Below are 72089 nucleotides of genomic sequence, written 5' to 3' on the forward strand. Positions count from 1 at the left end.
GAATATGGCGATCGTCAACTTCATCTTTGCCAGACACTGACAGAAAACACTATTTTATAAATAAAAATCAGTGCACGCGTCCCCGGATTTACAAATGCACATCTTGCTTGTTGCACGCACATTATGTCGAAATAACGAGATATTATGTTGAAATAACATTATTATTAAGTCTTTTTGAATATTTGATTTAATGCTGAATTTTGCGCTTGTTCAATTTAATAAAATTAGGCCTATATATAGCCTATATATATAGCCTACTATTAATAAATGAGCAAAACTTGGCCACAAAATATTTAATATTCAATTATTTTAATGATCACAATTAGTTTTAAGTTAAAACGTTTTAATTTTATTAAAACGCGTGCACTGATTTTTATTTATAAAATAGTGTTTTCTGTCAGTGTCTGTGCATGGCAAAGATGAAGTTGACGATCGCCATATTCGTAGTAAACGCGCCTATAGAGAGAAATGCACATAATGGATTACATAAGAGAGTAGCCTATTTCTTTTTGTTTTGAATTATTTCGTTTAAAGACATTTCAAGCTTTGTGTATTTGAGGATGTGATGCGCTCCAGTTAACGTACAATGCAAGTGACCGCTCGGGGGCCTCAATGATTCAATTGTCTTAGGGTTGCCAACTGTCCCGAATTAGCCGGGACGTCCCGTATTTTGGGTCTAATTTATTTGTCCCGTTCGGGACCTCCCTTGTCCCGATTAAATAGACTGCTAAGCTGATCTAACTGACTGATACAACAGCAACACGACACTTTAGTGATCACGACACCGCATCATCCAATCACAGTCCATACTCACGCGCATCAGACCATGCGAATACCAAACTCTAAATTGAGAATGAATTATTCTTTTGGGACAAATATTGTTTGATTTGCGAACAGAATCCTCTAATGTCTGGTCGCTCCTGGTTCGATCCGGAGATTCCGGACTCGCGCTATACGGCAAATCTGTCCATCCGGGTTTTGATTTCCGCAAATCAGTTTTGGTGATTTCAAACAACACGATTATTGTTCATGAGTCCAACATCCAGCCACGCAAGAAAACATGAAATCTCCCTGAGGGAAAAGTATGCTATTATTTTCTTTAATTTCTTTAAAATGTAGTGTATAATGTTAGAAAAGCTTTCTATTTCAGATAAATGTTATTTTTTGAACTATGGTTTGCGTGTAATGTGAATTTTTTTGAGTGACCTTAAAATTCGTTTTAGAATTAAATAGGCTACATATAGCCTAGGTAAAGCAAAATAAATGTTTATATCTGAGAAAATACACATACGAACCTGAAATGACATAGGCCTATAGCCTGATACAGTACAAATATTTTGAGTGTCCCTTATTTTCCTGTAAAGAAACACGATTGTCCCGCATTTTTCTTTTCTGAAGTTGGCAACCCTAAATTGTCTATTGAAAAAATTGTTAAAATTAAGATACAATTTATACAAAACGAAATTCACTTTAAAGAAAGGTTTTCTACAAAACAAAACAAAACTTAATGAAGTGGTCAAAATGATGTCTGACTCGCTCCATGTCTCTCTACTCATGCTGTTCACTTTTCATAATCAACATAGGCAGATGGAAAAAAATAACATAACATTAACTAAATGCGCGTTTTTAATGGCAGTAGGCTATAGTTTAAAACAGTATATTAGGCCTAGACTCTCTATTTGTAAAGATTCAAGTTCACGGATAATTGTGCGTGCATTTATTTACCATTATGATACTAAAATCATAACAAAGTAGGCTATGCTATGTACAAAAAAATCAGCCCAGAATATGAACGCAACGTTTAATTACACGTTAAGAATGTTCCTTCCATATAGTAAACCATTATAAGAACATTTAATTTAATTTAAAAACATCCACATGCCGAGAATCAAGAGCACTATCCCCTGTGTTGTGCGTTTGAAATGTGGCGCGTTTACGATGATGTCATGGCAGTAGAGGCGGCAACTATAACGATCAGTCCCTCCCAGTTTGAAGCGGTACTAACTGCAATGGAAAAGCAACCGAGCTAAAGCGAACCGAACCGTGCCGTACCGAGTCGAGTCGTACCACGCAGTGGAAAAGCAAAGCGAGCCGAACCGTTCCGCGCCGAGTCGAACCGTACCGAGCCGTACCATGCAGTGGAAAAGCGCCATAAGGGGCCTAAAGTGTGCCAAGAAAACATCCCACCACACCATTACACCACCACCACCAGCCTGCACAGTGGTAACAAGGCATGATGGATCCATGTTCTCATTCTGTTTACGCCAAATTCTGTCTCAACAGAAATCGAGACTCATCAGACCAGGCAACATTTTTCCAGTCTTCAACTGTCCAATTTTGGTGAGCTCGTGCAAATTGTAGCCTCTTTTTCCTATTTGTAGTGGAGATGAGTGGTACCCGGTGGGGTCTTCTGCTGTTGTAGCCCATCCGCCTCAAGGTTGTGTGTGTTGTGGCTTCACAAATGCTTTGCTGCATACCTCGGTTGTAACGAGTGGTTATTTCAGTCAAAGTTGCTCTTCTATCAGCTTGAATCAGTCGGCCCATTCTCCTCTGACCTCTAGCATCAACAAGGCATGTTCGCCCACAGGACTGCCGCATACGGGATGTTTTTCCCTTTTCACACCATTCTTTGTAAACCCTAGAAATGGTTGTGCGTGAAAATCCCAGTAACTGAGCAGATTGTGAAATACTCAGACCGGCCCGTCTGGCACCAACAACCATGCCACGCTCAAAATTGCTTAAATCCCCTTTCTTTCCCATTCTGACTTTCAGTTTGGAGTTCAGGAGATTGTCTTGACCAGGACCACACCCCTAAATGCACTGAAGCAACTGCCATGTGATTGGTTGATTAGATAATTGCATTAATGAGAAATTGAACAGGTGTTCCTAATAATCCTTTAGGTGAGTGTATATATATTATATGTGTATATATATATATATATATATATATATATATATATATATATATATATATATATATATATATATATATATTAGGGCTTGCATAGACTAGTCGAGTAGTCGATAGATCGACTACTTCAACCACTAGTCGACGCTGTCGGAAACAATCGACTACTCGAGCATCCATTAACCATAAATGACTTAAAAATGGCGAACGTCACCAACAGACACCACACGTCATATGTGTGGAAGTATTTCATCAAGGATGACAAAAATATTGTAATTGGCCAACTCTGCAAGAGGCCGTTCACATATTGCGTCTAAAAACTTGTGGAAAGAGCGCGCGGCCGTGCCCCTGTCTCCTACAAGCGCTTGCGCTCCCATGGCGTCTGTCGTCGCTATGCAACCAAACTGCGCTCTCCATGATGACGACGAAGTAGTTATCATTCAGCAAAGGATTAATTTATTTCTAGCCCTTGCATTAGCTTTACTACTGGATATATTTCTGGAGATGAGAAGGAAAAACCCGCCTGGAAAAACTAGTGCACCATGTTGCTTTCATTATGAGCGCGCTTGCCGCGGCCGCGCGCCTATTTGAAATAACGACCTTGAGTGCGGAAAAGACGCGATATGTGAACGGCCCCTAGAAGCAGACGTCAAAATGAAAGGCAGGAACAGCTATTTATTTGGCTTTAGACTGTTACATGAAAATTTTAAAATGAAATGTCATAATTATAATGTTTTGAGAGTTTACTTATGTAATTGTTGCATTAGGCTATGAATTAATAAATGTTTATTGATAAGATCTAGCTATTTCATGTCTTTTCATTTACAGTAGCATGAACGACGAGTAGTCGAGTAACTCGAGTATTGTTTTGATAAGAAATCGACTAGCAGAAATCAGTAGTCGTGCAACCCCTAATATATATATATATTAGGGGTGGAACGGTGCATGTATTCGTATTGAACCGAATCGGTACGGGCACGGTTCGGTGCATGAATTACACGGAGAATACACGGTATAAAAATAAACAAAACTTGCATGCAAATTAATTAATGTAATGCGGAACTACTGTTAGATACGCGGGTTCTTTAGGGACACCTAATCTGTAGCCCCGCCTTAAGATAGGTTTGCTTTCGCCTGCCTCCGCAGCGCGAGCTTCCCCAAATGGACGAGGCATTTATACTTCGCGTTCGCCGGTGTACTATTCTTTGAAACGACAGGGTGCGACTCGGCATAACTGTCCATCAGGAATCAGCAGTGAGAAGTAAGGTACACTCGTGAATGTTTATTTTAGTAGCCTACAACATCAGAGTACACCATAATTTAGTACACCAAAACCACACTACAAAAGAATCGAGTAAGGAAACCAGATTATTCCTTGTGACATTAGAAAAAAAAATGGATATGAGAATGTAAGCTGCAACTAAATTAATGTTATCTTACATAATTTCTAAACATTTGTATTTAGTTTTGTGAACCTTTTTTATAAAACATGGCCATTTATTTTTATTTAAAGGGCTTATGTCTGCTATTGTAGGCTCATTTTGTTAATGTACGTTAAGCAACTAATTTAGACGCAAGAACTGGGTGCCGGTGCTGTGAGATGTACATGCTCGGCCAGATTCGGCTCTCGTGCGTCTTCGGATGCGGAGCTGTGGCCGCTAAAAAACCGTGCACTGCACACCGCCACGCGAAATGTGGCCTTGCGCACGCAACGCACACGACCGCCCACACAGTAATGATGACATTTTTGCCGCGCGCACCCTCGAGCTCGTGCGTCCGCACATAAATAAGAGATGCTTTATTTTCAGTTTTATAGCTGATTGTCTTATTTTGTTTACATCTTACTTCACACACTTCAGGGCAGGCTGTTACAGCTAGCTCAGGGGAGAGACTGTATGACACTAGGTGGTACAGCCTGAGACATGCACAATAAAAAAAAATTGCCTTCTGCATTTTTGTTTTGCTTTCCCCTCCATTGTACCGAACTCGCACCGAACCGAGGTATGAACCGAACCGTGACTTCTGTGTACCATTCCACCCCTAATATATATATATATATACAGGCATGTACTGGCCATCGGGACTACCGGGAGATTCCCGGTGGGCCGACGTGCTTTTTGGGCCGATGCATCTCATATGTAGGCTATATAAAAAATGTTTGTTTGTTTGTTTGTTTAGGCTACTTAATGGCCCATAAAACTAGTACATCGGCGGCCCATTCGTTTTGTTTTGTTTCGCTTAATTGGCGGCGCTGGTTGCCGGTGTAATGTATTGGTCAAAAAAAGGCAGCGTTAGTTTTTTTTCGGACACACCGGCCCATGGAACACGTAGGCCCATTGGTTCTTTTCTTGATTGACACTGAGCTGGGCCAATCACATCTTTAAACGCCTCCTTTGGGTCTGTGTCAGTGTGTATCTATCTGTCAAAATAGTCTGAGAGATGGAGAAAAAACACAAGGAATGTGCAGAGAAATTGCGTAAAAAAATAGATACAGAACGCTGTAAAATGTGTCAAAATTAGGGGTGTAACGATACACGTATTCGCATTGAACCGTTCGGTACGAGGCTTTCGGTACGCATTTTCAAACCGAACGAACGTTGGACCATTTTTCCTGCCGACCAAAATTTAGTTATTTCAAATGTAGGCGCGTTGCGCGTGGCAAGCGCGCTCTTAATGTAAGGCCGGTGACACATGCGTGGCGTAAGAGATTCCGGCGCGACCACAACATTGCCCAACATCATGGCAAAAGTAATGCAAGCGGAACGAAACTGCTCGTTATTGTGTGGTTGATGGACCGTTTATCAGTTTGGACCAGTGCAGCGCGAGCCGATCGTGATCATGCGACACTGTTACTACACAGCGCTAATAAGAGATCCAGTAAAGATAGCATTTGAATTCGCCACAGAAGTAATAACATCGCTGCGAGATCTAGTGAGAAACATTCACATTTCTCCGTTATTAATGGAACAAACAGCGCTGACGTGGAAACCAGGAAGAAACATTGTGCCATGAATGAACTATCCAGTGTTGTCCACAGATCAGCAACATTCACCATGAATTTACTGTAGAAACACTAACTGCAACCATGCATGGAAGTTTGGCAGGAATAGTAGGCTATAATGCCTCAAGTAACATTGCGTCGGTTTTATTTTGACATTATGAATACAATTGCTGCCCTCAACTGTTAATCTGAACTAAAATAAACCTTTATTTATAACTACTACAATATTGCATTTAATTTTTTCCAAGGAGCTGTTTTGTTTTATATGCTCCTAAGAAGAGTCAATTATAGCTCCAGAATTGCTCAAAGTAAAAAAAAATATATTGTACTTTATGATGTTAGTTTTAATATAAAAAAAAAGAATAAAAAAAATTACATCTTTTTGCTGTATCAAAAACGTACCGAACCGAACCGTGACATGTGTATCATATCGAACCGAACCGTGACACAAGTGTATCGTATCGAACCGAACCGTGACAAAAGTGTATCGTATTGTATCGTATCGAACCTTGAATTTTGTGAACCGTTACACCCCTAGTCAAAATATGTTTTCTGCAGCAACAGGACCTTAATCAGCTCCAGTGGCTGATGATGATAGTGGAGGATCAGGAGAGAGAGAGAAAGTGTAGAGCCTGCGGTAAGCAGAACTACTTTCAAAACACTTGGATATGTCATGAGTGTAGGAACCCATTACCCAGTTACGCATTATTTCCACATCTGCATAGTTGACGATTACCAATAGGCTACTGCAATTTACTAGAAATTTAATGAGACTCGTTTGTAAATCATGTTTTCCGCCAAAATAACTGTGCAATTTCCGTCAAAATAAAACATCATGTAAATTGAAATTAGTGAAACATGAAATTAGTACAAAAACGAATCATGAAAGGTTCCTTTATTTTTCAGTGCATTTGTTTTACAATATATGGCTATTATATCATTGGATTAATATTATAACTTATTATGTAGTAGTGTAATCTAGACAGAAACTGTAACTAAAAGAGGTTTGAATTTTTCTTTGCTTAATTTGCACACTGAATATGGGTTGAAGCTTTTAATTTTGAACTCTCAAAGTGCACCAGATTGATGAATTTAACATTAAAATGCACAAAATTTTCTTATGGGGGGGCATGCCCCCAAACCCCCCTAGAGGCACACTCACCACAGCTTTACCAAAAATCCTGTGAGAAACACTGGTATTGCTATGTCAATGCAGCTTATAGCTTTTTTTGGATTGATCACTGTGGAGAATAGTTCAATTGTGTTAATAAATTACAATTTTAACTCTCACTCATTCCTACTCACTCATTACATGGCATTAGTGGTTTTAAGGAATAGGAGTTGAACAAAAACATATTCAAGGGCGTGCAAAGATGGGTGGTGTCTATGATCATATGTAGTGGGCCAGTCTGGGCCAAAATGCCAGGGCCGAATTTTTGTCCCAGTCCAGCCCTGTATATATATATATATATATATATATATATATATATATATATATATATATATATATATATATATATATACATATACTTTTTTTTTTTAAAGATAGATTTCAAATACATTTGCTTCACATGAAGTGAGAACAGACGGTCAGCAGAAAACAGTGTTTTGAGAAAAAAGATTAAGCTAAAACAGAAATTTATTACAGAGAATTGAGAGCGAACTTAAATAATTTGTTTTTTACTTGGCATAAAACTGAAATACTTCATGATTACTTGAATACTTCAAGCTTTTTTGTTATCTGCAGTCAGTAAGCGAGTGCTGTCTGGTTGTTCCATCTCAACAACACACACTAAATCACTCTCCACAACCTTCAGTCTTTCTGACCTTCTGTGTTGCAATAACATCACAATCTTCAAGAAACAGCTGAAAACATGCCTCTTCTCTCAGCATCTGATCCACAATTAAAATGACAACACTTTCTACAAACACACAAAACCCTTTTTCTCTACTTTTCTGCTTTATTTCTTCTGCTCTAGTGTCTGCACTATATCTTACTGCTGTAACTTTATCAGTGCTACACATGTTGCTGATGATTGTACAAAAACATACATCTGGTGTTCCTCGTTATTGAATCATTTTGCATAAAAGCATCTGCTAAATGAAGAAATGTAATTATGATTTGAAGCACGTGTTTGCATTCTTTCATAATACATAACAATCTTAACGTAGCCTTCCAGATACAGACTAGAAGCTAATGCACAGTGTGTAACACAATGTTCTCTCTTCTCACCAGGTTAATTCAGTGAAGTCTTCCCCACAGTATGAGCTGTATGCCGTCATTAATCACCAAGGCTCATACATTAGTGGTCATTATGACGCAGTCATTAAAGATAAGAAAGGAAACTGGTATCATTTTAATGATCGCACAGTTACAAAGGTGAGTTTTCATGTCCTGATATCTGCAGGAGGACTATTAGAAATAACTATTGTTGAAAAAACAGTGCATTGTATATTTTAGTCCTTTTTGTCACCTGATTTACTTTTCCTCTATATTCCTCAAAAGTTTGCAAAAGAACCTCAAAGGATCGATGCCTGGTAATATTCTTACATTATAAATCACAAACTTGCCTTTTTAATTAAAGACAGTTCATTTAAAGAATTGTAATCAATATAGCAACATTATTCACTTTTCATAATAATATTTCTTATACACAGCTCTACGTCTGCATACTTGCTGATGTACAGAAAAGGTGATCAACAATTAATTTCGTTTGATTAACAATTCCTTCTGGAAATATAATAGCAATACTGAACTTTAAGAAGCAGCTTGCATGTCTGCCCATAAATGAAAACTAGGCCTAAACAGAGATATCTCTGACTTTATGTATATAAAAAAATATATATATATATTAATATCTCTGACTTTATGTATATTAAAAAATATATATATATTAAAATGCAATACAGTCATACTTACCAAACAAAACTGTATATGTTATCACACTGCAGCTATATTTCAAAATAATAAAAATAACTTAATTTAATAGTGACCGAACAGGCTGCTGCTTCAGGACAAGATGAAAGACCAAAAACTCACACCGATAAAAGCAGAAGGTAGGGTCTTGTTATGCATTGTTTTTAATTCAGCAAATATTTACTTGCGCACACTGGAGTGCAGTTTAATGAGATGTTAATTTATGCATAAACTGGAATGTGTGTCCTGAAACAAACATCTCTTAACAATTGAACCCCTGCCCGTGTGACACACTGAGCCTCCTTAAAGGGACAGAGCACATAAAAGTGTTCATTCTGTCATCATTTACTTTCCCTCGTGACATTCAAACTTTTCTTCTGTAAAGAGCCCTGTGAAATATCTTGACAGGTTCTGTTTTCTTTACTGTGTTGATATAGTTTAAATTTGTTCAGACAAATTTAGGTGCTCCTCCCAGTTTTAATTAGTCACAACAGATCAGTGTTGTGTAACGCATTACAGTAACTTAACTACTTTTTCAGGTGAAAAAGTGAAAATTTGGTTACGAAACGTAGTTCCTTTTTCAATTCGCTGCAACTTTACTTTTCCCAGGGACAGATTTGACAGCGACACTGACTTCTCAGCTGCATGCTTGCGCAATAGTCACCAGCTCCACACAGTACATGTCAGAGTCTGGTAGCAGAGCAATCATGGCAAGCGAGAAGCAGCCAACGCTAACTTTTGAGGGGTGGAGTTATTCCCACTACCATTCAGATGCGAAAGAGAGCTCAGTTCAGTACTCGTGCACTGTATAGCTGTCTATGTATACGGCTGCGTGCTTCGGGTGTGTGCGCACAGAAAACCGTACTACCGCGTTGTCACTCTTATTCATGTTTGCTCTTCTCTTTCTAGATGTTTACATTTTTGATACAGTTTTTCATACAGTTTTATGAGACATGCCAACTCTAGTCACGGCAGGTAGAGCAGCAAGTTACGACTCAAATGTGCACCACGAACCCACATCACATTCACGAACCCACATTCTGACTGAATCTCTTCCCAAATCGTCCCTAACTAAAATGTCAATAGATTTTCGTTTTAGATTTTGTCATTCAAAACTAGTTTTTATTTAGTTATCGTCTGTGAAATTGGCATGTCGTTAATGGGCATTTCTTCACAAATATAAAAAATTTTGATCAATCCATTATGCCTCCTTTGTGCCTCACATGAATGAGTCGTGTGTCTGAAAGCGTCCTGGTTGCGTATGCAACCCACAGGGAACGGAGGACGTAGTCGACGTCGACTGAATGGGGATCACGCTTAGGGAGCCTGTCTTCTTCATACTACTATTTAATCAAGCCAATTCAACATTCGGGTACAAACATGGAAGTGGACGCACGCACCAGTTGCTTTTTCGCGGAGGAGCTGATCAGCCCCCGGAGTCAGCGGTGGTCCAGCAGTAGTGGCGAGGGGACTACGTCCTCCATTCCCTCTTTCAGAAAACGGTGGGTTGCATACGCAACCAGGACGTTCCCCTTCAGTCGAGAAAGTCAGACGTAGTCTAGGTCGATTGAATGGGGATCTATTGAAAACGCCACTAGTGCTACCACCTTCCAGTGCCTAGACAGAAGTCTCTCAGTCCTTGCGATTTGAGGCAGAGAAGGGACAGGGCTTTAGGACAGGAAAGTCACTGCTGTTCCTACAGGACCACTGGGAAAGCACAGTCCAAGGCATTGTTGTTTATCTTTGCTTCCGGGGTTCTTCCCACCGGAGCCTCACTTTCGATTTCAAAATGGCGGCTGCGTGAAATCAGCGTATGGAGGAACTCAACAGGGTCCTGATAATAAGGGGAACTCTACTGGAGCAAGAATTGCGCACGTATCCAGTCCATAGGAGGGGAATGGCGCAGCAAGCCGACACATCAAACCGGGCTCATGGTGAAACTGGCTTCATGAGAAGGGAGCCCACGGGAAGCAGTGGTTCGACTATAGGTGTCGCCCAGCCCCCAACTCTAGAAAATCTGTCAGCGAAGCACGCTGTGTCAACACCTACATTCCACACGGGCCCTACCGTGTTGGCGGCCTTTTTCAGCATAGCTGTCATCTCTGGATCAGCCGAGTCGGCATTTCCAGAGCTCAGCTCCCCTTCCGATGCTGCGATAGGCTGTCCTCTGAATGAAACGGCTGGTTGGTCCACTACAGAGATTACACTGTAATCCTCAGATCACCAAGCTCGGACGGCACCCCAGCCCTCCTCTGGGAAGGTAGCCCAGAAGAAAGACTAGTGCGGGGCCCGGAGGTGGGGACTACACCCACGCATTTGCTGAAGGCGAGTCTCGATCTCAACACCGAGATGGTCATATTCCCGTAATGGGAACATGACTCATCCACGAGAGCTGCCTCAGCGTGCTGTAAGCCCAAAAATCTGATACAGCTCTTGTGACCGTCAGAGGGGAACAGAGCCTTACCACACCCAGAAACGCATTGATGGAATGGCATCTTGAGAAAGACGCACTCACACCCGTGTTGCTCTTTTAGGAAATTGGACCATCACCAGTGCCGGAGTACACAGGGAATGACCGCGGCAACACTGAATCAGCGAACTGAAACAGTGAAGCATTCACTTCTTGCCCTCTAACCAACCATCAAACACACAAACAAATAGAAATTTGATGCTGTTAAAACAGCAGTTGAGAGCTCAAGAAGCTCGCGGTCACCGCTGCACTCACGTTGTAGAAACACCAACACTGAGAGGTCTTCTCGCAAGAACTCCGACACACTCTCTTGCTGTGTAAACAGTTGTAACTCTTCAGAGACATCCGACCGGCTCCGATGTGAAAGGCAACTGGTGCGTGCATCCACTTCCGTGTTTATACCCGTGGTGTGGGTCCTAACCCAATGTTGAAGCCGCCCATTCAGTCGACGTTGACTACGACTGACGTTCTTGACTGAATGGGAACTAAGCTTATGTCTTCTATATCATTTTGTCCTAGGCTATCTAGACGCGATTCGCACAGGTGTCGCACATTTAGGAACAGATATTGGGTTCTGCCAACATAAAAGTAACATAAAACTAACGAGTAATGTAAAAAGTTACTTTCCATAGGGGGTAACTAAGTAACGGATTACATTACAGTTTTTCTCAATTGCTAAGACACTAAACTTCATTCTCTGAACCAAATCTTCAATAGCCTAAACCCATTTGTCGAATAAATCCCTATTTCTGCAAAACCTTAAATAAGTTCAGGCAGTTCGACACCACTTGCAAATATCATGCACTCTTTTTCCAAAACTCTAGTGCTCTCAAAATTAATGCAGCATTAATTTCCCATCATCCTTTTGCTAGCGTTAAAATATATGGTCACATTCTTATTCATGCAAATGCTTTTAAACCATTCAAGTGGGATAAGACACAAAAGAACGCAGTGCAGTACTGCTATGCATCTGTGAATCTGTGACCCACACACACACTCCTGTGCACAGAAAGCCATTTTTTTACTGGTGGGATGAAGGTAATTTGGTGTCCCACCGTAAGAGCAGTTCATTGGTTAATTGAAGACAGAAAAGCAAACAAATGCAATTGCAGTGTTGAAGTTGATCAAGGTAACTTTCATAATGACACCTGTTCATTTCCTGAAAATTGAAACAATTATTTATTTACCTGTAGAAGGAGCCATTCACAATCAACAAGTTCTGAACATCATACCAGAGTGAAGGTACAGTATTGTAGAGTACATGTACATCAATATGAGCTCAAGTGGTAAAGAGATGTGTTTGTGTGTTTTAGTAACTGTAGTTTAAAATCTGCTCCTGCTCCCACCTATAATAAGGTATTGGGACTATGTCATTTAACCTCATAACATGGAGATTCTGTCCTTTTTCTTTTCTGTTTGATTGGATTCAGCCCAAGCTGTCCATGATCATTTCTGAGAGCAGAAAACAGAGTCACTCCTCAGGTAACCAATAACAGCATCTGCATGCCATTTTTATGAATTGCTGTAGATGTGAATTAGAGATTGATATTTAGAAATTTGTAGAAGCGCTAAATGAAATACTGAATTGCTTCACTGTTGCAGGCTTTTACTCCAATTTTTGTAGTATAGAAGTGACTCAGTATTTGTGCAAAATAAATGTCACTCATGTAAAAAATAACAGAAGAGCATGCTATGTGCAAGTAATTAAGCTGTGTTTGTGTCTGTAAAATCAGAGTCCTCATCAAGGATGTTCAAACAGAAACTGATGGAGGAGTTTCAGTGTCTGAATGAAGATATGTCACCTCGACTGAAAAGCCAACTACTGCATGATGTCTTCATTGAGCGCCAGATCACAGAGGAACCAGATTCTTCCTTCGGTGATAATAAAGAGATCATCTGCGGAAACATCTTTGAAGGCCAGAATATCAGGAGAGTTTTGATAAAGGGAGAAGCTGGCATTGGCAAAACTGTGGCTGTGCAGAAGTTCATCCTGGACTGGGCTGAAGAGAAATCAAACCATGACATTGATTATATATTTCTGATCCCTTTCCAGAAGCTGAACATTATCATAGAGACGGTGAAGGAGTGTAGCTTCATGGAGCTTCTGCAGCGATGCTGTGAAAACACTGAACATCTGAATCCTGAGTCTAGGATCATGCTGATCTTTGATGGACTAAATGAGTTTAAAGTTCCTCTAGATTTCCAAACCACAAAGAAGATTACAGATCCAATCAAACCAGCCTCAGTCTCTGATCTACTGACAAACCTCATGATGGGAAATCTGCTTCCAAACGCTCGGATCTGGATCACCAGCAGACCGGCAGCAGCCAATCAGATTCCTGCGGGGTTTATAGATCGTGTGACAGAGATCCAGGGCTTTAATGATGAACAGAAGGAGGAGTATTTCAGAAAGAGCATCAGTGATCACAGAATGGCCAATAAAGTCATTAGTCACATCCGGAAATCTCCACGCATCAACAGCATGTGTTATTCACCAGATTACTGCAGAATCATCGCAGCGATTCCAGAGAAAATGTTCAGAAGAGTCGGTTCAGATTTCCCCAAGACTCTCACTCAGATGTACAGCAAACTCCTGTTAGCTCAGATGAACCTGAGTCGAGAGAGAAGAGAGACCATCATCGCTCTGGGGAAAATAGCATTTGACTGGTTGGTAAGCAGCAACTCTTTCTTCAATGATCAACACTTAAAGAAATATGGCATTAGAGTTGAAAGTGTTCTGACAAACTCATTGATCATAAAAGTGATTGAAGACCAAAGCAAGCCTAAGTCATACTGTTTCATGAATCACCGAACACAGGAGTTTCTGGCAGCTTTGTATGCGGCTGATGTCATTAATGAAGGAAACCCACTCCAGCTCAGAGATCTCTCCAGTCTGAAGCTTGAGCTCGGAGAGAAGAGCTTCACAGACTACGATTCACTCCAGAAAGTGATGAACATCGCTTTACAGAAACAGATGGATCTCTTCTTCTGCTTCTTACTGGGTTGCAGACGGGAGTCCAGTCAGAGAACTTTAAAAGACCTCCTGACACAGAGAAGAAGAAGAAGAAGAAGCTCTTCATCCAGTCAAGAAATAATTCAACACATCAAAACAATGATCATGAATTCCTCTTCAGACGATGCTGTCGAATATAGTCTCCTGTTCGACTGTTTGAAAGAGCTGGATGACCGTTATCTAATCCAGGAGATAAAGACACATCTGAAATCTGGACTCAGACTCTCTCCTGCTGAGTTTTCAGCTCTGATGTTTATGTTGCTGAACTCAGAAGAGAAGCTGGATGACTGTAAATCGTGTTTAAAGCTACAACCAGGGGTCAGAACATCTAGAGAACATGCGTGAGTAAATACTTATGAGCTGTGTATTGCATGAACATTTTATATATTGTAATAACCTAAGTAACAAAAATAAGTTCCTTATCTACTGTGTTCTAGACACTTATGGGCCCTTTTCACTGACTGTAATGATGCATGTATTATATTAGGAAACAATCTTACATTTAGAGCAATTTAGCGAGAAAATAAACTGTGTACCATTTTTTCTTGTCAATACCTGAATGCAGTGTATCTCAGTGTGGAATAGCTGATCAAACCTGTCTCTGAGAGAGCTGGACCTGAGTTAGAACATCATTACAGATTCAGGAGTGAAGCACAGGCATATTTAATCACCTACTTATTTTACACATTTACACAATCCTGTGAACACTGTCCATGCAAGAAATCTGATTTATTTCACACTATAGTATATTGTGTTTCTCTCTCTGTATTTTATTATGTATTTACTTGTTCTAGAGTTAAACTGTGGTTTATTCGTCACACAGGGGATCAGTAGCATATGCTACTATGCTGTTTTATGGTGAAGAAAAGAGAAAAAAACTAAATTCTCTATTTCAGCTGTATTCTGAATACAGTTAACAGTTACGGTTTTCTCTGACTCACAGGTTGAGATCTTGTCGTATCAGAGACAGAGGTTGTGCTGATCTGAGTTCAGCTCTGAGATCTAATTCATCACTCAGAGAGCTGGACCTGAGTGAGAACATCATTACACATTCAGGAGTGAAGCAGCTTTCAGCTCTACTAAAACACCCTCGGTGTAAACTGGAGAAATTGTGGTGAGTTTCTAATTCTGCTATTGTGTATTTTTTAATACACAGGTTAGGTTTAGTACCTATGATCACGCGCGTGAACTCGACAATCGACTACTGTGAACTTCGACCGAAAACAGGATGTAAATACAGGTATGTGCGCTGGCTGAAATAACATCATTTTTATTCATATCTTTCACATCTACTGCAGTCAGAGTCACCCGTGTTCACTCTGAAGGAATCACTCACATTGGCTGTGCACTTGTAATGACACATCAAGGATGTTAAGAGGCTAAAAGCAGGTTTAAAACTTGCCCCATTGAAGTCAACAGGGTGCAAATTTTAAAAAGAGGATAACACGGTATAGGCAACACCGATTTTTGTCGTTGTTCTCTGAATTGACAGCACTCCAAATGTACAAAAAAATTCAAATTCAGCTCAATGTTAAAATTGACCGGAGTTCTCCTTTAACATTGTGTGCCCAGTTTTTCTATATTTTAGAAAGGTATTATTACTATTATAAATAGGTTATGTGTCTTATATTTCGTGTTATTTTAATTTGGAAGTAGATTTATTAACTGAAACATAACACATATGTCACAGGCAGGGGACGCTAGCCACTGCCTTATTTTTCTACTACTCTGAGGAGCAAACCGTTATCCCCACAAACAAGTCAGAACTCGATAGATAGCTTCAAAACATATTTCTTTTTTATTCAATTATTAAAAGAGTCTTAGGGTGGGAGTTACCTTCAGGGGGACTGAGCCATAGGAGGCTAGTCAGTGTAAGCACAGCAGTTTCTCGTTCTCTCCAGCAGGGGGTTTGGGCAGTGGAAGACTAGTCGGTGACAAGGCAGCTGCTGCTTATAATACTCTGGGTTAACTCAAGTTACTAATGTAACCTAGCCCACTTAATGAGCTCACAGGTAAATCATGTTTATAAAATAAACCAGCAGTCAGGACTTTGGTATAAACGCTTTTACAGAGCAGTTTTATTTAACAAGTGCCTTATAGACATAAAAGACACCTAGTCATCAACAGAACAAAATAAACCAACCCAGGCAGTACACTGAGTTACAAGTGGAGTGAAGAAATGAATACTCAAAACAAACCATTAATTCACCACAGCATTTACCTATATGTGACACCCTCACACCAAACCACTGCATCCAATGAAAGTAAACACCACACGTGCACCCACTGTCCCTCAAGTGCACCCGCCTGGGAAAAGAACAAACAAAAACACATTTAAACAAACAACTCCACAATCCTTCATTCCATTCTCATTTCCCTACAAATGTCATCAAAGAGGGACTCACTCGACATTTGCTTGTCACACTTAAAACAGTTTCACGCGAGTTCAAGAACTCATTAAAACCTCATATTAGATAAAGACAGTAAGAAACAAAACTCTAAACAGATAACAATCGGTGCCAGTCCTACAATAAAAATGCACACATTAGTACATTCATAAAACAAACAATTTAATAACTATCGATTCGGCTAATACCTTGTTTTAGTAACTTGTGCTTTCCACTGATATATTAATCATCAGCCCCGCTCATGCAGAATCACAATGCTGCAAACAAACAAGGAACATAACATTACACTTAGAAAATACTAACTAAAACCATAAAAGCAGTTACTACCTTGTTTTAGCAGTTTGCATTATACACTGAATCAGCTCGCCCCAGAACAAACAAAGAGCCCAGCTTCCCATTCACCTTCTCGTCTACTGATCGTTTATCTCACTTTAAATATGTTGTTTCACCTGGTCTTAATTGGTGTGATTATTAATTCTAACACCCTTACCAGTCATGCCCCACACAATTCTTCCCCAGGTCCTAGTGTCCCCCTCTCTGCCACATATCTCCCCCTCAAATTTCGTCGACGTCCCGTCGACAGGACGAAATGAAAAAAAAAAGTTCATCTCCATGGAATAGGGAGAGAGGGGAGCTACAAATTAGCATGCCAAAACCCTTACAGCTCTGTTTCTAATGGACGACTCGGTCGTGGCAAGTGATGTGGGTTAGAATGGTGGCCTGCTGTCACTCTTGAAGTTCTCCTCAACTCTTCTTGCCGTCCAGTTTCATTTTGGACCGTAACTTCAGGTTGGTCGTATCCGCTCCGCTGACCCTCCGATGAGGAACGTGCAGGAAACACAGGGTTATCGGGATGATAATCTGTCACAGTACGGAAAAACACAAAAGAATGGTTAGAACCCTCCGGATCAGGTTCAGTATTTTGACTGGGAAGCCCCAAATCATCCATTTCCAACACTGGAACTGGAGCATGCACTGGTCGCAGTTCTGTCCTATGAATATTCCGCACTGGTCCATCACCTTCTACTGGAACAACAGCATACACAGCGTTTCCATTACTGGGGCACCTTACAACTTTAAACACTGTGGGGTCCCAGAAATCTTGAATCTTTTGGCGACCTTTCCTTCTGTGATCTCTCTTTAAAACTAGTTGTCCCAACTCAAGTTCTGGATTCTTAACGGTCGCATCATGCTTCCTTGCTCTCTGGTCAGCAGCCACTTGGAGTTGACGTCTTGCATCCTGAAATACACACTTCAATTTCTCCTGGTGCTCTGTGATCCACTCACCAATCCTTCCTCCTTGCAGGCTCTCCTGTCCCAGGAGAAAATCTACCGGTAGTTGCGGTTCCTGTCCAAACATTAACATGTGAGGGGAATAGCCAGTAGATTGATGTACCGTTGTATTATAAGCAAACAACATTTGTGGAAGGTGAACCGGCCAGTTGCATTTCTTTTCAACAGGCAAAGTGCGAAGCAAATCATGAAGTGTTCTGTTAAAACGTTCACACTGGCCATTACCCTGTGGCCTATATGGTGTTGTTCTTGTTTTAACTACCCCATACATGTAACAAAGTTGTTGAATCAACATACTTTCGAAACACCTCCCCTGGTCTGAATGGATTTGGCGGGGTACTCCAAAAATATAAAACCAGTGATTTACCAAAGCCTCTGCTACAGTACTGGCAGACTGATCCTTGGTAGGGATGGCTTGAGTGTACTTTGAAAAAACATCAGTCAATATTAAAACGTTCTCTTTTCCATCGGATGAAGGCTCTAAAACAGTAAAGTCTATTGCCAAGATATCAAGTGGTTTTGAAGCCAATAAATGGCCCATAAAACTGCGTACCCTTGGCTGAACAGCCTTGGCCAGTGTGCATCTTTCACAGTTTTTACACCATTGTTCAACATCTTGACTCATACCTGGCCAATAACATCGCCGTCTCACCAGGTCTGTTGTTCTTTCAATCCCTTGATGCCCATGTTCGTCATGAAGACTCGTTAACACATCCTCTCTTAACACCTCTGGAAGTACCAATTGATGAATTTCCTTGCCTCCATCCTGTGGCATAATTCGTCGGTAGAGAGTGTCATCTTTTTCCAGCAGCTTGTTCCATTGCCTACAAAGTTCTAGTAATTGTGGAGATGCAGTCTCTCTCTCCTCACGATTTGGGCCTTTCTGACGCTTCCAAAAACCCAGAAAAGGGCCTATCACCGGATCTGCAACCTGCAACAGTCTCATGTCCCCTTTTGTTCGCGCTGGAAGAGTTGTCACTGATTCCTGAGTAACCTGCATGTCTGGACTACTCGCCTCTTGTATAGCCTGTGTCAACAGAACTGGCAAAGGGGTTAAAGGGGCAATAACTTCCATTGTTGCATCAACATACTGACGAGATAGTGCATCTGCATTGATGTTTGCCTTTCCAGGCTTATATCGAATCTCTAAATCAAAAGCTGCCAGTTGTGATGCCCATCTTTGCTCCACTGCTCCAAATTTTGCCGTTTGATAATGGCTCAATGGATTATTGTCGGTAAAAACAAGACATTTATTTCCCAACAAATACTCTCTGAACTTATCAGCCACTGCCCATTTCAGGGCTAAAAATTCCAATTTCATGGAACTATAGTTTTGCATATTACGTTCAGCTTTTCTCAGTCCTCTGCTTGCATATGCTATAGGCCTTACTTTACCATCTTGTTCTTGCGATAGTACCGCACCCAGTCCATTATGGCTTGCATCTACTTCCAGAATAAAAGATTTCTTGAAGTCTGCATAAGCTAACACAGGAGCGGATACCAACTTGCTCTTTAATGTCTGAAATGCATGTTCACATACCTCGGTCCATTGCTCTAAAGCTTTCTTGGAAGTACCTCTGCGATTTTTAGGCAGCAAGGCAGCAACCAGGGCATTTAACGGCTGCGCTATTTTTTAGAAACCTGCGACAAAGCGGCGATAATAGCTTGCGAAGCCCAAGAATGATCTTAACTCTTGAAGATTTTGAGGTCTTCTCCACTCTGCCACAACTGCGATCTTGTCTGGATCAGTTGACACTCCATCAGAAGACACCACATGGCCCAAGTATTTCACCTTGTGTTGAAAAAACGAACACTTAGTCAACTTTACTCTCAGATTCTCCTTATCAAGTCTGCGCAGGACCAACTCCAGTCTTTGTACATGCTGTTCAAAAGAAGATGAGAACACAATTACATCATCCAAATATAGCAGCAGGGACTGAAAACTCTGATCTCCAAAAATGCGCTCCATAAGTCTTTGAAAAGTACTTGGTCCATTGCATAGGCCAAAAGGCATACGATTAAATTCAAATAATCCAAATGGTGTGCAGAACGCGGTTTTAAAACGATCTGCCTCTGCCACAGGGACTTGGTTATAGCCACTTGCTAAATCGAGAGTTGAAAACCATTTGGCGCCGGACAATGCATCCAAGGATTCATCAATTCTGGGGAGGGGGTATGCATCTTTTCGAGTCTTAGAATTCAATTGCCTGTAATCCACACAGAGCCTCAACGTGCCATCTTTCTTCTGGACCAAGACAATGGGTGAGGCATACGGACTGCAGCTCTCCCTAATAATCTGTGCTTCTAAAAGCTGCCGAATATGTGCCTTTACAGCCTCGTACTGGGAAGGGGGTAGTCTCCTATAACGTTGCCTAACTGGGGCCTTATCAACTAATGGGATCTGGTGTTCTATTAACGTAGTACAGCCTAAGTCACTTTCTCCTTTAGAAAAAAACTCCTCTATATTTAGACAAAAGCTTTTTAACTATTGCCTGTTGTTCATGGGTCAAATTTGTAAGATCTACACCATCAAAACTTTTCAACTCTGGCTCTACTTCCACAGTATGTTGCTCAATAGAGGTGATCCACCCATCTGGAGTCAATCTTTCCTCAAAGTCAATAACTTCAGAATCAAACATATCTGCAAGATACAACCCTCCCAACAATGCTCGTGGTTGTAAATATGCTATCTGAGTGCCAACGTTTACAACAGGGATGTTTGTTACCCCATTATCCATGGTCAATAAAGCATGGGAAAGTAATACTCCGGGAGGCAGATGAGTTTCATCAGAATCAATTGGTTCCAAATAAACTAAAGACCTACTGTCAACTTTACCTTTAGGTCCAGTTGCAGGTACTAACACCAAACAGCCAGCTGGAATTGGAACTGGGGCTTTAGACTGCACACGGACTTTCCCAACACAACTGGAGGACTGGTCCTCCAGCTGCTGGCATCTTAACATGGCTTCCTTCCACAAATTGTTATCCTGCAACTCAGACAAGACAGAAGGCAAAGCTACCCCGTGCTGACAAAGGAGCTGTTGATAACACTGGGTGAGAATGTTCATTCCTACTAAACCCGGGGTACGTTCTTTTTGTTTTGAGAATGTAGGGCAAGGTGAATCTTTAACTACTAGAATCCCACAGTTTGAAATAATCTGCCCTTGCACTACGACATCCAACTCCAAATATCCAATATATGGAATATCTAAACCATTTGCAGCTTTCAATTTTAACCAATGGCAACTCTGTAGTTTTTGTGGGCCCAATCTCTCAAAATTCTTGGAAAAACAGCTTTCTGTAATCGTACTAACCATAGAGCCAGTATCTATAAGACATAATATTGGCACCCCCCCCATAACCACTTCGGTAACCGGACAAGGCGCAAGAAGATTTGGCATTACTGGTACAGGCTCTACAATTGAGTCATGCTCACCCTCTACTACATGACTCTCAACTGCAGCAGCTGGCGATGGTTCTGCCTCAGATTGATTAATTTGCCTTCTCTTTGGTCTAAACTCATTTGGCATGGATGTACGACAGTATCGGGCTAGATGGCCTGGCCTATTACAACGTAGACATTGTCGTGAAACAGGAACTGACTGGTGGCTAATTACAGCCTCAGCCTGGGGACTGCAATGAGAAACTTCAAATCTGGCTTTAAAGGATTCAAAACCTTGTGTAAGGGCACTGATCTGCATCTGTTGCTGTTTAAGAATATTTTTTATCTCTGTCAATTCAACATCTCTTCTATCAACAGCTACCGCATTACAATCACTCAATTCCATGTTGGCCTGCCTAAAAACTGAAGTGGAATTTGTTTGACCATATTCAACTTCGCTTTCTTCTGACCATCGCATTGCTTCCTCTCTGACTTGCCACAGAGACATGGTGGGAGTCTGCCGTACTAATTTTTTTAACTCACGGCGCAAGAACACACTCCTCACATGCTCTACAAATTGGTCTCGAACAACCCTATCTGGATTAGAGACACAGTCCGAGTTAGTATTTACAATCAGCTCCATTAAAGACATAAGTGCATGAGAATATTCACAAAGTGTCTCCCCCTCTCGTTGTTTTCTATCAAAAAATTGTTGTTGTAGCTTCACATAAGATTTACGGCCACTGTACATATCAGTAAGGATCTTAAAAATTCTCTCAGGTACATCTCTCTCACTACGGGGACGTAATTTAATCTCCATTCGTGCCTCCCCACCCAAATGGTCTAATACAAACTGGACTTTTTCAGTCATTGTACAATTTCTGTCATCAATATAAGCTCGTACCTCCTCCACCCAGTCCTCAATAGTAACACTACTTGACTCATCATTACCATAAAACTTAGGACATTTACGTTCTCTAGGGATAAACACAATTTTTTCAACAGGCACATGGTGGCCAGTGGAGGTACTCGGCCGAGAGGCATCAGGCTGCAGAGGAGCGGACCGTTCTCTCAGCAAACGTTCATTAGTGGCTTGAAGTGCCTCCAACTGTTCCCTTAGTGCAGAGAGTTGCTGCTCCATGTCATCAGCCATCAAACAGTCCTTTATGACCAACAACAGTTAGTGGGAAGAAAATTGTTGGGTAGGAAAAGAAAATTCAGTGTCTCAGATGTTACTCCAATCCAGGTTCACCCCAGCGAACAAAGCCTCTTCCTCTTCTTGCACCGATTGTTATCTGTTACATCAACCCTATAATTAAATACAATTGACACTGAATTTACAAAAATAAAACCTTAAGACTGCTGGTTTATCCTGCCGACTACGCCAGATTGTAACCTAGCCCACTTAATGAGCTCACAGGTAAATCATGTTTATAAAATAAACCAGCAGTCAGGACTTTGGTATAAACGCTTTTACAGAGCAGTTTTATTTAACAAGTGCCTTATAGACATAAAAGACACCTAGTCATCAACAGAACAAAATAAACCAACCCAGGCAGTACACTGAGTTACAAGTGGAGTGAAGAAATGAATACTCAAAACAAACCATTAATTCACCACAGCATTTACCTATATGTGACACCCTCACACCAAACCACTGCATCCAATGAAAGTAAACACCACACGTGCACCCACTGTCCCTCAAGTGCACCCGCCTGGGAAAAGAACAAACAAAAACACATTTAAACAAACAACTCCACAATCCTTCATTCCATTCTCATTTCCCTACAAATGTCATCAAAGAGGGACTCACTCGACATTTGCTTGTCACACTTAAAACAGTTTCACGCGAGTTCAAGAACTCATTAAAACCTCATATTAGATAAAGACAGTAAGAAACAAAACTCTAAACAGATAACAATCGGTGCCAGTCCTACAATAAAAATGCACACATTAGTACATTCATAAAACAAACAATTTAATAACTATCGATTCGGCTAATACCTTGTTTTAGTAACTTGTGCTTTCCACTGATATATTAATCATCAGCCCCGCTCATGCAGAATCACAATGCTGCAAACAAACAAGGAACATAACATTACACTTAGAAAATACTAACTAAAACCATAAAAGCAGTTACTACCTTGTTTTAGCAGTTTGCATTATACACTGAATCAGCTCGCCCCAGAACAAACAAAGAGCCCAGCTTCCCATTCACCTTCTCGTCTACTGATCGTTTATCTCACTTTAAATATGTTGTTTCACCTGGTCTTAATTGGTGTGATTATTAATTCTAACACCCTTACCAGTCATGCCCCACACAATTCTTCCCCAGGTCCTAGTGTCCCCCTCTCTGCCACACTAACATAACCCACCCAGGTTACATGTGACTGATTATCTAGAACTGTAGTGGCCTAGGTGCAAACAAAACAATCTAAAAACAGTCAAAGCACTCGTGTGCACACTTCAAACAGCTAGACACTTCCCAATGTGAACACAGCAACAGGACACTTCAAGCAATAAACTCACTGTGACCAGAGAATGTCTAATAAGGGGAGAACTTCCCCTCTCAGTAAACTTCCGGCTTCTGAACTGGTGTCAGTTCCTCTCTGGCTCCACATGAGGGCGCTCACAAGACGAGTGCAGAATGAATGGAGGTCTATGACGCTATACCACTCAAAACCCCTTTTCTCAGGATATAATGTTTTGTCTAGTAATTTGAATGTTGTATTCGAAAGGAGATGCAAAGAAATGACACATTGCTGGGTGTTAGATTTTTTAGAGTCACTTATTTTAATTTATTTATTTTATTTATATTTGCTTTAAAAAGTCTTTTAAAATGTCAATGACGTCATACACATCATACGACCAGAGATACTGTTTTACGGTAATCCTTCAGTCGCTTTGGTGCGTTCGCGCTCTGCACTTTCTTTTCTCTCGAGGCATCAACAACACAGCTGACACAGGCAAACACACAACACAGCTGACACAGGCAAACACACAACACAGCTGACACAGGTAAACACACAACACAGCTGACACAGGCAAACACACCACACAGCTGACACAGGGAAACACACAACACAGCTGACACAGGCAAACACACGACACAGCTGACACAGGGAAACACACAACACGGCTGACACAGGCAAACACACCACACAGCTGACACAGGGAAACACACAACACAGCTGACGCAGGCAAACACACGACACAGCTGACACAGGGAAACACACAACACAGCTGACACAGGCAAACACACGACACAGCTGACGCAGGGAAACACACAACACAGCTGACACAGGCAAACACACGACACAGCTGACACAGGCAAACACACCACACAGCTGACACAGGGAAACACACAACACAGCTGACACAGGGAAACACACGACACAGCTGACGCAGGCAAACACACGACACAGCTGACACAGGGAAACACACGACACAGCTGACACAGGGAAACACACAACACAGCTGACACAGGGAAACACACCACACAGCTGACACAGGCAAACACACCACACAGCTGACACAGGCAAACACACCACACAGCTGACACAGGTAAACACACAACACAGCTGACACAGGCAAACACACGACACAGCTGACACAGGGAAACACACAACACAGCTGACACAGGCAAACACACGACACAGCTGACGCAGGCAAACACACGACACAGCTGACACAGGGAAACACACAACACAGCTGACACAGGGAAACACACAACACAGCTGACACAGGGAAACACACAACACAGCTGACACAGGGAAACACACGACACAGCTGACGCAGGCAAACACACGACACAGCTGACGCAGGGAAACACACAACACAGCTGACACAGGCAAACACACGACACAGCTGACGCAGGGAAACACACAACACAGCTGACACAGGGAAACACACCACACAGCTGACACAGGCAAACACACCACACAGCTGACACAGGTAAACACACAACACAGCTGACACAGGCAAACACACAACACAGCTGACACAGGCAAACACACAACACAGCTGACACAGGTAAACACACAACACAGCCGACATAGGTAAACACACAACACAGCTGACACAGGTAAACACAGCTGACACAGGCAAACACACAACACAGCCGACACAGGCAAACACACAACACAGCCGACACAGGCAAACACACAACACAGCTGACACAGGTAAACACACAACACAGCTGACACAGGCAAACACACAACACAGCCGACATAGGTAAACACACAACACAGCTGACACAGGTAAACACAGCTGACACAGGCAAACACACAACACAGCCGACACAGGCAAACACACAACACAGCCGACACAGGCAAACACACGACACAGGCAAACACACAACACAGCCGACACAGGCAAACACACAACACAGCTGACACAGGTAAACACAACACAGCTGACACAGGTAAACACACAACACAGCTGATACAGGTAAACACACGTGCTAGAAGAGTTTCTAAAAGAAACACACAACACAGCTGACACAGGGAAATAGACAACACAGCTGACACAGGTAAACACAACACAGCTGACACAGGTAAACACACAACACAGCTGATACAGGTAAACACAACACAGCTGACACAGGGAAACACACAACACAGCTGACACAGGCAAATACAACACAGCTGACACAGGTAAACATACAACACAGCTAAAACACAGGTAAACACACAACACAGCTGACAAAGGTAAAGACACAACACAGCTGACACAGGTAAACACACAACACAGCTGACAGAGGTAAACACAACACAGCTGACAAAGGTAAACAACACAGCTGACACAGGTAAACAACACAGCTGACACAGGTAAACACACAACACAGCTGATACAGGTAAACACAACACAGCTGACACAGGTAAACACACAACACAGCTGACACAGGCAAACACACAACACAGCTGACACAGGCAAACACACAACACAGCTGACACAGGCAAACACACAACACAGCTGACACAGGTAAACACAACACAGCTGACAGAGGTAAACACACAACACAGCTGATACAGGTAAACACAACACAGCTGACACAGGTACATACACAACACAGCTGACACAGGTAAACACACAACACAGTTGACACAGGCAAGTCCAGGTGTAAATGCCCTCCGAAACGCATTTGAGACGGATTTGAATCCGATCCCTCAAACCACTTCAGGAGGAGATCTGAGACGCATTCCAGACGAAACTGGACAAGTGTAAATGCATATGGTTGTTTAAACCACATATGTGAATTGTACTCCTCCCCAAAATGCTAAAAAATAAAAATAAAAATAAAAACGTGTGAGAGCGTGTTATAGGCTATATGTTATATCCAGATATGACGACACGCTGGAACACGCATCACCGCAGATGAGCAACTGCATCAAGCCAACGTGCAAACTATCGCAAATCAAAGTGAAAGTAAGTCGCAGACGCTTAACACACAATCATCATCATTAACCCTCTGATGGTCCTCAGTCATTTCTGACCGAATAATTTTCTGTTTTGAATTTTTAAAAATCACAGCTTCATCGGAAGGTTATGATACTTGGTGACTTTTATGGAATTAGGTATGTGAATACAAAAAAAATTGAGGTCATGATCCGAGCATGCTAAGTGGTCGTAAAAAAAATAGTCACACTCGTGGTCTTCGGTCAAAAATGACCGACCCATAGGAAATGAATGGGAAATTTACAAAAATACACAGATTTGTACAATCTACAAATCAGCCACGATTCTAAAAAAAAGTACACCGCAGTAAAGGGGTGACAGTCTACAACATCAAGAGTGCAAAAAATTCAAACCCACCCACACACACACACACACATAGAAACACACTTTTATACACATACACACCAATAAATTCAGATTACAGAAAATCTGTTTTGAATTTTTAAAAATCACAGCTTCATTGGAATGTTACGAAACTTGGAGACTTTTCTGGCATTTGGTATGTGAACACAAAAAAAATTGAGTTCATGGTCCGAGCATGCTAAGTGGTCGTAAAAAAATTAGTCATGATTTTGGTGTTCAGTCAAAAACGACCCCCATAGGAAATGAATGGGAAATTGACAAAATCGGCCACGATGCAGAAAAAAAGTGCTCAGCAATGAAGGGGTGAAACTCTAAAACATCAAGAGTGAAAAACACAACATAAATATATATATATATATATATATATATATATATATATATATATATATATATATATATATATATATATATATATATATATATAATTAATATAATTAATATAATAATTATTAAAATTATTAAAATAATAATTAATAAAATGTTATAAACCTTGGCAAAAAGTATTATTTGAGAATTTCTAAAAAAATACATTCAATCCACATCTTAAAAGTAAGTAATTTGGTCCAAAAACAACTAGAATTCACAAGCATCTCCATTTAGAGCTATACAGGCATCTAGTGGTAAACCCATGCAATAACATGATTTATTTAATTTTATGTTTAATAAATTATTTTATTTTTATTTATTTTTTTCTGAAAGCCTAGTCTCTATTCTAACCGAAAATACTGCATAGAAAAATAAATAAATAAATAATTTTAAAAAATCATTATTTTCAATGGCAAAAAATGGACTATAAATATTGCATAAATATTAATAAGTTCAATCAAATTGTCTCAAAATACTAAATTTAAAAGAATAAATATTATAGAACAAAAATAAATTGCATTGGTTTTTACTGGGATGGAGGAAGTTTCATTTTTAGGCGTCCGGTCACTTCTGACCGGGAAGGCCACGAACGTGACTCCTAAACGAAGACCATCAGAGGGTTAAAAGTAAAGAAACTAAATGATCTTGCCAGGCTTACTTTGATTTTGAAATTTTAGCTGATGATCTATAAAATGCAGCTCATATCTGTTGCTTTCGGTGACGTGCACTCCATTAAATCTGCATATAGCACGAGAATTAAAGATCGAATTTAAATCCGTTTCGCAAAAATACATTTATGTGTGTAAATGGAATCGTTTTGATAAGTCAGATAGCTATGCCTCACGAATTAGTTTGCCAGCTGAACTCAGGTGTTGTGAGGTGTATTTATCACGTAGTCCTGAGGGATATCAGACGACGCTGTTGACGTTGATTCCTGCGATTATCATGAGAACAGCTTTCAATATCTCACATAATTATCAGGACATAAATAAGCCTAACGTAGAGGTTGTAAATAGTGTAAACGAGCACAATTTGCAAACTATTATGATAAATTGCAATAATCATGTCTAATGACATCATAACGGCCAATGTTATGAAATAATGCGACGTACATTTAACTTAATTGACGTTATCTGGCATTCTGTAATGTTTACATTCCAATAAAAACAACACAAATTAAATTATACAGTAGGCCTAGACTATAGACTATTTACTTGTGATTTAGCTGCAATCATGTAAAAACGTTATAATATAATATATTTACGACAGTGCAAGTATTCCACAGCGACTCTAGGGGTCGCTGTTTGACAAAAACACAATTTCTACTTAGTGTGGCTTTAAATGTTCATTTATTGATTCGAAACACTTTTCGGAGCTTTGTTATTCACTGTCTGTCATTTTTATTAATAGGCTTTTAGACAATAACATTGTAGCATTAATGCTTTACCATTTTTGATGCTTAAATATGTAACAGATTATTAAAGTCAAGCATTTTGTTTAATTATCAATAGCACATTACAACATAGATTGTAGATTCCAGTAGATCCTCTGTTGCGCTGTACAGACGACAAATCCCGAAGGTGCTGTTGAAGGAGATTATCAGCCAATCGCACCAGAAAATCACAATGGCTTGAAGATGATGAAACTCGTCTTTAATCTGCTAAATTATTGTTTTGTGAATCATTCACAAAATTGAGATGACCGACAGTGATACCCAATGAAAGAAAAATTTCAGATCATACATTGAACAAATCAGAAAAAGACTCTTAACATTTTGTTGATAATAGACTAAATAAATAGTGTTGCTTTCAATATAAAAACCAATGAAAATGTAGAAGAAAATTAATTCAGTTTAAAACCCCATCTCACATTTCAAGGTTTAAATAGTGTCGGGCCAGTTCATTTTTTTAAAACAGGTTTGCATCGAGTTTAGCGTTTATAAGGGCCACGCCCCGAAGGGGATAGCCCCTATTGTATTGTATCTGTTAGTTTTCTTCTTATTATTATTCTTCCTCCTCTTGAAGTCTATGGCAGCCCTATGAACCGTACATAGGAAAATGATGAAATTTGGCACACTTGTAGTGATGGTAATGAAAAGTAATTGTAGCAATTTTTGAGTCTCTAGGACCAACTCCATAGCGCCACCACCAGTTCAAAAATTCAACATTGAAATGGTTATAACTTTTGAACCCTTTGATCTAGAGACATGAAACTTAGTACACCTGATTCCACTCGTCATGCTGATCACAAACAATATCTTACATTAAGACTCCGCCCATTACAGTAGTAGCCATTTTGAAAAGTACAGTATTCAGTTTTTTCGCTACTCCTCCTTCAAATTTTGTCCACTTTTGTCCAAACATGTGCTCAAATGATTGAAAAGAAGGTTCTCTGCGCTTCTGTAATCCACAAACAATCCGGTGCAACCAGGGCAGGACAAAACAAATCAGACAAAAGGAATCGCCGGTGCAGCACAGATGTCTACTGATTAAAATATTTATTTAAGGTGCATAACAATAAATGACTAACGTTTCGATGTGGTTACATCTTCATCAGAGTCCTTGGAGAGAATGAGCAATGAAGCCATTAATAAGGATCATCAACAGGTGTGATTAAGGGGGCGTTAGCCACCCAAAAAATACACCCCTCTAAACCAAGGTGTCACACTCATAAATCAGTCATTAAAGGGTAAGTGCCCACATACAAAAAAAAAAACAATGGGAGTTCACAATACAATGGGAATAAAAATATATTCATCTTAAACACTGTATTTTAATATGCTTAGGTGTTTAAAGAAAGCATGTTGAACTCAATTCTTCATTTAGACCTAAAGGTTCTCGAGTGTTAAGTGTACGTATCCAAAACGCTTCCCTGCATAGAAGTTTATTAATAATATCACCACCTCTGGGTGAAGGTAAGATTTTCTCAATTCCCCAAAACTTCAAAGATGCAGGGGAACCATGATTGGCCTGCTTATAGTGCCTCGCCATGGCATATGTTAAGTTCTGAGTACGAATTGCTGTTTTGTGTTCAGCTATCCTCAGTTTAAGTTGACGTTTTGTTTGACCTATGTACACCAGTCCACAGGGACACTTTAGAAGGTAGACTACATGAGTACTGTTACAGTTGATAAATGAAGAAATAGAATATTTCTTACCAGTACGGGGATGTAAAAAATCTTTTGCATTGGTCGAGTTGGAGCATTGCGCACAGTTGCCACATTTATAGAAACCCAGAGGTGGGCTAGGAAGCCAAGTAGTAGAAGGTGGGATAATCATATCTGAATGAACCAATCGGTCACGAATATTGCGGGCGCGTCTGAAAATGAACCTGGGCGGCTCAGCGCAGATGTCTTTAAGTGTCGGGTCACTGTTAAGAACGTGCCAATGTTTACGAATGATGTTCTTTATTCTTCCTGCTGCTGGAGTGTAGCTAGTTGAAAAAAATACTTTAGATGTCGTGTGAGGCTTAGGTTTTTTCTTTAACAATGAGGCACGGTCTGTATTAAAAGCCCTATCCCATGCTTTAGAAATATCAGATTTATCATAACCTCTTTGATCAAAAAGACGCGCTAGGTGGGCTGCTTTTGACATAAATTCACTTGTGGTACTACAATTTCTTCTGACTCATAAGAACTGGCCCACTGGTATATTACGAATCAGGTGAGGCGAGTGATTACTGTCTGCTCTTAACAGGGTATTCCTGCTAAGAGGTTTACGGTAGATAGTAGATTGTAAGATATTATTTGCATCCTTAGAAATGGTAAGGTCTAAGAAATCAATGGACTGCTTGTTAAACTCCATAGTAAAAGACAAATAATCTGTAGTAGAATTTACATAAGTCAAAAAATTATTTAACTCACTAAGTGTGCCCTTCCATATTAATAGAATATCGTCTATATATCTGCGCCAAAGTGATATTTTAGAATGGAACGGGTTATTTTCAGTATTCTGTATATATTTTTCTTCCCATAGGCCCATCACCAAACAAGCATATGAGGGTGCAAACGAGGACCCCATTGCAGTCCCCTGAAGTTGTAAATAGAATTTATCATAGTATTTGAAAAAGTTGTTAGATAGAATGATCTCGACAAGATTAACAAGGAATTCTGATGGAGGCAAAACATCAATGGGGCGTTTGGTAAAGTAATAAAACATGGCTTGTAGGCCTATATGGTGGGGTATGCATGTATAGAGACTTTGTACATCCAACGATACAAGGACATCATTGCTTTCACACTTCCAATTGTCAATCAAATTTAACACATCAGTTGTATCCCCAAGGTATGATGGTAAACTGTGAACATATTGTCTTAAAAAAAAATCAACAAATTGTGAGAGAGACTCGGTTAGGCTTCCTATGCTAGATACAATAGGGCGCAAAGGAGGATCATCAAGTCGTTTGTGAATTTTGGGTAGACCATAGAATACTGGACATCGAGGGTAGTCAATAAGTAGAAAAGCCTTTTCTTTATCGGTAATCCAGCCTTTTTTATGAGATGTATCAATAAATTCATTAATCATATTTTTTGTGCTGGAAGTAGGATTGTGAAGAAGGAGCTGATAATGTTTTTCATCATTTAATAATTTAAATATACCACAATCATAGTTCTTTAAGCCCATAACCACAACAGCGCCCCCCTTGTCAGCTGGACGAATAATGATGTCATGTCTAGATTCCAAAGAGCGTAGCGCATCCAGTTCACTTTTTTCCATATTTTTATTTTTAGGAGGAAAGGGCGTACTTATTTTAGCCATGTCTTGCTCAACTAGCTGACTAAAAGTGACAATGGTGGGATTTAAATTAGAAGAGGGCAAAAACCTTGATTTCTTTTTAAAGGGGGTCATTTCTCTAGGGGTCTCTCTAGTATTAGAATCATAGTTTCTACATACAGTATGACCGTTGGATAAGACATTGGACCTAGAAAAGAAATGTTTAAGATGAAGCTGTCTAAAGAATTTGAATGAGTCCACTTTAAGAGAGAAAGAGTCACTTTGATTCGACGGGGCAAAGGAGAGTCCTTTGCGAAGCACTGCTTTCTCTGTATCCGTGAGGTCAATGTCCGAAATATTGATTACAGTCTCCTCTGGAGGTTCCGCGGGGAACCTCCAGAGGAGGTTCCGCGGGGGTGCTAAAATGATCTTCGGACTGAGTCACATAGAAATGACTGAACAGATTTTTTTTATTCATCTTTGTTCAAAAGTTATGGTGTCGCAAACTTAACGAGGTCGACCCAAAATTGGCTAAGAGGCTGTATCTCGGCCAAAAATTGATCAATTGAAACGAAAATTGGTACACTTCATCGGAAGTATGCTCTGAGGGTCCATGCCAAAGTTGGGAACAGCACCACCTATGGGTCATGAGATATGATAAATGGCTATTTTCGTCAATAACGTTTGAACAGTTTATCAAAAAATCATAAATTTGGTATCTATGGATTCCTTGGGTCATGTCGAATCCGTGGATATCTGGTTTTGCCAGGATGGGATGTACCACGTGTCCGCCATTTTGAATTTTGTCATAATTTGCAATAACTTTTAAACTATTTGACATATCTTTACAAAATTTAGTATGGATCATCAACACAATGCCCTGAAGGTACATGAGAAGATTGAACACAGCGCCACCTAGTGTTCCAAATATATAAGGTATTTTGCAAAAACGCTTATAACTTTTGAAAACATTGTTCAAAATTTGATTTCTTTATGTCATTATGTTCCTTGGCTTATGCCGATTCCAATGATATCTCATTTGTCATTTTCCAACAATGTGTCTGTCCGCCATATTGGAGCAAATGAAAAACAGTTTTTTCGCTACTCCTCCTTCAAATCTTGCTCAATTTTGTCCAGAATTTGATCAGATGTTCTTTGGACTAAGCCGCACAGAAATGACTGAACAGATTTTGGATATTCGCTACCGTTCCTGAGATATTTGTCTCCAAAGTTGACCTAGCCTGTGTTTGTTGCCTTATGCTAGTTAGCTTAGCATAATAATTGGTTAGCATGCTAACCAGGTGCCATTCTTTCTAATGTGGCTCTTCAGCTATCAGGATAACCATAAGCTACATTAGCATTATGGTATCTTACCATGCTAATCTGGTTAACATGCTTTTTTGTGCTTATTCTTACACTGAAGCCTCTCCTCTGCAGCTTTGTAATCTGCATCCTCTGAGTGGCACAAGTTGCTAAACCACGTGTCATGAATCCCGAACCATTGCGGTCGTGGGTTCGAATCCTGTGTGACACATGCCCAGACCGCAAGAGGTACTGTGGCCTAAAGTGGTGGAAAAGATGTTTCAGTTCTGCACATGATGTGTATCTGAGAAAGGATCGCCATAAATATCACATGCAGCAAATTTATATTAAAAATCTTCTTTTTGAGTTCATTTTCACTTGTACTACTGAAACTGCTGTTTTTTCACATTTTCAAATTTGGCACACTTGTAGAGATCGTAATGAATAGTAATTGGAACAATTTTAGAGTCTCTAGGACCAACTCTATAACGACACCACCAGTTCCAAAAATTCAAGGCAGGGCAGGGCGGGGCGGGGCGGGGCGGGGCCGGGAGGGGTTGGATGGGATAGAGTTGCTGCTGCTTCAGGGCTTGGCCCCTGTATCGCTGCTTGCAGCTATATTTGTTTTTTTTTGTTTGTTTTTTTCTTGTTTTTTTGAACCTTTATTTACCTAGGAAAGTCACATTGAGGGGGAACAAAAGAGTTCATCGGCAAGGGTCCAGAGTGGATCGGTGAAGCAACGGTCCTAGACTCACTGGACATGGCCGAGGGTTGAGGGCAAGGAAACCGAACAGGTCTGGGTGGGGACACATAAGGTACAGTCTTGGGGAAGACAGATCGGGGTAACACAGTAGCAGGGGTAACCAGGGGAACCACAGGGAACAAAACAGATGACTGTGACCCTGAGACAAACGGTTTAGCTGACGGTTCTGAAGCTGGGACCGGACTGGGCTCCTTAGCTGGGACAGGGCTGGACTCGTTCACCTTCCCATCTACCACAGCATGGACAAGCCTGGACTCCTTAGCTGGGACAGTGCTGGACTCTGTCCTTCTCCCATCTACCTCAGCGTGGACAGGACTGGCCGCAGCGGCCTGGAGAGTCGATGCGGGTCCCAGAAAAAACTGGGACGGAGGACATGAAGCTTTCCTCCTTCTCCTACTTGACCGCGGAGCAGAAACCATATCCGGTTTTGTAATCGGTACTGGGACCGTTACAGCAAGTGAAGGGACCACCACAAGCAATGCTGACTTAGTAGATGCGGCTTCCGATGCAGACTCCCTCGACAACCATCCTCCTTGCTTTTCCGCAAAGGCTTCCAGCTACGGCGGGTGCTTTGGGAGTCGAGATGAAGGGAACATGGTCCCCAAGCGCTGCAACGGCCAGGACGCGACCCTCCGGAACCACCGGCAATGATGCAGATGTCACTGTCCTAGTAGGACCCTGCCGCTCTTCCCGACACACACAGTTCACCACTTCACTGAACGGGCGTCGGATCAGCCCCTCCCGTTCACACATAGGAGGAGGTGCATTGAGACCCGCGATGAAAAAGGAGTTTAGGAGGATTTCTGGCATGAATCTCCTCTTCTCATCCACCCTCTGGGCATATCTCTCCAGGGACTCCTCTCCTTGGGGAGGAAACGGAGTCTTACCTCCCTTCATGTCACTGGTTAGCGTCAGCCACCATTCTTCGTGGTCCTTCGACTGGCCTCTTGCAGGAAAAGACATTGTCTGCTGGTTTCAAAAAATGGCTTGTTCGTTCTGTCACGATATACGGATATGAACCCAAATGCAGACAGTAATAAATAAAAACATGGATTTATTAAACAGATAGAAAACAAAGACCCTCGAGGGGGCAAACGAACATTGACAGGACTAGACTAATAAACTCGACATTAACATGAGACTAGAATTAACAGGCAGGATACAAACTCCGATCACAGGAATAAACAGCTCACAGAACAGGATGACCATGCAGATACAAAACGAATAAACACTGAGTAACAAACACAAGGACCTTAAATAATGCCTCGTTTCCACTGAGCAGTACGGTACGGTACGGGACAGTACGGTACGGTTCGGGTCTGTTAACCATAATCTGGCTAGCGTTTCCACTGCCAACAGTACCCTTACTTGATAGGCGTGGTGTTTCGATCGACGTCATTTTCGCGTGAAGAACATAAACTACAATGGATGACATACAGCAGATCTTGTTCTTGCTCCTCGACATGTTTGTCACAAGAAGACAAGCGCCGACATTAGGCTTTTCTCAATATCAAGTAGCCTACGCAAAGTTTGTACTTGCCATGTGCGACTTCTACATGGTACAGCGCGTTCTTAAAAGCGTCACTCAGCTCGCTCTGCTACTCCGGGTATCTCTGTTAAACTCTGTATGTACATTTTAAGCAACAATAAAACGAATTATGTTATAAAACACCACTCTGCCTCTTTTCGTTTTCATTTAAATAAATTAAACATTATAGGGACACAAATGTGGTTCATGCGCAACGCATATTGATTATTCACTGCACGTTATACGTTATTCTATTTCTAACAAAACGAAATTTAAAACGCAAATCTAACGTTACCTCTTTTCGTTTAAAAAATAAATAAAATAAACATATTCCAGGCAATATATGCATTTGTACAAATGTTGCAATAAACATCAGTGATAATCTTGTAATAAAAAATGACAAGAAGACATATTTCTTTTTGTAAAATTTCAGTTTTATCAATAATAGCCTTTTATATAGCATATAAAAGTTTAAGTAAAGTACAAGAAGCTATACAATAAGAAATAAAGCAAACAATTCAGTCAAATATCCAAATGCAGCGCTCTAGTCTAACATTACAAGTAAAGTTAAACACAAATAACGTTAATATGAAACTAAACTTAGCCCTCAGCCAAAACGATTGACAGGGAACTCATTATTTATTCACGAGACCAAAGATCGCCCGTTAGGTCTACACAAAACGAATTATATCTTATGTTTAACCACTACCGTCGGAGTCAGCGACAAACTCCGAGGACTAGCCGAGGAAAGGCTCATCCAGCCGGGAAACATGAGCGCCGAGCGCCCGCTGAACGCATGGATCTCACAACCGGGGAAAAAAATAATCATCTTTATAAATAAACCACAGATTTGAGCTTTAAACAACTATATTCTCGGCTGAAAAACTCTTAAAATTACATTTCGTGATACAGTAACAGTAGTATTATATTAAACTGTATATTAAAAAATGGCGCTTCTTATGTTGTCATTGCCCTTGTAGCACGCGCAAGTGACGATTCTCTGTCAACCAATCAACGTCCTGCAGTGAGTCTAGCTCCACCTTTTAGTACCGTTCCACTGTGCTAGGTACCCCAGTGGAAGGGTACCTAAAAAGTGGTACGGTACGGTTCGGCATTTTGGTACCATTTATAACTTTTGATAGTGAAAACGCAAATAAATGCGTACCGTTCCGTACCGTACCGTACCGTACTGCTCAGTGGAAACGAGCCATAAGAGACATCATCACCAGGGCACAGGTGACACAGATTAACAATCAAGACTAACGAGGAGAACAAGGGGGCGTGGTAAACAACACAAGACAACGCAATCACATAGCCTAAAACACAGGCCATGTGTTTGCACACACAACATGAGAACAAATCTTGACAAATGCAGAGATGACCATCCTACCAAACTGTAAAGTAAACAATGATGTGTCCTGAAACTAGAATTTGTGATATATCTGAGAGCAGAGTGATAAAGGGGGTCAAGTTTGGACAAGGTGGACAGAGAGGCAAATCTGTAAATAGCAGAGGTGTGGACTCGAGTCATGTGACTTGGACTCGAGTCAGACTCGAGTCATGAATTTGATGACTTCAGACTCGACTCGACAAAATGTACAAAGACTTGCAACTCGACTTGGACTTTAACATCAATGACTCGTGACTTCACTTGGACTTGCGCCTTTTGACTCGAGAAGACTTGCTACTTCCCATGAAAACTGGGGGGAAAAATGTCCACATGGCCGCGCCGCTCTCAGTTTATCTGCATCTGTGAAAAAAATGTGCACCACCTGTATGCATGCAGCGAGCGCGCGCGCTGCCTGCACGACATCCAATCACTGTAGTCCCACGTTGTTTTGATTCGACAGCATCTAACGCCCGTTTCACACATACTCCGTTTGCAGTGCGTATGCGCCAGCGGGTGCGTATTTTTTTCCGTACCCATGTTAACAGGTTAGAGCTTTCACACTGCACGCGGTTGCAGTCCGTCGATCCGTTCCAGGTGCGGTGCGTATACAGCAGTGCCGCGATCGTTTCCGCACCGAGTCTATTTCTGCTGTGCTGCACATGTGCTGCACGCGCTGAATTAAAGTGACAGCGCATGTTTCGTGGTCAAAATGAACACAGATTGACCAAAAAAATTAGTAATTTCACCATAAATGTGATTAATTAAATAAAATGTAGTAATCTCACCATAAATGTATTTAATTAAATACTATTTTCACTTTAAGACCAGGGTAAAGCAAGGAAAACTACAATTTACCTCAACAAGGCGACATAATGAGCAAATCTCGTCTCATTCGTGGAGGTGAAAAACATGTTCCTTGTTACATGCAAGATTTATTGTATTAATTTAAATATAAAATAAAAGGCATGAGAGTCGGCTGTTTTTTTTATATAAGTAGCCTACATGGTTAAATATTTGACCACTTGCTTTAGGAACTTAATATAAGTAAGTAATGCATTGAATAATAGGCCTACGTTGTTTAAATTGTGTTTAAACGTGCATACGTCTATTAAAGAGTGTATATTATATGTGTACAAAGAGAATCGCAATGCTGAGACGTAAGACCGGGGTAGCCTAATCAAGGGAAAATACATATTTCAACAAGGCAACATAACACTCGTCTCATTCGTGGAGGTGGAAAAACAAGTTCTTTGTGACATGCGAGATTTATTGTATAAAGATTTAAATTATGCAAAAGAAAGAGTATGAGTTAATTTAAAATGTAGGCTATGCGATTTTAATATAAGTACATGGTTAAATATTTTACCACTTGTTTGAGCAACTTAATATATAATTATATAAGAGTAATGCATTAAATAATACGTTGTTTAAAATTGTATTTAAACGTGAATACGTCTATTAAAGAGTGTATACGCGTGTACAAAGAGAATCGCAATGCTGACAATTTTTTTATTTTTTATAAAAGATGCTAATAACTTCTGGATTTGAAATACAAATAGTGAGTATGTATTTGTGGTACAGCCGCGGATCACGCACTGCAAACGCAGCATATGTGAAAGCACTATTTCGCGTGCTGGTCTTGCACCGCATACGCACTGCAACACGCATTCCAATTATATTATCAGGTTGGTCCAGTTTTTCAGAAGTGATAATTTTGAGGAGTGAGGATTTTATTGATGACATGTTTAAAAAGGTTTAGGCTAAAACGACCCATGTCTATTTGAAAGTTAAACTGTTTTGCAATATGAGGTTAATACAATACAGGACTGAAGCTGCATGCTGTGCATTGTTCTAGTGCAATATGCTGTTGAAATACAAGCATTTTTTGTGAAAATAAAATTCTGTTTTTTACTGTATTTGATTATAAATCAAAGTATAAAAAGAGGTTTAAATAAATACAAATCTTACAGACGTACATGATTTGTATACATTTTATTTCTGTGGTAAGAGGACTTGAAATGACTCGAAACTAAAATGGTAGGACTTTGGACTCGACTTGAGACTTGTTGGCTTTGACTTTTGACTCGACTCGGGACTTGCCTCATCTTTGACTCGACTTGACTCGGGACTCGAGGGCAAAGACTTGAGACTTACTTGTGACTTGCATAACAATGACTTTGTCCCACCTCTGGTAAATAGTATCCCCATAATCAATCTGTGACAGATAAAGGCTAACAACTAAACGTTTTCTTGAAGCCAAGGAAAAACAGGACTTTAGTCTATACAGAAAACCCAATGTGAATTTTAATTTCTTTGCAAGAAAATCAACATGATATTTAAAGTTTAGGTTTTTATCCATCCAAAATCCCAGATATTTGTAATTATCTACAGACTGGATACAAATTCCATCTAGTGACTTGATGGAGAAGGATGGTAGCTTTGTTCGCCCAGTTTGAAAAACCATAACTTTAGTTTTATGTGGGTTTAACAACAGCTTCAAATCTAGTAGGGCATGGTGCAGGGTATTGAAATCTGCATGTAGATTTGAAAAAGCTAATTTAGCTGTGGGGGCACAGGAATACAGAATTGTATCATCTGCATAGAGGTGATATTTACAAAAATTAAAATTATCACAAGCATTATTAATATAAACTAGGAAAAGCAAGGGACCCAAAACAGAACCCTGTGGAACACCCTTAGTTACAAGGACTGGGTTTGACAAATCATTGCCATATTTGACCATTTGTGAATGATTGGTCAAATAGCTATGGAACCATTTGACCGCGTTACATCCAATGCCAGCTCTCAGCAGGGTATTAACCAATAATGGATGGTCCACAGTATCAAACGCCTTTGTGAGGTCTATGAACAAAGAAACACAGCTAAGTTTACTGTCCATAGCCTTTTTGATGTCATCCATGACTTTTAAAGTGGCGGATATTGTACTGTGTCCCGACCGGAACCCGTATTGCATTTTATTTAAAATATTATGTGAGTGCAAATATGATTTAAGTTGGGTAGCAACTAAAGATTCCAATATTTTAGAAAGAACAGGAAGATTTCTTTGCGATGCACAATAAGAAATACAGAATCTTATTCTTGCGATATTTTAAATTTGTATTGTCAGAGAAATTGCAGCTTTGTTATGTAAAATTAAAACAGTACAAAATGAAAACAGTACAAAGCAACATAAATTAAGAACAGGCGCTTTTCTTTGCCTCTCTCTCGTGGATGCGCTGGATCTCTTTTTAACAAGTTTATTTAGTCTCCCTAACTGTGCAGTGTACAGTCACATCAGTGTAGAAACACCCTCAGTGTAGAAACACATCATACAGCTGATAATACTGTATATGTCACTGCATGTCATCCACACCAATTACAAAAAAATCTGTAACAAATTATTTAGCCTTTGTTGCTTAAAAACAACAGAATGCCTTGTTGAATTCACCTTAACGAGGCTGATCACGAATTAAAGGGTTAGTTCACCCAAAAATGAAAATTCTGTCAGTAATTACTCACCCTCATGTTGTTCCAACCATGTAAGTCTTTCGTTCATCTTCGGATCACAAATTAAGATATTTTTGATGAAATCTGACAGATTTTTCACTCCTCCATAGGCTTTCAGAGAGACCCAAACTCGCCGGCCCAGAATAGTTATTAAAAACATTGTTAAAATAGTCCAAGTGACTACAGTGGCTCTACATTAAGTTTATCATGCGACGACAATACTTTTTGTGCGGAAAAACAACAAAAATAACGACTTTATCCAACTATTAGTGTTCTTCAATGTGGGCCTCTGACGAGAGTTCACGGGAGCGCCAGGACGCATGCGCGAGAACTGAGATTACAATAAATAAAAAACAAACAAGCAAAAATAAGGATAAAACATGGCACAAATACAAATAAACAGGACAATGTGTGTTTCACAATAAGTAAGATATTTTGACCAGGTGAGTTTTGAGTATGGATTTGAATTCTGTGAGCGAGTTAATATTCCTAATGTGAGGCGGAAGAGAGTTCCAGAGTTTGGGTGCAGAGCAGCAGAAGGCTCTGCTCCCCATGGTACTGAGGCGGACAGAGGGAACAGAAAGATGGGTGGAAGAAGAGGATCTGAGAGAGCGGGACGGGGTGACAACATGAAGGAGATCTGATATGTAAGGAGGAGCGAGGTTATGAATGGCCTTATAGGTGAGCAGGAGAATTTTGAACTCAATTCTGTGTTGAACTGGTAGCCAGTGTAGTTGTTGAAGAATAGGCGAGATGTGGTGGGAAAAGGGAGTTTTAGTTATAACACGTGCTGCTGAATTCTGAACCAACTGGAACTTACGAAGGGTTTTGTGAGGTAGGCCAAAAAGAAGAGAATTACAGTACTCAATGCGCGATGTAACCAGGCTGTGAACAAGGATGGAAGCAGAGTAAATGGTAAGGGAGGGTCGGAGATGGTTGATATTACGGAGATGGAAATAAGCTGACCGTGTGATGCTATTAATGTGAGATTGACGGCTGGGAGTAAAACTGAGTGCAGCCTGATGGGTATAACTGAAACCAATGAAAAGAGGTGTTAACAATGCCGATGGAGGATAACCTATGGAGGAGGATGGAATGAGAAATTGTATCAAAAGCCGCACTCAGATCAAGGAGAACCAGGATGGATAATAAACCAGAATCAGCTGCAATGAGAAGATCATTAGTTATTTTAAGGAGGGCAGTTTCTGTGCTATGGAGTGGACGGAAACCAGACTGGAAGGGTTCATAGAGGGAGTTGTGGGTGAGGTGAGTGTGGAGCTGGGCAGCAACTATTTTTTCTAAAACTTTGGAGATGAAGGGTAGATTAGAAATGGGACAAAAATTATTAAAAATGTTTGGATCTGAACCAGGCTTTTTAAGTATTGGAGTGACTGCAGCAGTTTTGAAAAGGGAAGGAACAATACCGGTGGTAAGAGATGCATGTATGATGATGGAGATAAGGGAGAGCAGAGAGGGGAGGCAAGATTTGACCAGATTAGTGGGAAGGGGGTCTAACAGACAGGTAGAAGGCTTTGGCTTACGGATTGTTTCTGCGATTTCAGAGGGACTGGGAAGTTGGAAGATGGATAATAATTGTGATGGTTGGGGAGGATCATATAAAGATGTGGGAAGAATATTTGGATTGATATGACGATGAATGTTATGAATCTTATCATTAAAAAATAACAGGAGGGCATTACAAGTGGCAGTGGAATACATATGTGAAGGAAGGTAGTCTGGTGGCTGGTGAATCTTATTGAGTATGGAGTACAGTGACTTAGTGTTGCCTCTATTGGAGTTAATTAAACCAGAGTAGTAATGTGATTTGGTTTGTACGATTGAGTCCTTATAGTGAGCCATATGAGCTTTATGCATTTCTTTATGAATAGTAAGACCAGTTTTTCTGTAGAGGCGCTCAAGCAGTCTGGATTTAGTTTTCAGAATCCGGAGTTGAGGGGTGAACCAGGGAGCAGACTGAGTGAAAGAGACGGAACAAATTTTAACTGGAGCAAGGGAGTTTAGAATGAGAGCTAATTAATCATTATAGTGAGCAACCAGAGGGTATCAGGGTTAACCCCCTGAGGTCGGCGGTATCGCCGGCGATACCAGCTCGCTTTTTTTTTATCAGTGTAAAAGAAACTCATAAATACTCTGTTGACTTTGATTTTCCATAGGAGTTTCATACATCAATCGATTCTGTTAAATGTGTATTATTTTGTATACTCTTTTTATTCTGTATACTCACAATAAAAACAAAGTGTTGTGCTTTTTGCCAAATTAAGAAAAATAATCACGGAGCGAGTTCTGCCTTCTCTCTGTCCGTGTAGTCCATTCTGAAACGCGTCCGAAAATGAATCATAACTCAGCGAATACTTCTCACACAGGCACGTGATATATGTCTTTATGAAGCTTGAAATCTCTTCTTTTAAATGAAGTAATTAATAAAAAAAACAAATGTTTTCAACTCATGTAATCCGTTTGAAAGCAAGGAGAGGTACCGTTTTTTCCTTCTGCCTAATTATCTCTATAATGAACTGAGGCCGCCCCGCCCCCGGCGCTATTGACATGGTAAATAGTTTAGGTAATCTATGCTTCGCACCCGCCCCCCGATCAATGCCTTGAAAACACGAAGTTTCATCAGATCAGATTCACTGATAGTTCATCGCGTTTAGAGAGGATGGCGCGTTTCTCCGGTAAAGACGCTCTTCAGATGATTCTGGACAGCGAGGAATAACTCACCTTGGCTTTTCCTCAGAGGAAGATTGTAACTCAGACGAACGGCAGCATTTTCAAGAGCGAATTGATCACGCCGAGTAAACACTGAGTTTTCACATGAGTAAATACGTGAACTCAAGTGGTCTAGTGGTAGAACATTTGCCTAGCGTGTCAGAGGTTCTGAGTTCGAATCCGCACTCATATACTTTTTTTTTTTTGTCAAATCAGATTATGTTTATCAGTGGTTGTATATCAGGCCTCTGCCTGATATACAACCACACATGTTTGTGTGTATTTTGTTTTGTAATTTCACTGGAACGAAAAGAGAGTCTCCACAACGGATTGAAGCGTGCGTCCGAGTGAAGACTGCGCGAGCCTAAAACAAACACAGTATCCGCGTCTGACTCGCGTCTGAATTTATATTCCTTATAATAAAAATGAAAGACCTATGTTACAGACATATGAAAGACAACATTTCGTTGATTAGTTTTGGATAGATTATACATTTTTACTGTAAAATATCTGCCACCTCAAATAAGCTTTTATTTGCCAATTTTTTTGTCAAAAATAATCAAATAATCAATCAAATCCTTAACTTTGAAATATGTATGATAAAATGTATACTTTAGTTTGTACAAAGAAAGATTACACTTGAATTGTTGTTTATTTAAATATTTACAAGGTAGATGTAAACAAACTATTAAAAGGTAAATATAAGCCTTTTCTTTAAATAATTTTTATTGTGTTTTATTAGTGACAAATTTGGGGAGAGGATAAATATTCCAAAACTGAAAATACAGTATGAGAATTAACTGCACAATTACATGTTTTCCTTGGCTATTATAGGCCAAATTGCAAGCACAATATGTGGAAAAATAAAAAAAGAATTGAGATGCTTCCAACTGTTGCTCTTGCATTCTTGTGGCTCAGTGACTCACCTGAATGAATGGCTAATTAAGTATGCGGTCCTCAGGTGTGAACCACTACATATGCATGATCGACGTCGACGCCCACTCGAATATTGCCTTTCCAAACAGAAAGTGCTTTGCAAAATTCAAATCAATGTATTGTGTTATGTGAAGGATTAGGCAGGGTGATTTTCACATAATTTTGAAGAAAAAACACTAGGCGATGACATCCATTAGACAAAAGTCTTATTGGCACATATTTAGTGTGTGTTTTGTGGTCTTATTTCAGAAACTTTAGTTTTTAGTTTTTTCAATAACCACGCATAAACATTATTCTCTCAAAAATGCAGACATGTACATTCTTGTTGCTCACATATTATGGTAGCCCTGTTTGTGCTAAATAGTGTGTAATTTTTTTTTTGCCATTACTATGTTTTATAAGCAACTGAAAAAAGCACAAATGTCAGGGCATGTCAGAACATCTCAAGGACCCCAAAAACACCTCAGACCCCAGAGGGTTAATGTCCTTGATATTCCTAAAGGAAATAGACCGGGTTGGTTTGGTTGAGGAGAGCTGAAGTATGACACTAAAAGAAATGAAGAAGTGATCAGTGATAAGAAGATCATCAACTGCACAGTTAAGAGGAGTAAGTCCAGAGCAGCACAGTAAATCCAGGCAGTGGCCTTTGGAATGAGTTGCACAGTTAATGTATTGATTAAATCCAAAGCTGTCCAGACAGGATGAGAAGTCTTTAGTGAGAAGAAGATTACTATTGTCCAAATGTATGTTAAAGTCCCCAAGCACTATTACATTTGATGAGAGTGTAGATAGGTGAGTGAGTAATGTTGAGAATTCAAGCAAAAAGTCCTTGTGTGGCTTAGGGGGACGATAGACTGATGTGATGATCGTTGGGGTTGGTCCGTGTAATTTAAAAACCAAACACTCAAAAGAATTAAAATCAGGAACAGACACTGGCAAGACTTTCCACTTCTCGTGATGAATTATCGCGAGACCTCCTCCGCGAGAACCGCGTGGTTTGCAAAGGTAAACAAACCCCGGAGGAGTAGCGTCATTAACTTGGGAAAAGTCATTTGGCTGTTGCCAAGTTTCAGATAAACACATGAAGTCAAGATAACGATCTTTGATAAGATCGTGGATGAAACGACCCTTTCCAGTGAGAGAGCGGATATTGAGGAAGCCAAAGTTGACGGTAGTGTTGCCACATCCATTAGTGGTGTTAGCTAACCTGGCTAGGCTGGCCAACGAGGAATGATCAGCTGCCCGGCTGGAATTCCTATGAGGACGACGGCGAGAAGTGGACCAAAAGGATTTAATTGCAGTGGAGTTTTCATAGTGAAGGTTCCTACGTGACCCGCGGTGGATGTATCTCCGGCGGAAAAGATGAGCGCGCTGTCCGGATCGAGGTGCAGTGAAGCCGGTCGAGATCCAGGTAGGTGGCGGATCCAGAGGAGCTCGGCGGCTGTGTACTGGTGCAGACCAGCAACAGGTTGGTGAAGGACTATTGATAGAGTCCAGATGAGTGCAGACCAAACGTGAATAGCGTTGGTCCACATAGTAAGCAGTTACAGAAGCAAAGCAGAGTAGAAGCCGGAGGTAAATACGTGTTCACTCACGGTAAAGCAAAATAAACTAAGTGTTAATGGTTGGATGAGTGAAAATCCACAGTCCAGTATTACAAGTAGACAATCAAAACATTAAAACTTTAAAAATTCACCGGTGAATAGCGGCAACTAGGTGCGCCAGCGTGCACTCAAACCGGAAGGCCAATATGGCCAATATTACATAGCCTACAGCGCGCGTCTTCTTCCTCTGCTTATAAACAGACCGTTTTGCTCTTCCGGCAATGTCGGGACGTCATCTAGTACAGTAGATGGCGGTAATACTCATAAGGAGTGAACAGCCAGTAACAAGTAGTAGAAGAAGAAGAACGCCGTGATCTCAGTTCTCGCGCATGCGTCCTGGCGCTCCCGTGAACTCTCGTCAGAGGCCCACATTGAAGAACACTAATAGTTGGATAAAGTCGTTATTTTTGTTGTTTTTCCGCACAAAAAGTATTGTCGTCGCATGATAAACTTAATGTAGAGCCACTGTAGTCACTTGGACTATTTTAACGATGTTTTTAATAACTATTCTGGGCCGGCGAGTTTGGGTCCCTCTGAAAGCCTAAAGTGAAAAATCTGTCAGATTTCATCAAAAATATCTTAATTTGTGATCCGAAGATGAACGAAAGACTTACATGGTTGGAACAACATGAGGGTGAGTAATTACTGACAGAATTTTCATTTTTTGGGTGAACTAACCCTTTAACCCTTTCATGCATAGTGGTCACTACAGTGGACAGCTATTAAAAAAGCATTTTTTTCTATTTGCACGGGATTTGATGGCATAGTTGCACATCATCCTCTTCATTGGACCCTGGTTCATCATCCTATACATTCCAACCAGGTGGCAAGCCATTGTGTTTCGATTTTTTCCCCCTCCAAACCAAGATGGCCAATAGTCAGTCAGAAATGCCAAGTTGCTCCAGAATATCCACCCATTCCTTCTATCCTAGGAGACTCTTGTAGGTAAAAAAAAATATATAGCAGCATCAAACGACATCTAATGAGTCCTATCACAGTTACATTTTCAAAGTTTTGATTTTAGATTGGGAGAAAATTATGATTAATCATCTGTCCACTATAGTGGACGTCATGCATCAATGGCTATTTTTCAGCTATAATTCATACTTATACTGTGAATGTTGTTTTTGAAAATACTTAAATTTGCTGTAACTTATTTTGACTGTAAATTAATGTATTTGTATTATTAGAATGTAATTTTCACTGACATCAAAAAAGTAATGTGATTACATAATGTATGTGACTTGTAATGCATTACTTTACTTGTTAGATCAAAAAGTAATCTGATTACGTAATGCATGTTACTAATACATTACCCCAACACTGCTCATTTCAGATGAGATTGAAAACACCTGAACGCTAGGTTTTCTCAGAAGAGAGCTATGCTAGAAATTTGTCCATCTTGAACATAATCAGAATTATCAGCTAATAAGGGTAAATAGCTTCATTATTCATAGGTGTGGTTGGGCAGTAACGTGAAATAAACCAATCAGAGCGTCATCTCATATTCCCTTTAAGAGCAGGCGCGCTTGTTCCATGGCGGGTTGATATTATAACGGCAGATTTGCCAGGAGCGGTTCACAGCCGAGGAGAGCGACGTTCTCGTCAGGGACGTTGGGGATGGAGAAACACACCCAAATTAACTTCGGTTAAACAGGTGCATGATAATTTTGGGTAAATGTGTAAGCTAGATGTATGCTTTTATAATAAACTATCTATCTATCTATCTATCTATCTATCTATCTATCTATCTATCATAATAATGTAGGCTATGATTGGCAAAAATGAAAACTGCTGCGTCTGTGTGTAGATGAGAGAATCAAAGTGTATGCGCGTTGTGCACACGCTACATTGATTATGGCCAAGCATGCGCCCTTAAAATAGCATACGAATAACATGCGCAACGCGCCACTGACTTTAAACTGTTTTTTTTTTTGTCAATGGCGGAATTGTTTTCTAAACCTGCAAAATAGCATGAAGGAAAGTTTGCGCCGGAACATGCCTCCTCTTTGCGCTGAACCGGCCCCACGAGCACAAGTGTATTTCTTAGTTAACCGACGTGCTTCTGTGGAGGGAAAAGTCCGCTGTGCGTGGGTGCAAAATAGGAATGATACACGCGTCGTTGTACAAAGTCAATTGCGCTGGGTGCAAGATAGGGCCCTATAACTTTTATGTGATTGTTTGTTTAATCAACATTAACCAAGTTTTCTTTAATTAATAGTAAAATTATTACTTTATAACCTTATAATGCAGTTTCAACTCCACCAAATCTTTCTTTGTTTCATTACTGTACAGCAAATGTCAATAGCTCTTGTTTTGATTTTTCATGTTTGATGTAGGCTTATTTGGAAATTACCATAGTTGTAGTATTTCATCCTTACTGTTAATTGACATCAGCTTCACTTACCTTTGCGCCACCTGGTGGTCATATCGCGAACAACTTTGAAATGGGACTGGCTTATTTTTCTTGCAGTGGTAATAGGCATTCTGGTTGACTACCAACTGTACAGTCATATAAAATGTGTGTGTCTGTCTTTAGTGAAGCTATGTAATAAAAGTGATGTGTGTGTCAGGTTTTGTTTACATTTGTATATACAAAACAAGGGTGGTAAAAGCTGAAATCATATTTACTTTGTTTAGTGCTGTTTTTTTTAACTGGTTTTCTCTGACTCACAGGTTGAGATCTTGTCGTATCAGAGACAGAGGTTGTGCTGTTCTGAGTTCAGCTCTGAGATCAAACCCGTCTCATCTGAGAGAGCTGGACCTGAGTGAGAATAAAATTACAGATTCAGGAGTGAAGCAGCTTTCAGATCTACTAAAACACCCTCGGTGTAAACTGGAGAAACTGGGGTGAGTCATTATTCTGCTGCTGATTGATTTAAGAAACACTCAGTGACTTTAAGGTAATGTACATTTGTGTAGCCCAGGTGGGAATCTGTTAGAGGTTTTAGATCTAAGGGGGACGAGAAGCGGAAGGAGAGGCAGAGAATGCACGAGATAGAAATGAAGACAGTTGTGGGATGTCGGCGAGACAACTCTCTGGAAAGTGTGAATTGTGTGTAAAAATGTATGCATTATAGTTCATCTCAAGGATATTAGAGTGGACTTTGAACTGAGTTACTGCTGGCTAAGCGTGACAGCGAAGTTCGAGTTTATTTAAAGTGCGTCATAGACATGCACAGACGAACTACTGGCGGCGAGCCAGTACATTCGGAGTGAACTGTCTATGGTCGCGTTTGTTGTGAAGGAGAACGACAACGAATGTTATTTCGGAGACTTTGGTGACTGGAGTCCCGTGCACTGCTGAACAGAGCGAGATATCGTGTTGGTAAGCGTCCGAGCCGCTGGATGAATGGCAAACTGCTGACGGCTGTTGAGTGCGACGGTGAGATGGATTCCGGTTCGGAGCCTAATGGACTGTGACCAATCGTGATTTAATAGATCCAAATCTTCAGCAAAGGTACCCAAATTTTTTTTTTTTTTTTTTGGCTCAATTGAGTGAAGCGGCCGTGTGTTTTTGGCCTCTACGAACCCAAGCAGCGGAACAGGCCTGCAACAGAAACTAAGGGGTATTTAAAGTATTATTTGCCGGCTTAGGAGGTTATTCTATTTGTTTGAAAACTTTTATTTGTCTCCTTGATTTTATTGATTGTTGATTCACATGTGAATTTCATTTGAAAGAGAAAAGGACACACATTTTTTTGTCTTGACAGAAGCTTTATTGAAAAGAATAACACAGTATCAAAGATATTTTTTGTTTGTTTGTTTACCCAGTATTGACAGATAATTCATTTTAATTAATTAAATTTAATTTGGAGTTAATTCTTTGTATTGTGTTGAATTACATTTAATTTTCCCTTTTGATTTGAAGTAAAATAGATAGCAGCACAAATTAAACTAAACCCATCATACTAAAGAACTTGGGCTTAACCCATAAAAATTCCCATTGGCAGGAAGGGGGAGTTACATTTGCATAAACATTATGTGACAGAAATTACATTTACATACAACATAACAGAAAGGTAAATCCCCAAGTCTCTCCTTCATTTGTTCATTCATTCATGCACTAGATGTCCAACAGAAGTCTTCTTAAATTCATCCTGTGCTCATATTACACAGGCATATTTAATCACCTATTTTACACATTTACACAATCCTGTGAATGCTGTCCATGTAAGAAATCGTCTCGGTTACGTATGTAACCCTCGTTTCCTGAGTGGGAACGGAGACGTTACGTCGGATGACGACAAATGGGGTTTCGCTTAGAAAGCCTATCATCTTCGAGTATATAAAAACGAGCCAATGGCAATGAAATGCCATGGGTCTGCGGAATTTGCAAAGCGTAACTCCGCCCTACCCTGGGGGTATATAAGGAAGTGCGCGAGCAACATGCAGATATGTCTTCGCTGAGGAGCCGAGACTGAACTCAAGCGTTCCAGCGGTACAGCGGAAGTGGCAGGGAGACGTAACGTCTCCATTCCCACTCAGGGAACGAGGGTTACATACGTAACCGAGGCGTTCCCTTTCGTTGTCACTCCGAGTTACGTCGGATGACGACGAATGGGGTTCCCAGTGTAATCACATCACCTCTCGACTGTCTTCCAGTGCCCTGCGTAAGTCTGAGCTCCCTGTCGTGAGACTGGCACGGACGAAGGACTACTACTTAACACAGGAATACCAAGGTACACTGGGAAGCATATCTCAGTGGAAATATGCAATCATGCCCAACCCGAAGGGGGGGACTTAGAATACACATATGACCCCGAAGGGCTGCATACGGAATAACACTGGGGTGTCCAGCCGCAGGTGGAATATTTCAACCCCAGGGGTGGCAAGGTGGCTTGCCAAGGGAAAGACACATGCTCAGAGAGGCTTACAGTGGAAATACACATGTGGGGGTCGCCCAGGGGGGGGAACCATGCACATGGAGGCACATAGCCAAGCGCGAAAGCTGCCAGTGGCATAACTCTGGCGTTGACGTCGACAGTGCTGGAGGAGACTCAGGGCTTATTAGGCTCACCTGAGGAAATATCGCACGTATCCCGTCCGTGGAGAGGAATGGCGAGCAAGCGAAGACACCTGAGCAGAATCTATTACCGGCTAGTTGAAGCGAGTACATGAGAAGAAACTGGCTCAATTCTGAGATTGTAGAATCTCGCAAAAGTGTTGGGTGTCGCCCAGCCTGCAGCTCTGCAGATGTCTGTTAGCGAGGCGCCATGCGCTAGAGCTCAAGAGGATGCCACACTCCGGGTGGAGTGGGCCGTCACACCAAGGGGGCATGGTCGACCTTGCTGCTGGTAAGCCAAAGCAATGGCGTCCACTATCCAGTGAGACAACCTTTGCTTGGAGAGAGCCTTTCCCTTCAGCTTCCCACCATGACAGACAAAGAGCTGGTCTGAGGTCCTGAAACACTGCGTTCTGTCTACGTAAGCACGGAGGGCGCGTACTGGACAGAGCAGTGCCAAGGCTGGGTCTGCCTCCTCCAAGGGCAGCGCTTGCAGGTTCACCACCTGGTCCCGGAAGGGAGTGGTGGGAACCTTGGGCACATATCCAGGCCGGGGTCTCAGGATCATGTGAGAGTTAGCCGGCCCGAATTCCAGGCACGCTTCGTCAACCGAAAATGCCTGCAGGTCCCCTATCCTCTTGATGGAGGCCAATGCAACCAGGAGCGCTGTCTTCATTGACAGGAACTTAAGCTCAACTGATTGCAGAGGCTCAAAGGGAGCACTCTGCAGGGCAGTTAAAACCACTGAGAGGTCCCAAGAGGGAACGAGAGGAGGGCAAGGAGGATTTAGTCTCCTCGCTCCTCTCAGGAACCTGATGATCAGGTCGTGCTTTCCCAGAGACTTACCATCAACTGCGTCGTGATGTGCGGCAATAGCGGCAACATACACTTTCAGGGTGGAGGGAGACAGCCTTCGCTCCAACCCTTCTTGCAGGAAGGAAAGCACGACACTGATCGGGCATTTCGTGGGTTCTTGATGTTTAGAAGAACACCAGCTGACGAAGAGGTTCCACTTCAACGCATAGACATGTCTCGTGGACGATGCTCTAGCGGAAGTGATGGTAGCCACCACCGCTGGTGGTAGGGTACTCAAACCTACCTCCTCCTGTCCAGGAGCCACACGTGGAGGTTCCAAAGATCGGGACGAGGGTGCCAAAGGGTGCCCCGTCCCTGAGAAAGCAGGTCCTTCCTCAGAGGAATTGGCCAGGGAAGTGCTGTCACGAGGAGTACTAGTTCTGGGAACCAGGTGCGGTTGTGCCAATACGGGGCAACCAAAATGACCTGCTCCTCGTCCTCCCTGATCTTGCGCAAAGTCTGCGCAAGAAGGCTCACTGGGGGAAACGCATACTTGCGTAGGCCCCGCGGCCAGCTGTGCGCCAGTGCATCCGTGCCGAGCGTGCCCTCGGACAGGGAATAAAACAGGTTGCAGTGGGACGAGTCGTGGGAGGCAAACAGATCTACCTGTGCGTCCCCGAACTGATCCCAAATCAGCTGGACCGACTGGGGATGGAGTCGCCATCCTCCAGCGAGAGGCCGAACTCGAGACAGCTCGTCAGCCGCCTGGTTCAGGTGTCCCGGGATATAAATGGCTCGAAGCGACCTCAGATGCTTCTGACTCCATATGAGGAGGTGGCGGGCGAGTTGCGACATACGGCGGAAGCGTAGACCACCTTGACGGTTGATGTACGCTACTGTGGCGGTATTGTCTGATCGGACTGGTACGTGTTGACCCTTGAGCAACGCCCGGAAGTGGTGCAGGGCAAGGCGTACGGCCAGCAACTCGAGGCAATTGACATGCCAAAGGCGCTGAGGTCCTGTCCAGGAGCCCGCGGCAGCATGTCCATTGCACATGGCACCCCAGCCCATGGTGGAGGCATCTGTTGATACAACAACATGCCTGGAAGCTCGTTCTTAGGGCACTCCGGCCCGTAGAAAATTGAGGTTCGACCACGGGGTGAAGGTCTGACGGCAGGTCGGAGTCACTGGGACTCGGAGCGTGCCGTGTTGCCATGCCCACCTCGGGATTCGATCGCGAAGCCAAAGCTAAAGCGGTCTCATATGAAGCAATCCGAGCGGCGTTGCTGCGGATGCCATATGCCCCAGGAGCCTCTGAAAATGTTTCAGTGGGACCGCACTCTTGCCCTCGAACTGACAAAGACAAGTCAGCAGTGACTGCGCGCGCTCGCTCGTAAGCTGCGCGCACATGGCGACCGAGTCGATTTCCATACCGAGAAAAGAGATCCTCTGCACGGGGCAGAGTTTGCTCTTCTCCCAGTTGACCCGAAGGCCCAGACGAGCTAGGTGCCGGAGCACAAGGTCCCTGTCTTCGCAAACCTGGTCTCGAGAGTGAGCTAGGATCAGCCAGTCGTCGAGATAATTCAGGATGCGAACCCCGTGTTCTCGTAGGGGAACAAGGGTTGCCTCGCTGACCTTCGTAAAGACGCGAGGAGACAGGGCTAGCCCGAAAGGGAGAACCGCGAACTGGTATGCCCGCCCCTCGAAAGCAAACCGAAGAAACGGTCTGTGTCGAGGAAGAATGGAGACATGAAAGTAGGCGTCCTTCAGGTCGATCGCTGCAAACGAATCCTGCGGCCGTACGCATTCGAAAAGGCGTTTGGCCATGAGCATCTTGAACGGCAGCCTGTGAAGGGAGCGGTTCAAGACGCGCAGGTCCAGGATAGGTCGTAACCCACCGGATTTCTTCGGTACAATGAAGTAGGGGCTGTAGAAGCCGGACCTCATTTCGGCTGGAGGGACAGTCTCGATCGCACCCTTCGCCAGTAGGGTGGCGACCTCCGCTCTCATGACAGGGGCATTGCCACCGACCATAGTGAAGCGGGGTGGAGACCACGCGAACTGAATTGCGTAGCCAAGCCTGATGGTTCTCGCGACCCAGCGGGACAGTCTGGGGAGCTCTAGCCAGGCCCCCAGAAACTGCGCCAGCGGGGTCATACGAACCACAGACGTACCCTCGGTGGTGCAGTGAGGCAGAATGACCGGCCCAGGCGAGGGTGGCATAGCGGCCCTGTGCGGGGGCGCGGTCATTTGCCGCATCCTGCCAGAGGAGGCCAGGGGAGGACCAGCGTCCCATGGGGGCGTGCTCTGGCAGGGGACTGGTGACAGAGGGGGTTGAGAGGGGCGTGGCCCGTGGGCGGCGTATGCTGTCATCCGCGAACTCTGTGTGCTCAGAGATGAGTGTGTCAGTTCTGTCTTTAACCACATTAGGGTGCTGCCCGTCGAGGGACGAGCAGCGGGAATGGGAAAACCAAGGATTCTCCCCCGGCCCTCCACCGGGGGAAGGAGCGGCCCTGCTACCGTCTCCTGCACAGAACTGGATCTCATCTCTGAGCAGCCACCCTCAGGAACGTCGCTTGGCCTGGCGTTTAGCAGGGCGCGGGGCTGGAGGGGGCTGTGACGCCTTCCTGCGGCTTCCTCCACGACGCGACCCGGGAGCAGTGGACTGCTGGGGCTGATCGGGAGGGGCGGGAGCCGCAGGAGGGCGTCCCCGGAGCAGCGGGCCGCCAGGGCAGGACGTGTTTTAGAGCCTCAGTCTGCTTCTGCGCAGTCGAGAACTGCTGGGCAAAGTCCTCGACTGCTCCGCCGAAGAGGCCAGCCTGGGATATGGGGGTGTCGAGGAACCGGGTCCGCTCAGCCTCCCGCATATCAGCCAGGTTGAGCCACAGGTGTCGCTCCTGGACCACACAGGTGGACATCACCTGACCCAGGGAGCGTGTGGTCACCTTCGTCGCAAGTCAGAGGACTGTACTGCGGTCACATTCGGAACACTCGCGGGTTGCACGGAGGTAGAGGGGGGTGTGGAGTAGAGTTCTCAACGGGCCTGAAAATTAAAACCCGACCCGACCCGGCCCGTGGCTTTTAAAGCCCGGCCCGATGTAACCCAAAACATCAACATGACTTATCAGCCCGAACCCGGCCCGCGGCCCGACGCGGCCGTTTTTTTTTTGTTTTTTGTTTTTTCTCATACACGTATTATCATGACCAGCAGACGGGAATTCAAATCAACCTTTAATGTTCACGTCTTTTAACAATACAAACAATACAAACAACTGAAACAATAAACTTTAAATATATAAATAGGCTATATAATGCCTTAAATAAAATCTTCACACAATAATAAATAAAAAGAACTCAAACATGTACCCAACCAGCGGGCGGGCTACGTTTCACACCACACAATTTTTGAAGAGTTTTGAAACATAATCGTATGCTTATAAGGCATCATGGAGGAACAGTAGTGCGTCCACAGTGGATGGACTGAGGCGTGTTCTCCTCTCTTCAATGGTACGGCCAGCCGCACTGAATACCCTCTCGCTGCTGCTGCTGGCCGGCACACAGAGCACCTGCCGTGCCAACTGAGACAGTTTGGGATACACGGTGCTGTTGGTCTTCCACCAGCCCAGCAGGTCCTGATCGTCGGTCATTGTTGGCCTTTGGCGGACGTAACTGTCAACCTCATCCTCTACTGATTCGGTCTCCCCGACCCCAAATACATTTTCCCATTCATCAAAGCGCGGTGTTTTCTTTGCAGCGGGTGCCGGTGCTGCTGCCGACAATGAAGCACTCGTCTCCTGGCTCGCTTCACCTGGGCCCTCGGGTACCGGTTGCTGTGCAGCTGACAGGCGGGACTTGACATATTGTTGCACATTTTCCCTTTGGTCAGTGGGCAGCATCCGCAACTGATTAAATTTCGGCCACAGGAATGTTGCAGCTTTGTGGAGATCAGTGACAGACTTGGCCATTTTTTCCTGCAACCAGTGCGCATGGCGTTGACGCACAGCCGCCAGCTGGGCAGTATCATTGGCATTTTGCTGGCAGTGGTGTCGAAGTCGCTCTACCCATAGCAGCGCAAGATGCAGTGTGGGATATTTGTCTCCCTCCAGTTCACGCTGAGCATCATAAAAGGGCTTCAAAAATGACACCAGCATGCCAAAAGTGTCGGGGGTTATTTTTTCAATCCTGTCACTCTCTCCACGTGCTTCCAGTTTGTCCTGCAGCTCCGCGTAAATGTCACTGATGGATTTAAGGGTCAAATACACAGTGCTGAAGCGTGTATCTACCATCTGCAGGATGGTCTTTGAGAGCTGCGCTGTCATTCCCGACTGCTTTACATATCTATAGAGACAATAAGAGAGCGTGCTGCTGTTACACAAATGAGTAGCCTAGTGATAATCATCAAACACAAACTAAAGACTCAGATTTTACATTACCTATTATATTATATTATTATATATGACTGTCTTATACATGTTTTTTTTTCCTCTCCATGACAAATTTTTTGACTGATGCGACATACTCCAGAGCGACTTATAATAATAATAATAATAATAATAACTTTATTCAGGACTCAAAATGGAAGGTCCATAGTACAGGTTTAAAAAAAAAATAATTATAGATATAGATTTAGGTTATAATAGGATACTAATAATATTATAAGATACTTTACCTGACAAGCGCCTTTGATGCTGTCACTGTTTCAGCAAAGTCAGGGGCCACCTGCATCAGTGCGTCATTATCAAGTCCATGGCGAAGGACAGTGTTGAGGACGTGGTCCATGCAGTCAAGTCTTGTGTATGACCTGAGAGCATTAATTACATTTGCTCCCTGGTCTGTAACCCAAACAATGTCTTTTAAAGACAGTGGGTCGAACCCGAACTTGGTGACCAAGAGCTTGACCAGCTCCCTCTTGATGTTATCGCCCGTTTTTTTCTCATCCACGGGAAACATTGCCGTGGTCAGATTCTTTCCGATCAATTCAAAATCTTCTGTAACATAGTGGCACGTTATTGACAGATAGTGAATCTTTCTGAAGTCGTCTGTCCACATATCTGTAGACATTCCCACTTTTCCTCCTTTGTTCAGGATCTCTTTCACCTGCTTCGCAAGCTCTTCTCTTTTTTCCTCTGCCAAATTCCGACAGTGTGTTGCTACTGTGTTGGGAGATGGGAGGACAGAGCTTGCAGCAACTCTGCCATGTGTTGCACCAACATTTATGAGTTCCTGTGCAAGTTCTAAGAAGCCGTCTCCTTGAACAAAATAAAATGGCCTAATGTCCTTGGCGCACATGTAAACACATTTTTCTGTTACTGCCTGTTTTGTTTTAAGGGGGACATTTTTGGCAAGGAACTTCGTCATTGATTGCTGCTGCTGCGTCGTGGTGGTGGTCGAATCATGCCCACAGTTTAATGTATGGCGGCTCAGGCTGGACGACCCTGTTTTTTTGCTGTCATATTTCATCAGCACCTTGCATTTTGAGCATTGCACATAACCTGTTGAATTTCCATTAGAATCCAGCACCACTCCAAACACTTTCCAGACCTCTGATTTTCCCACTCCTCGACTGGCGACGGTGAATTCACCTGCGGCAAGTTTTCTTTTCACCAACGGCAACTCCATCTTCTTCGTCCAGGCTAAAGGCGTGCACGCAGCGGCGTCAGGTGGTCTGACCCCGCGAGCCGCGATGCACGTTGCACGCAGCAGAACCCGTTGAGAACTCTAGTGTGGAGCGTGGAATAGTCGGCGCTTGGTTCCACACCGTCACCCTCAGGTCACCCTGGCCGCCAGCCGAAGTACCAGCTCTTGTGGAGCTCGTAGATCAGGGTGCGGATGAGGGGACTCTACTATACAGATCATTGAGTCTCGACCGTAACCGTGCGATGGGCATGTTCCCACAGTGGGAACATGACTCATCCACAAACGCTGCCTTAGCGTGCTCGACACCCAGACACACAAGGCAGAGATTGTGCCCATCAGAATCAGAAACAAATAGACCGCAACCAGAAGTACACGGGCGAGGCATCTTTAAAAAGACGTGCACCGTGTAAGCTCTTTTAGAAAGGAGATTTCTCCGCAAATGTTGAAGCGACCAGGGAGAGAACACACACACACTGGCAAATCACTGCACAGATAAGCAGGGAATGTGCACTCGCTGGAACTCGCTGTCACACCAACACCTGGAGAGAGGCTCGTCTCGAAGAGAAACAGTGATGAAAACTCAGAATTGGCTGTGGAGTGAAGTAATCAACTTGGCTCCTCAGCGAAGACATATCTGCATGTTGCTCGCGCACTTCCTTATATACCCCCAGGGTAGGGCGGAGTTACGCTATGCAAATTCCGCAGACCCATGGCATTTCATTGCCATTGGCTCGTTTTTATATACTCGAAGATGATAGGCTTTCTAAGCGAAACCCCATTCGTCGTCATCCGACGTAACTCGGAGTGACAACGAAAGGGAACTGATTTATTTCTCTCTCTGTATTTTATTATGTATTTACTTGTTCTAGAGTTAAACTGTGGTTTATTCGTCACACAGGGGATCAGTAGCATATGCTACTATGCTGTTTTATGGTGAAGAAAAGAGAAAAAAACTAAATTCTCTATTTTAGCTGTATTCTGAATACAGTTAACAGTTACGGTTTTCTCTGACTCACAGGTTGAGATCTTGTCGTATCAGAGACAGAGGTTGTGCTGATCTGAGTTCAGCTCTGAGATCTAATTCATCACTCAGAGAGCTGGACCTGAGTGAGAACATCATTACACATTCAGGAGTGAAGCAGCTTTCAGCTCTACTAAAATACCCTCGGTGTAAACTGGAGAAATTGTGGTGAGTCATTATTCTGCTGCTGTATGATTGATTTAAGAAACACTCACAGAGGAAAGAAGTTTTATACCTGACAACCAAAAAGAGAAAACACACATCTCTAACTAAAACAACTTCTAGTTGTTTTGATCGCAGTTGTATTCTTGAGGATGTACAGACAGACGCATTTAAAATATAAATTAAGCATTTGCGATTTAGCTTTCTAATTTTTGCTTGCAGTGCTTGTGTGTTTAAAGCTCAGATTATTTAACAGTTTTTAAAATAAATAATAATTAATTGTTTGGTGAACAAAGACTTTTTTCCTTGTTTTTTTTTTTTACTATCTCTCACAGGCTGAAGAAATCCTAATCAACTTTGATTCCTAATGTCCTGAAGAGACTGTCAGAGTGTCTGACTGAAGATCTGGAGATTCAGTTTGGAAAACTTATAATCAATGATATGCGTGTGCTCGTATGATCTGCATGTGTGAACTTTTGAAAATTTTGGTTTTGTTTTAAGATGTAATCTCAGAATTTGTGTTAAATACCTTAGTATACTTAGTCTTAACAATTACAATTAACTTTTAAAAATTAACTCAATTAACAATTAACTCAAAAGAAATCAACATCAGTTGGATAAAGTTCACATTTTAAAATATTTCTCAGATGTACAAATGTTTGCCTGTGAAAATACATTATACATGATACATGAAAATGCAATTAATTAAAATAGATTTTTGATTTATGGTGCTTTTCACAGAACAGACTGTCAAGTAAAGTCACCTTTATTTATATAGCGGAAAATAATGCAACAAAGACAGGAAGAGATTATTTTTCTTGCATATTTTTCAGCTGATTTTATAATGTGGTTATATACAATTTGTTGATTAAATATATATAAAGTATTATATATATAAATTAGGGCCGGGACTCGATTAAAAAAATTTATCTAATTAATTAGAGGCTTTGTAATTAATTAATCGAAATTAATCGCATTTTAATCGCATATAAATTAGGGCTGTCAATCAATTAAAAATAATTGTGTTGAACATGTTATTGAAATAATGTTTAAATGGTGAGCATTGAAATAATTGTGCCTAGCAAATAATCAATACAATACAATTGAACATTATTAAATTATTGAACATTATTAAATTATACATTTAATATTAAACATTAAATTATAAACATTATTTACACTTGCTTTACAGGTTTTTAACATTAGCCTACTTCGAAAATGCTGCAATTTAAAGTTTGAGATGTTTTTCATCTGTTTTAGAAAGTACGCTATTTTTAGACTTTTGTTTTTTCAGAATAAAACTTGTTTTACAATCTTGAGCATGTGTTATATTTTTATTAAATGTGTTTAATTAAGCCATTGCTGCAAGTAATTTGACAGTTAACAATATTTTAGTGGACAGTTAATGACAAATTCAGTCAGCATTTTCATGACTCATTATCCCATGATGAAGACGGTGAAACAACGTCACGATATCAACGTTGATTCAATTTGCAAAACCGAAGCATAATTCAACATTGGTTCAACGTCGACATACAATCTTTATTCACCCATATTGAAAGAAGAGACGGTGAAACATCGTCACGAAATCAACAATGAAACAACGTAACGACATCAACAGTGAAACAACGTCACGATTTCAACGTTGATTCGTTTTGCACTATCGAAACATAATCCAACATTGATTCGACCTTGGTCCCTTACGTTCACCGGTGAATCAACGTTGAAATGCCGGCTGTTTTTTATATGTAAATGTTCTAATCAATGATCCAGGCAGCGCCAGCGCGTTCTCGTCTCCCTCCTTCATTTTACAGTCGAATGGTGGATAGAACAGCTCCAGGTTCAAAGGTCAATACGGAATGGATTAATCTGCGTTATTTTTTTTAATGTCACAGCTCTAATATAAATATAATACTTTAAAACAATAGGTTATTAATTGTAACCCCAGCTCTCTAAAACATCAAGTGGAGAGATCAACCTATGGGCATTCGCACCTGACCCCTGCAGAAGCATCCAATTACACCAAGTCTGGCATGACAGAAAGGAAGGCGTACCCATTGCCAGAAAAGGGACCCGCCCCTTTCCAAAGTGCATAAAGCACCTGTATACGCTACCTTTCCTCAGTGAGCATATTCACTTCTCATGCAGCAAGTGGACCAAACTTGGTGTAATTGATGTTTAAGAGAACCGGGGTTACGAACAGTAAGCTATTGTTCTCTTTTAATCATTTCGTGTTCGAGATCCAATCCAATCCGCTTTATTTATATAGCACAATTTAAACAAACACAAGGTTTCCAAAGTGCTGTACACCACAACAATAAAAGACACAATAAGATAAAAAGATAAACACAATAAGATAAAAGTAATAGCATAAAACAAACAACATAAAATGATATAAGTCAAATCAAATAAATAAATAAAATGCACTGCCCACACAACACATTTAAGGGTTTTAAGCAGAGATTTAAAATGAAACAGTGAGGAGGCTTGTCTGATGTGTAGTGGCAATACATTCCATAGTTTTGGAGCTGCAACAGCAAAAGCTCTTTCTCCTCTGAGTTTTAGCCTAGCTCTAGGCACTGTCAGGAGCAGCTGGTCAGCTGACCTGAGAGAGCGGCTGGGAATGTAGGCAAAGAGTATAGAAGCCCAAGAGGCGAAACTCAATAGAACGCCCCATAGCAACAGTTGCCCCCATGACTTGACGGCGCGGCCGCCATTATGGACTGAAAACTGAAGGAAAACGCCGAAAAATAAAGGGAGTCAATGGCACTGAAAAACTTAAAATAACAAAAACTTAACATAGCTTATTTTTTTCTGGTCGTCATATCTAAATATGAAAACAATTTAAAATACATTAATGAGGATGACCGACGTTAAATGACGTTAAATGACAGAAAATATACGTATATGTGTTGGTTAGGAAAATAGTATTTTGGGACAAAATATTACTATAGAAGTACTATAAGACTACTATAGAAATACTATAGCGGCTCTAGGATATTATAGAGGTATTACAGAACATAACATACTTCTGTGATGTTCTGTATAGCCTCTCTATAATATTTTTAAGCTGCTATAGTAGTCTTATCGTACTTATGTAGTATGTCCCAAATTACTATAGTATTCCTATAAGATTACTATAATATTTTGTCCCAAAATACTATAAATATGAAAACAATAATAATAAAAAACATTTATTTTGTCCCAAAATACTATAAGATTCCTTAGTACTTTTTAGTAAGGGTATCCCCACCGAATCGGCTTCATTAGCCTACCACTTTTTGCAAAGATACAATTATAAAATTACTGCAAAACTTTAATCTATCAATATTTATGTTCTATTATGCATTTTCCTTGTTATATGACTAACAGAAATTCATGAAATAATATATGTTCGCTTGTCTATAGGCAGATACACAGTAATTAGATATAAGTAATAAGATATTTATTCAAATGTTGATTTTGAAATTAGTAAACATCACCATATGATTTGGAATTTTTTTTTTATAAATGAACATTTCTAAAGACAGTTAATATTTTACACAGTGAACGTTTCAATGGCAAGAAAAAAAAAACTATGAATGTCCTATTACAGGCGGAAAGGTACAAAAAAGATGTGCAATCTAGCAGTGCACACATGAACTACTAACACATACTAAAATGGATTTTGCCATTGACTGGCGCTAACGATTCCAGCAGCTTTCAGTCCATAATGGCGGATTCGCCTCCGCAGCGCCATCTACAGACTGTTACCCATAACACAACAGAGTTTCGCCTCTTGGGCTTCTATACTCTTTGATGTAGGGGTGCAGCAACTCGGCGAGGTACGGTGGGGCAAGGCCATTCAAGGCTTTAAAAGCAAATAAGAGGAGTTTAAATTGAATCCTAAAATGAACAGGCAGCCAGTGGAGTGAAGCTAAAATAGGTGAAATGTGCTCATACTTTCTTGTGCCAGTTAAAAGACGAGCAGCAGCATTTTGAACCAGTTGCAGACGGGCAATGGAGGACCCATTAACCCCCAAATAAAGTGCATTGCAGTAGTCCAGCCGAGTGGTCACATAGGCGTGAATTACTGTCTCAAAGTGCTGTCTCTGAAGGACTGGTTTAATTTTTGCCAGCTGCCTTAACTGGAAAAAGCTGGACTTCACTACGGCTTTAATCTGATTGTCAAACTTAAGGTCAGTGTCCACCTTTACCCCCAGATTAGTAATGATTTGCTTGTGATACTGTGCTAAGGAACCCAGATCAACCAACGGGGTCACAGAAGTGCCACTACCACTAAAGACCATGACTTCTGTCTTTTTTTCATTAAAATTAAAAAAGAGACATCCAGGCCTTAATGTCATATAAACACGCTAGCAATGGAAAATAAAAGAGGGCCAAGCACAGAGCCCTGTGGCACCCCATCCCTTAAAAGTGCTGATTCGGTGCTATGTAATGTTTTAAAACCGGATTGGAAAATCTCAATAATATTATGTTCATTTATAAAGTCCATGAGCTGGGAATAGACAATCTTTTCCAAAATTTTAGAAAGGAAAGGCAATTTGGAAATAGGCCTAAAATTAGCCAAAACAGTAGGATCCAGCCCAGGTTTTTTCAACAAGGGCTGCACAACGGCATGTTTAAAATTAACAGGAACCACTCCCGAGGACAGACTGCTATTAATAACTGTAGTAAATGATGATCCATCTATGGGAGATATGGACAGCTCCCCGATTGCCCAATACACTCACACTGAGGCCCTGAAAGTCAGAGGACTGTCACTGGGAAGGTGGTGCTTGACACGTTACAAAGTAGCAAGGCTCATGTTTATAACAGTAATCTTGCGGGGTGGACTCATTTAAAGTAATGTAATCATTTGGTTTTAGCCAGGTTTCTGTCAAACACAGCACATCTAGGTTATTATCTGAAATCATATCATTAACAACGAGTGCTTTTGAAGTGAGCGATCGAATATTCAGCAACCCAAGCTTTATCATTTGTTCATCTGTATTATATCTGTTTTTTATTTGTTGAACATCAATAAAAATTTTAACCTTAGATGGGTTTAAACGTTTTTTGTATTTACAAGTGCGGGGAACAGACAGTCTCTACATGATGATATCTAGGTGAAAGAGGCTCTATGTGATGGGATTTATCTGACCTTGGTGACGCGAGGCCGCTAGCAGACGGTCCTGACCTGGTGCCCAATTTGTCATTTTTTATCTCTAAGACTATGTGACATATTACTAGAGAGAAGAGAAAGAGATGAATACCATCTCTTTTCAACAGGTCATGTTTGCCCCAAAAACTTTTCCAATTGTCTATGAATTCTATATTATTTTGCGTGTCATACCAGGTGTACATATCAGGTGTAAGGACCACCTGTCGGTCCAAATGCGGAATCCAACGGTGTGGGCGAAGGTATAATGCGTGTATGTCTTTTCAGCGCTCACTTAATTTGTAGAATTTAGTTTCGATTTTACTTTAGCTCTATGCTTAATCTGACTCCAATTGCAAATGATTATTAAATTTAGACAGTGTTTCTTATTCGAAAATATTAATTTAGATATTTATTTACAGCTTATTCTGGGTATCACATACTTTCAATTATTCGTTCCTTTGAAACTGCATGTCAGCCGAATGTCTCGAGCTCATGGCCACAAACTTGCCAGTTCTGAAGGATGCAGTGTGATCTATTTTACCCTTAAGCGGTCGCTCACTGCTGACTCATGATGAAGTGCTTTGAGAAACTGGTCCGTAGTCACATCATGTAATTTTATCCTCCCACCTTTGACCCACACCAGTTTGCTTACAGGGCGAACAGATCGACTGACGATGCCGTGGCTATAGCCCTCCATGCTGCACTGTCCCACCTGGAGCAGCAGCGGAGCTATGCCCGGTTACTCTTCATAGACTTTAGCTTTGCTTTTAATACCATCCTCCCCTACAGACTTGTGTCCAAACTGTCCAACATTGGAATACCACACTCCACCTGCCTCTGGATTAAGGACTTTCTGTCAGACCGCACTCAGCGGGTAAGAATGGGCCCCCATACATCTACTGCCCTCAGCCTCAGCACTGGCTCCCCGCAGGGCTGTGTGCTGAGTCTCCTGCTCTATACCCTCTACACCCACGACTACACCCCTGCTCATCAGAGCAACACCTTTGTCAATTTGCTGATGATACCACGGTAGTGGGGCTCATCACAAGGGGGGATGAGTCCAATTACAAGTCAAGTCAAGTCAAGTCAAGTTTATTTATATAGCACTTTTCACAATACAGATTGTATCAAAGCAGCTTCACAGTATTAAATTAAAATAATACATCAATGTTTGTTTCTAGTGGAAAATGTCCACGTTTGGTAATGCTGATCAATAGTGTTGTTGATTGATTAATTAAATGAAATATCCCCAAATATCCCCAACTGAGCAAGCCAAAGGCAACAGTGGCAAGGAACCGACAAACTCCATCAGGTGATCTAATGGAGAAAAAAAAACCTTGGGAGATTACAGAAATTACAGGTGGAGAAATTGGTGGGGTGGTCAGTGCCGTCGCAGGTGGGGTGCGAGGCCCTGTGCGAACTTGAGATGCGAGGCCTTGCTCTTTGATGTGGATGCTCAATTGCTCATGAATAACAGTCACACAGACGTAGCTGTTCTAGTTCTATTGCACGCATAATCTCGCTGCAATACGTTTTTAACAAGTAGAATAATACAGCATAATCATGCACATAGTCTCTGCTATGACTTTTTACTATTTATTTCATAGGGAAAAAAATCAACTGTGCAACGAGTGGCTTTACATCAAGTCAGCTCGAGAATTTTCGTGTGAATACATGCATAGATCCGCCTATTTGACCAACGTGTACCTTAATGGTCCAGTGGTAGAACTTTCAGCAAGTATGTCAGAGGTTCTGGGTTCTAATCCGCACTTGTATAGGTTTTTTTTTTTCATCAAAAACGATTATGTTCATCACACGTTTGCGTGCATTATGTTTTGTGATTTCACCAGAACGAATAGAGAGTATCTGCAAAGGATTGAAGCGCTCGTCCGAGTGAAGACAGTGCGGTGTGTGCGCAAGCCACACGAGAAAACACTGTATCGAGAAAACACTGATCGCAGCAGCTACAAGCACTTTGATCACTTGATGTAAAAAACACATTTGAGCACCTGCGTGAAGTTGGCCCCCCACCCAACGCAAAACGTCGTCAAACTATGCTCAATCGTTTGTGCTCCGTTTGTGCTGGTTTGTGCTGTAAAAAAATTCGTTTGTGCTGTTTCGGTTTTTTAGATATTAAAAGATTATTTTTAGGTCATTCTGAGGTCACTCAGCCCCCCACATGCTCCAAATTCACCCAAAATAGTCTCGTTCGTTTGTGCTTCGTTTGTGCTGGTTTGTGCCGTAAAAGTTTCGTTTGTGCTGCGTTGGGTTTTAAAATATCAGAAATTGAATTATAGGCGATGACGTCACCAGCCCCCCCACATGCTCCAAATTCACCCAAAATAGATGCAATCGTTTGTGCTCCGTTTGTGCTGGTTTGTGCTGAAAAAAGTTTCGTTTGAGCTGCTTCAGTTTTTTAGATATTTAAAATAATATTGTGTGGTCATTCTGAGGTCACTCAGCCCCCCACATGCTCCAAATTCACCCAAAATAGGCTCGTTCGTTTGTGCTTCGTTTGTGCTGGTTTGTGCCGGTAAAAGTTTCGTTTGTGCTGCGTTGGGTTTTAAAATATTAGACATTAAATTATTGTTGATGACGTCACCAGCCCCCCCACATGCTCCAAATTTACCCAAAATAGGCTCGTTCGTTTGTGCTCCGTTTGTGCTGGTTTGTGCTGTAAAAAGTTTCGTTTGTGCTGTTTCGGTTTTTTAGATATTAAAATAATATTTTTAGGTCATTCTGAGGTCACTCAGCCCCCCACATGCTCCAAATTTACCCAAACTAGTCTCGTTCGTTTGTGCTTCGTTTGTGCTGGTTTGTGCCGGTAAAAGTTTCGTTTGTGCTGCGTTGGTTTTTAAAATATTAGACATTAAATTATTGTTGATGACGTCACCAACCCAAAATAGTCTCGTTCGTTTGTGCTCCGTTTGTGCACAACTAACTGAATGGGAGAGACACTGAATGAGAGAGAATTCTAGACGGTGCACCAGCCCACTTTTTTAACAGTAGACTAGTTAAAGTAACAAGGTAAGACCTAAAGAATCGGCAAGCCAAATCATAATATTCACTTAGGTTATATGTTGTCCTGTGCGTTTTCAACTTTTAACGAACACTGCGGATCACAGGATGTGGATGCAACACAAACTTCAAGGTAAGTGTTTTTACTTACTATATGTTGTGTTTTGTTAATAACATATGAAAATTGTCACAAATACATGCACCATAATCTGTTTGCTGCGTTTATACTCGTGTGTAAAGGTCTATAGGCTACAGTAGGCTGGGGTGAACAGTTTGGATTCTTCTTTTTTTGTGTCTCTTAAGCTCACTAAGGCTATTTTTTTTTTTTTTTTTTGGATGAAACATACACTGATATTGTGAAATATTATTACAATTTAAAGTAGCTATTTTCGGTTTTAATATAATTACAATGTCATTTATTCCTGTGATGTAAAAGCTGAATTTTCTGTATCATTAGACCTACTCCAGTTTTCAATTTCACATGATACTTTAGAAATTATAGTAAAATGTTGATTGTATGCTCAATAATTATTGGTGCTCAGTTAAGAAAGGCTCTTAATTTTGATCAATGTTGATCATCCTTTTTTTTATTATTATGTCCTTGCTAAATAAAAGTATTATTTTTCATATTACTTATCCAAAATCTTTGAATTGCTGTTTATATTGGTTTTCAGAAGAAGAAAAGAACAAGCAGCACAACTGTTTTCAACATTGATGTTTCTTGAGCATCAAATTCATAACATCAGTAGCTATATTAGAATGTTTTCTGAAGGATCATGTGACACTGAACTAATGATGCTAAAATTCAGCTTTGATTACAAGAATAAATTACTTTACTATATATTCACATATAAAACTGCAGTATTACATTGGAATAATATTTCACAATATTACTGTATTTTTGATAAAATAAATATTGCCTTAGTGAGCATAAGGGAAAATTCAACTTTGAGAAACATTAAAAAATATATTTTTTAAATCTTCTGACTAGTAGGCTACTGTGTGTGTATCTATGTGTCTGTGTGTATATATCATTTAATTACTACTACTACTATTATTATTATTATTATTATGTATGTGGAAACTCATGACTCAATTAAATCAAAATGATTTAACTTTTGAAATTTAATTATGTACTATCGAACATCCATTAACAAAAAAAAACCTTTAAAAACTTAAACTTAAAAACACTTAATACTGACAAGTTACAATCTGTCTTCAAACCAAAGATACCACACAAAATAATAGACTTGAGTGCAAACTTCCATAAAATAGCACACTACTTCTCCTAAGAGTAAGAAAACCAGGGTGTGTGGCATACAAAAAGTCCAACAAAAATAATTTAACTTGTGAAATTAAATATAAATAGTGCAATCAGTCTTTTGTGTATAATACAGCATGTGGGCATATTTTGTTTTTATCTGACGCTCCTGTCACTCCACTTCTCAGGTCGTCATACATCTCCCAGACACATGGAGACCTCCTGCAATAGGCCACATAATGTCCAAGAGCATCCTGGGTTAAGCCTCCTCTAAAAGCAATGACTGCCCGTAAAGTATATCTCTTTCCCTGGAGCATCAGATCGGAGGGAAATTCACTCAAAGGAAATTCTGTGGAGTTGCTTCCCAGGTCAGTGTCAATCCACATAAGTTCTCCCAGACTGTAACTGTGAGAAACTTTCCCTGCACAGAGCACTTTTTCTGAGGTATCTGGCTTGATTGCAGAGGGACACTGTGACGGACTTTGGATCGGCCTGAGGCAGGGGGACTCCGGAAGGTCAAGGCCTTCTTCCACTGCGGTCTGAAGATGAGCCATGCCAGAAGCCTGCAGTACAGCAACAGAAGTACAAACAAATGCAATTTCCCTTGTAACTTGTTTGCTGAGACCACAATACTGTGAAGAGCACTGTTTTGATAATGAAACACAAGTGCGTTTTGTCATTGACTTTTCAATGATAGTGGAGATGTGGCATTGTGCATCGATTTGGAGGGCACCAGACTTCAGTCGGACAGCTTTGAATATTTCGCTTAGCAGTTCTGCCCTCTGCATGTAGGCCTGTGCATTCAGACCCTTTGTGGTGATGGATTTCACTAGCTGGAGGAGGTTGTTGGAATCCTCATTGCAAACTATATTTTCAAAAGTGACACTATCACAGTAAGCACAACATAAGCATTGACAAAAAGCATCAAATGCACATGTGTTCAGCAGAGAGATTCTTGATTTCCTGAGTTTAACAGGCTGTTGATTGTTTCCATTTTTCAACAGGTCCACTTTGAGTCTTTTCCCTCTCACAGATGGATCTGCATGGAGCCATTCAGGACAAGGAGAGAGGTATGAACTCCTCTTCCTCTTTTTGGGTGGAACTGCTAATCCTCTCCAGTTTTCAACAGCTTCTTCATCTGTTGGATGGATGTTTGTGACAGTGTCAAACTTCCCAGAGCAGGAAGCATCCATTTCTGGCCTTCCATCTACACTGGAGGTTGTGGTTGGTAGTGGATTGACTCCTGTGTCGATAACTGTCGCAACAGCCTTATCCTCTTCACCTTTTTCTACACTCTTTTGTTTTGCAGAAAAAATACGCATGTTGCCTTCAATGAAGGACAGATGTCGAGCAATGAATCGATCCACTCGAATAGGCAAGTGTTCATGCTTGAAAAGGCCGCGTTTGATGTTTTTAAACTCGGCTTCGACATTGGCTGAACTTGCGGTGATTTTGGAGCTCTGGAAGTGAGGGATCATTACCCCTGTCCAGAGAGGTAAGTAATTTGCAAGCCAGATTATATGTGGAATAATCTCAGGGAGGAAGTGCATATTGTCATGATCACCATTAGATGTGGCAAGTGACCTGCTCTCCTCACATATATCTGTTACCCACTGCTGCAGGTCTGTCTGTGTTTGGTCACATGGATCCAGTTCCTCCAGGTCCGCACCCTCTACATCTGGAATGATGACACACTCTTCTGCAATTCGGGCTTTTAGGTATTTCTTGCACCTTTCTGAAATGAGGGGGGCTCCAGAGCTGTCACTGCCCTCTGTTTCGCTGAAAGCCACAATAGTAATGCATCTTAGTAGCTCTCTTGCATCGTCCATGGATTGTGACATGAGAAGCTGAGCTATTGACCTAACAAAGAAATCTTTAATGCGATGTGGTTTTTTTTTCAAGCAGTCCCACCGGCAGATCATCTTGATGCAGTGTGCAACATCAACCCGCACAAAACAAGGTGGGATTTTTGCTGACTGTCTACCGAGTAAGACACCACAACACTCATTGATGTAGGTCTTAAGATCAGGATGTGAAGTAAAAGCCTTGACCAAAGCTCCGAGCAAAGCCAGAGAAAAGTCACTAACAACCTCTTTTGGAGTAGGTGCACCTGCGCGTATCCATTCTGTCAGCCAATGTGTTATGGCATTAATATCATGTCTCTCTGACAGCATTTGCACCACTGGGACACTTGAGCTCTCACCCCCTGCCACAACACACTGATATAGGAATATATGGCCAGACTTGCCATTTGGTCTCTGTAGTTTCCTCACCACTGAGCCAGTTGCATCAAAACTCACAGTGGGGTTAGTAGATGTCTTTGATAATGTCTTGTACATATACATTTGTGTTTGACTCCAATAGTGACAGAAAAACTTGTCTAGTCCAATGTCTTTAATGCTACCACTGTGAGGTGCACTGTATTTTAACATCTGCAATGATAGAATAGGATCCTTGTCGCCTAATTCTAAATCATTTCTCTCTTGCTTTGCTTTGCGCAGGGTGGCCAAATTTGGCAGATGACTTGGCTCAGGATCTCCAAAATCCATCAGCTTTGATGCCTCTGATGCCCTCCATACATGGGGTTCCTTTCTTCCCTCACACAGTTCTTTAGATATCTGCACACGCAAGTTACCAGACATCGCACGCTTGGAACAGCCAGTGTGCAGGGAGTCATCAGTGTTTTTCAGCGAACACCTGAACATCATTGTGCTGTTTATTTCAGGCTTTTTGTCACATTTTATGTGAATGTGGCCACGACACTCCTTACAGTTGCCTCTGATAACAATATATTTGTCTGTGACTGATGGATAGACCTTGGCTCTTTTGAAAGCAAATGTGCAGGGGCATTTCACTTCTTGCCAAATGTGATGATTTATCACATGCGTCCAGATACCAGGCTTCAAAACTGTGTATTCCCTTTTTTTTGTTTTAGAGAACTTGTTTTTGTATGTTACAGTTTCAGGCATAAATTCAATCCATTTCTGAAATGGAACTTCAAAATCAAAAGTGCAGCAATCTTTTGGACTGGAGGAAAGGGACCCTGGCTCAAAATCAGTGTCATCACTACTTCCACTTGTTTCATGATCACTTTCATGAGTAAACCCTAAAGCATTCCAGATGTTGTGTCTGTTTAATTTAACAAAAGTGTATAGTGCCTTTGCAGTGATCTTGTTGTCTAGCTGTTTACTAAGCTCTGTCCAGATGCTCTGATTAGGAGTAGCTATGTTGCCATTTTGGACTATGGCCTCTTTCGATGAACACAGGACTGTGAAAATGGAATCCCTATCGACTGCTGGTTTCTTGGGCATCTGGCATAAGCAAAACATAATAACCCTCAATTATCCTGAATCCAAAAAATATGTACAGCATAAATTTGTTTTAATATTACTGTATTGGTCTGAATATAAGGATAATATAATATAGTTAGGATAATGTAGATGGATAATATATCTTATATTAGGACCAATATGGTAATGTTGTTGACCCAGATTGTCAGTGTTTATTAAACCGAAAACTCATTGCTAACACTAATATCACTAATTTAGATATGAAATGTTAAATACAGTTGCACATGTGACCCATGGTCGTTTTTTAATACTAAAAAGCAACTTTGTGCAACTGTAATCAGCATTTCATGGCTAAATTAGTAACATAAGTGTTATTAATTAGGTTTCTGTTCAATAACAAGTCTTAGCTCTCTTGAATGTTGTACAATTTTTCTTGAAGCTACTAATATTGTAACTGACAGTTTTAAAACAATGTATACTTACATTGGCCAGAAATTTGGATTAGTAACGACTTTTGTAGTTTGATTTATATCGACCTTTTCTCCACTAACTCTACACCATTTTATACAAGAGCATTCTTGAACAGAAGTGTCACTTGGCCCTAGTGGTGGCAGTGAAGTGTAGCAGATGAGACTCGTAAAAATAAAAATAAAATACAACCAGGAGAGACTGAAGTGAAGATAATTGTTTATTGAACACATTATATGATG

The 72089-nt window shown here is 41.3% G+C and overlaps 1 protein-coding gene across 1 annotated transcript; it reads left to right on the plus strand.

The window, feature by feature from the left end:
- The first annotated feature begins 8252 nt into the window (after positions 1-8252).
- On the plus strand, positions 8253-59370 carry LOC307151539 (NACHT, LRR and PYD domains-containing protein 12-like). The gene is made up of 11 exons (XM_079859640.1): positions 8253-8289; positions 8416-8447; positions 8568-8602; positions 8900-8966; positions 12490-12538; positions 12727-12778; positions 13030-14650; positions 15253-15423; positions 48724-48897; positions 58503-58673; positions 59003-59370. The coding sequence occupies exons 3-11, from the start codon at positions 8590-8592 to the stop codon at positions 59016-59018; spliced, it is 2334 nt and encodes a 777-aa protein (XP_079715766.1). The 5' UTR covers positions 8253-8289; positions 8416-8447; positions 8568-8589; the 3' UTR covers positions 59019-59370.
- The last annotated feature ends 12719 nt before the right edge of the window (positions 59371-72089 follow it).

This window comes from Squalius cephalus (assembly GCF_949319135.1).
Source record: "Squalius cephalus genome assembly, chromosome: 23".
NCBI lineage: Eukaryota > Metazoa > Chordata > Actinopteri > Cypriniformes > Leuciscidae > Squalius > Squalius cephalus.

Bases quoted from the DNA above. Each gene is read 5' to 3' on its own strand.
- LOC307151539 (XM_079859640.1), top strand. The intron at 8,967-12,489 runs GTAGGGTCTTGT...ATTTACCTGTAG, and splicing joins CACACCGATAAAAGCAGAAG to AAGGAGCCATTCACAATCAA. The intron at 14,651-15,252 runs GTGAGTAAATAC...TCTGACTCACAG, and splicing joins AGAACATCTAGAGAACATGC to GTTGAGATCTTGTCGTATCA.